We start from the raw sequence: 72,089 nt of genomic DNA on the forward strand, positions 1-72,089 counted from the left end.
TGAGATGAGTGTTCCAGGATCCAAGAGTGGAGATGAGGGAAGGACATGTGGCTTGGGACACCATGACAGCTACAAGATTGTATCTACTGGTAGTGCTGGCAGCAGTTATCAGTGGGTTTCTCTATCCAGACAGGGCGACATGAGGGTTGACTATGGGATGGGGGAGGACTTTGGAGACATTGGTGACTGAGCACACCAGGTTTGCATGGGGGCAGTGTCTGTTGACACACTTGTATTATGAGCTACTTTAGTTTGTGTTCATGGACCAATGGGATTGGGGTGTGGAGTGATATTATTGCAGCTATGGGCATATGAGAATCTTTCGGTTACACGACCAATACACTTTAGAGGTAGGGGACATGGGAGTAGTTATGTAAATTTGTGTGATATGATTACTTCCCATCCACGAATTGGGAGGCTAGAGTATTTGTGTTGAGTGATCGATGAGATAGACAGTGTAGTATGGAGGCCTTACCGAGATTGTGAGGAGTCGGAGTATGACGCAGTCAATCTGCCATATGTGTTCAGGAGTAGGTATTTGATCAGGAGGAAACCATATATCATTCAACGGCAATTGATTGACAGAGTATGCAGGCAGTTTGGCAGGAGACAACAAATAGCACATGGCTTAGGGATGTATGCACAGACAATGAGAGATCAACCAAATTTAGGTCCATTACTGTCTTAAAATCAAGCAGTGGCATGGATGCAGGAGATGGTTCCCATGCCTTGGGATATTTTGGTAGATGTGGAGGACATAGGAATGGATGCTGAGTACAATGTATATTGGATAGATCATCTATTTCCATGACTGACAGATCTAGGGGAGCTCATAGAGGGTGATGGTGGGGATGGTGGAGGTAGAGCTAGACAACGGAGGTGAGGTGCAGTAGTAGAGAGGAGGGTAGTTTGGAGGAGAGATGAATGAGAGGAGAGGAAGGCACATGTAGTCAGAGGTAGAGGTGGTCTGCCTTTACAGGTGCTACCAGCGCAAGTTCCTAGACACAAATAGGGATAGGGACAGCCACAAGAGTAGCCACAAGGATAGGGTGAGGAGGGAGGAGAGGAGGAGGATGAGCTACTATCCTTGAGAGAGATCTGCCAGGGATAGGTAGATGAGATTCAGGATCTAGAGAGGGATGTGGCTAGGCTTAGGAGACAGCTGAGTGACATTGAGTGAGAGAGGGATCAGACTATTTAGCACTACATGGAGGTTGAGGAGGCATTGAGGGAAGACAAGCGAGCAGCAGAGGACACTGGGGTCGGATATGCCTATGTTCTATGAGTAAGGGAGGAGATAGCCTACTAGAGAGACTTGTATTATGGAGTTGTGTCACTTGATCAACAGGCTAGGAGCTTCCGAAGACCATCACGGACTACGACGACCACTGGAGGGAGAGATAAGCGATAGGCATCTAGTGGTGGGGTCATGGGTCCTTCACCACCACTAGATAGAGGGGGCAGGAGAGATAATTCTGGGACAGGGACTTTCAAGGCTCAGACTCCATCGAGGTCGGCTAGCTCTGAGGGAGGGAGTTCATCATAGCCTTAGATGGCTCCCTAAGTATCATTTTTTTGTATCATTTTTGTATGATGATGTAGACACTTTCGAATGATTGTAGCCATATTATTTTGACATCATTTTATCATGACACTTATGATCTTTGAGATATATATATGAGATGATTCATCCTTGCGGTAACTATATAGATATATACCTATGTGTTGTTGCTTCTATGTGATGCATGTTTCTATGTTTTAATGCAATTTATGATTATATGATGTATGGACGCTTATGAGATACATGTATCTATGATGTTTACGATAGGAATGCAGATATATATACATGATGAAATGCAATATTTTTTATCTTTCATGTTTTATATGTTATGCGAATGTGAATGTATGAAATACAGATGAATATAATAATGAAAATAATTATTTACATGATGAGAATGTAAAATGTGCTAACATGTGTTGTGTTATTATTTTGGCATTTTATATTTTATATGAGAATGCAGATACTAACTAATGATATATGAAAAATGCAATATAATTGTGATATCTATATGTATGTATGACATGCTAATATGTGGTAATGCAGGTGCAATCTACATGAAATGCATATATTTTTGGCATGTCATTATACTCAGTCATGTGATAGTGGGATACATGGAGGTCAATCAGGAAAGGGGGATGGAAGGTAGAAGATATGGAAGTGAAAGAGCTTATGTTTCTTTATCATCATTGATCTTTATTATGGAAAATAGGTTATGACATTCTAGATATAGGTTTGACCCAGAAAGTCATTGTACCCATTTGCATGGAGATTAGACAGTCGTAAATAAAGAATGCCCCAGTTCATACTAGATTCATAGTTTCCTCATAGCATTAATAAGAGACAATCCATAGACAATAATGTTGGCATTTTTAGTTTGTTAGCATTTTATATATAGATTGCATTAATGATATGTTGTCATTGATGTCAATTGAACTGGTAATGGTATTCATGTTACTGTTGATATTATTGTTTATGATATTGGCTAGTAACCGATAAGAAGAGATTTGTGGAAGATGTTGTAAACTAGTATGTAAAGTTTGTGAGTTGAATCGGTGAACTGGTGTAAGGGTTAAACCTTTCTATGCAATGTAACTGGTAAACCCTATCAGTTGTTAAACCCTAACCGATCAAGTTTGTTGGTTTATTATCTAATGAGCAGTAATCATGGAGACATGTGTGATCATTGTATGAGGATAAGTTCAAATTGTTTTTGCGCATTTGGTTATTGTCTAGGGAAGGAGCAAAGTGGATTGCATCTAATACACAACGCATGATGAGTTACAAAGTCCGATGAAGTGATGATCATGGAGCGGTTGGAATTTTCTTGAAGAATGTGAAGAGATTGTCATGATTTGTAATGGTCAAGATTGTACCGACTTGTTTGTAATCTCGATGATGAGAATTAGGTTTTTGTTGTGTTACCAACCTAATTTATTTGTATTTAAGGTCGATGAAGTTGTTTGTAAAAGTTGTTGGCAAGATTAGCATAAACCTATTGAGTGTGTTGTTGCCTAACCAGTGATTGAATCTACACTTTGAGTGAAGGCAGATTAAATCTTAAAAGGATATGATCAAGAAAATGTAGTGCTATTCAGACAGATCAAGAAAACTTGTTGTTTTCTAACAATTAAAGCAAAAGTGAAATCCCTTAACCGAGTAAGCTCTAACAAGCTTGGTTACTCATTAAATCCTCTAACAAGGTGGTCCATTAGCTTGGATTCTTAAATCCTCTAGCGAGGTTACTCCTAACAGGGTATTGTGCTTTTCATCAAGGCATATTTGTAAATACCTTAACCAGGTGATTCCTAACTGGAATTAGTTCTTAACATGACTTATTGTAAAGCTTTAATAGACTTGGCTCCTAACAAGGCAAACTTCAGAAGAGTTCAGATAGCTATCCTTGTGAGTCTCATCTCACCATGGTTTTTACCTATTTGGGTTTTCCATGTATAAACATTTGTGTCAAGTGGTGAATGATTTTGTGGTTGTGATCTTATTTGTTGATTTGATTAACTTCTGATAAGGCATGATAACTAGAAGCATTGAGAAATGAATATGTTGAGTTATGATTAAACATTGTTGATGTTTAGAATATTGAAGTTGTTTACCATTAAGTTGTCATAACAGTCAAACCGGTTGATGTCAAGTATTCTTATGAATATTGATCTTGATTGAGATATGTTTACTTTGTGTGACTAAATTTGAGTTTGGGATCTTTGTATGAGTTTTTCAGTATACCGATTCACCCCCCCTAAGTATTATACCAGATACTTATTCTTTCATCATACCATCAATTGGTATCAGAGCATCTTAGGTCCTCTTTAATCTAAAATCCTAACAGCTTGACGAAAAGACCTTGTAGATCATGACGAAGAAAGAAGGTCTGAAGTTCAACAAAGATAACTATAGAATATGGAGCAATGGAATGAATATTTACATTAAGAGTCTTGGTAGTGAGTATTGGGATCATATAGGAACTAAGTATATTACACCTATTGGAATCCTGACTGATGATCAGAAGAAAGAACAACAAGAAAATCACCAAGCATTAGAGGCTACTATTAGTTTCATGTCTGATGTTGAATATGTAGATGTTCACGATCTTGAAACTGCACATGAAGTGTAGCAAACAATTGAAGAGATTTATAGCGGTGATGAACATGTTAAGATTGCCAAAGAGGAGAGTTTAAGAGGAAAGTTTGATGACATGAGAATGTCTGAAGGTGAGAATATCCAGCAGTATGGTCAAAGGATTAAAGAGTACAGGAGGGAAAGTGGAAGATGCCACAGTAATCAATAAGGTATTGAGAATCCTACTACCGGTCTATGCTATCTGAGTTGCAGCTATTTAGGAGCTGAAATCCATTAACAAGACAAAGGTAACTCTTGACTCTATTATTGGCAAACTTACTACCTTTGAATTAAATGGTTGTGATGGTAGTGTACAAAAATCAGAATCTGCATTCAGAGCTTCTGTCTCTAACCCATCTATGAGAAGAAGTACAGCTACCGTCCATGGTTATGAATCTAGATCCAACAGAGATGTTTATGATGAAGACATCTTAGTATAACTTGAAGCATTGTTGGAAAAACGGCTGCCTAGAGGCACTGGTAAATATAGAGGTAAGCTAGCTTTAAAATTTTTTGCATGCAACAAGATTGGTGATATAGCAACTAATTTTCCTAATGGTGAAAATGAATAAAAGTGAGACAAATTTAAGAAGTATAAGGGTAAAGGCAAGAGAGATTGTCTTGTAGCTATTGACAATGTATTACTAATGAAGAATCTGATGATGATGCTAGCGAATATATTGTGTTTGTAGCTATTAAGAAAGAAATATCATATCAGAGGGCACTAGTATCTAGGATGGATAACTCTAATGATTGGATCATTGATAGTGGTTGTTCACATCACATGACCGGTGATCGGAGCAAATTTCTTTCCCTAAAGGAATTTGGTGGCGGTGTTGTCATATTTGGCAATGACTCACCCTGTATGGTTAAAGGTAAGGGAGTTATTTCTCTTAATGGGAAGAGAAGTTCTGACTATGTCTATTGGGTTTAAGGCCTAAAGAACGATGGTTTAAGTGTGGCACAACTTAATGACAGAGGATACCCACTAGAGTTTAGAAATGGCATGTGCAAAATCTTTGACAACAAAGGTGAATTGATCGCAACCGGGAAACAGACCAGAGGTAATCTATTTCATCTTAATCCTAAAGTTAGCAACTATTTGATTGCAAAAATAGATGATAGTTGGCTTTGGCATAGGAGATTTTGTCATATAAATTTTGACAATATTGTTAAAGTAAGCAAGTCTAAGACAATAAGAGGTCTGCCTCAGCTAGACAAATTGGTTAATGCTCTTTGTAAAGAATGTCAGCTAGGAAAGATGACTTCTTCAACTTTCAAGAGCAAGTCCTTCTCAACAGATCATTTGTTAGATTTGGTTCATACAGATCTATGTGGACCAATAAGAACAAGAAGCATTCAAGGTGACAGATATTTCATGATCTTCACTAATGATTGTTCAAGGATGATGTGGGTCACATTCTTGAAGGATAAGAATGAATCTTTTAGTAAATTCAAGGCATTCAGGGCCTTAGCTGAGAAAGAAAGTGGAAAAAAGATAAATGTCTGAGAATAGATCAAGGTGGTAAATTCACTTCTGTGGAGTTCACTAAGTATTGTGATGATAATGGTATCAAGCAACATATTTCTACACCAAGGTCACCATAGTAGAATGGTATAGCGGAGAGAAACAACTAGTTAGTGGTTGAAGCTGCTAGGACTATGTTGATACAAGGAGGTATGGCTAAAACATTTTGGAAAGAAGTTGTAAGTATATTTGTCTACACAATGAACCGAGTTCTGGTGAAAAGAGGTAAGGACAAGACCCCTTATGAATACTGGTATGGGAGATCACCTAATGTTAGCTATTTTAAGATATTTGGAAGCAAATGTTTTATTAAAAGAGGTGATTACATAAGAAAGTTTGAAGCTAAGAGTGATGAAGGAATATTTCTTGGCTATTCCACTAAGAATAAGGTCTATAAATGCTTCAACAACCGGACACAGAGAATTCTTGAGAGTGTTGATGTTCATTAGATGAATGTCCTGAAGTTTTCGAAGGAATTGGTTCAGAGAAGAAGGATGATGATCCTTGAATTTTTCTTTTGGAACCTGAAACTGTTAAATCAGAAACCAGCAAAGAAAATCCTGATGTACTTGTTCAACCAGAACAAATAAATTTAGAGGAAGATGATAATGAAGAAGTTGAACCTAAAGAGAATGATCATGTTATTCCTAGGTATGTGAGACTGAATTACAGTTTTGAACAGATTATTGGGGATAAGGATGTTGGAGTACTAGCTAGAAGGAGAATTAGAGAGAACTCTTGTTAGACACAATGCACCACTGAGAGGGGGAGGGGGTGAATCAGTGGTTCTTAAATCCCTTTTCTTTTTGCAATCCTATGTGAGCATGTTGGTTGATAGATTTAACTCAATGCAGACTTACCGGTTATGGAGGAGACTCACTTAAATGCAAACACACTTACAAGGGGACATCACATAACACCAACATATACAAGGTGTAATACCCTAAAAATGGTCATCTAAACCATGAGCCCCCTAATCTCGACAACATCACCAAGGTCCCAACCAAAGGCAATTAAATCAATTTTGAGCACACAATTAATTCTTCAATCATCAATGTCACATGGCAAAATAAATCAATCAATATTAATTAAATATTTATTTAATTAATTAAATCATTCCAAGTAAATCATTTTAAACAATTATCTTATTTATTTTTATTAAATATCCTAGCATATTTAACTAAATAAATCAATTGAGCACAAATCTTCAAAAATGGAAATAAATCAAAAAAGGAATTAATTGACCAAGAAAGAATTAAAAATTGAGAAAAGAAATCAATTGGAAATAAATCTTGAGAATTTTTTTTTAAAAATTGATGGATAATCTCAAAGAAAACAATTAAAACAATTAAATCTCAAAATTGAATGAAATAGAGAATAAATCAATTTTTTCTGATTTTAATCTTAATTTTAGTTCAACTTCCTTTGAAACTAATAAAAGCATCCAATCACATCAATTCACCTAGATTGTGCTTCCTCTTGGAAAATCTTGACCACTCATCATCATTTGATCTTAGTCATTGGTTTCTTTCTGAATTTTCTATAAATTCAGGCTCATCTCTCATTCAAAAAAGGCTGGAGAATATATTGCTATTATACTGTTTTTGCTCTAGATTCATTGATATATTGCATATTAATTGTTTCATATTGATTAAATCATCTAGCTTAATATTGCAAAAATCATGTTAGATTAATATTGCATCTGTCTAGCATTCATCATGCTCATATAGATTAAAATCCTTCGTCTTGATGTTGTCTAGTCACTGGTATTGCTAAATAATCTAAGAGCAATCTTATACTCGCATCTTTTAGAAGGCAATGGGTCGATTTGTTATGGTTTTCATATTCATTGATTATATCTATCTAACCGTGCATGTAATGACTTGATTGAAGTGTTGTGCTTACAAATATAGGTCCACTTTTCACACACACATTTCTAGCGCCCACCATGGGGCAGAAAACTACTTTTTCGGCCTCAAAATCATTCTTTTTATCCTGCAGGTTTCGTCCATACAATCTCTGCAAAATATCGTACAAGCAATTTCACTGTATTGTATGACATTATATTGAAGCCTACAGTTTATCGTACGACACAATATTATATCCTGTTAATTTTCATAGGAATCATAATATGGACTCGTACGACACACTGTTTCTGTTATCTTTTGTCGTTCTGTATTGATTTCTTACTCGTACGACATATTGCTTATGATATCTTCTATCGTTCTGTATTGATTTCTAACTCGTATGATAAAAAAAATTTGTCGTTCTATTTTATGAGGATTGTCGTACGATTATGTTTTCTGATAGATTAAAAACAAATTACTTTTCAGGGTTTTTGCTTGAATTAAATTTTAATTATGCTAACACTGACCCTGAATTGTCTTTTATCTGCCTAAGATTTTTTACAGCCTAACCAATTTCTTGCAGGACGCTTGTCAAAAAATTTATCAATCAAACATATGCCTATCAAAGAATAAAAACAACATGACTACTGATACGTTGTTTTTGCAGGTTGCCTAAAAGAGAAATCAATCAAACATCGTGTATTCTTTAATTTTTCTAGGCACCTAACTTGCTATCTAGGTAATGAACAAATCTGTCTTTTGTGCTTTTTTGGAAAATTCTGAGAGGTAGGAGAGTATGCTCTTGTCTTTCTAAGGCAACCATAAATCTAGACCCTTGAGGCTTTTTCTTCGTTTGAGATTTGTACATCTTTAGCAGGCCTACCCTCCCGAGGGGTTGAAAAACTCTTAAAGTTGTTACAGCCAGTGTGAGGGGAATGACCTAAGTGGGAATGACTAAATGCCAAGTACTCTAACCCACTATAAAATAAATGTGATTTGATGAAAACCAAATCAACGACAGTGCTCGGGAATAGCTCTCCCTAGTACCTTCAGGTATATTGAACCTTGGTTTTCAAGGTTGGGAGACCTCTTAATTGAGTTTATACCTTAACACACCAAACGAAACCCTTACTAGATCCAATTAAAATTAGAAGCTACCCGATTCACCTCTAAAAGGTTGATAATCTTTGTGCAAGAGAGATAGTAACTCTCCCAAGACACTTGCCATATCATGCCCCCATTAGCATTTGGAGTCGGCTAATACGACGTTGAGAATCCATTGTGTGAGACTCAGCGGCTATATTCTGATTAGCTATTGGGTGTGTACCTAAGTCAGCAAGCAAAGGTTTTCTTCTCTAAGCCAACTTCCATAGGGTTTGCATGTTGTGATTGGAGTTACTATTCATACTGCGTGTTTTTTGTGTTTTCATTCCTCAAACTGAAACTGAAATACTAAAACTAGAGAAAACAAATCAAACAAGATCAAACAACTCAGTGATAAACTCTGTCCATGTCAAAACTAGTCTATCCTGGTCAAGAATCAGTCCATCTCAGAATTGGTCATACTCAGTTGTCATACCCAGCCACTGAAAAACTCAGAACTTTTAGTCCCTGCTCTGTGAACAGTCATACGAGTCTGGTAAATTGTCATCCTGGACCATATCCTATGTCGTACAAGTCTACTAAATTGTCATCCTAAGCTCAATCCTTTGTCATACAAAACCCAACAGACTGTCGTTTAAAGCTAAATCCTGTCTCGTACGAGATAGAACTGAACAGAATCATTTTTCGTTCGGGACCTACCCATTTGTCGTATGGTACTAGGCAGCAACTCATATGAAATAGAACTGTTGTCATCCTAAACCTGTTATACTATTGTATGATCTCAGAAATATAGTCATACGAGTCTCTGATTTTGCCAGTCTAGAATAGTCAAACCTGTCCAAAACAATCTACAGCGAGCCTAGAAATGGTTATCATCCTCCCGAGCATAAACAACCTTGATAGTGTACTTTTGCCATTGCGTTGCATGATTTTGTCGATCATCTTTAAGCTAGTTCAAACAAACATCTTATCAAACCTAAGTTAACTTAGATAATGTCTTACACAGGATAGATCATTCCTGAAACTAGACCAAATCTTAGTTACTTCTCTCAATCACTATGTTAAATGATCTACTAGCTACAATTTGATCTTGACTTCTGCAACACATCTCGCTCTCGATCCTGTCGGTTAGAAATGCCTGTTCAAACCAAAAGCTCTTGCAGCAAAACAGACAAAGCAAAAGAGACACCCTTTTCAGCAAACGACAATCCATTCTACAAAGAAAATCCTTTTCACAATAAACCGTCCTCATCACAGATACCAGTTTATGACATACCAATCTTTGGTCAGCCCTTATCTCCCAACATGTTTGGAGAAAGGAAAGAAAGAGAAGCTAGTAAATGAAACACTCACGATGACTTTAGCAATCATGCCACTGATAGCAATTCCTCATCAGCTGAATCTGAGCTTCCTGAACCTCCTGAGGCTGAAGTACATAGATGTCAGAATGATAAAGAATTCTAGAAAATGATGAAGGTCATCATGGCTAGGGAAAAAGAAGACTATTTCCTAGAATTAGCAAAATAAGGCGCCAAACTCCCTACTGGTTATAATGTGGAGGCCCTTGTCACTAAAGAGGAAGAGACACCATGGGGAAAAATAAGCAAACAAATACAAGCATTACAAACTGTGGTCACAAGAATAGAAGACAAATATAAAAAGCCAAAACAATATTCTCTGGACACAATATGCCCATTCCCATTTGACAAAAACCTTTACATGTCTCCATTTCCTTCACGAGTTGAGATCCCAAAATTTGACAAATATGATGGTACCTCAAATCTTCAAGATCATGTCAAAGAGTTTTGTTCCGCTTGTATGGAGTTCATGCATGATCAAACGTATCTCATGCACCTTTTCCCAAGGATTTTAGGGGGTCAAGCCATGGAATGGTTCTCAAGTCTACCCAAAGGGATAAAAAAAATTGAAGAACTCATCCAGCTATTTTTGCAACAATACTCATACAACATTCGACATCCTATGAATATGATAGATCTTTGCAATACTAAACAGAAAATAGGGGAGCCTTTTCTCACTTTCCTCCAACATTGGAGATAGATGTTCTCTAGGTATCCACGACCTATCCCAAACTCTGAGAAAATGGATATATTTGTCAATAACCTGGTCCCAGAACTAAAACATAGTATACAAATGCAAGTACACCCATCATTTAACAAAATGGTAGATAATTCTATTCGGATGGAAGATGTACTCATAAAGAAAGGGGATATCTCACTTTGGAAGGAAACACAACAAGGCTCTAGCTCTAAAGAAAAGAGTAAATACTGGAAATATGGCAAAGATAGCAACAAGAACATTGTTAATGATGGAGTGGTAGATACTATCCAAGCAAAAACAAAACCCATCATATTTAACTTGGCCAGTGGCATGCAAGCGCTCAAGGCAGCTGAAACTACAACAAAAAATCCTCCAAAGAAAACAAGAGAGTGGTTCAAAGACAAACCTTGGGTTTCAAAGCCTAAGTGTGATTTTACTCCTCTAGATGAATCATATGAATCGACTTTTAAAACTTTATTGGCAAATAATCTAATAACATTGCCAGACAATTCTAGACCATATGACCTAGAAATTAGACCCAGATGGTGGAGAGAAAACGAATACTATGACTACCATCAGAACAAGGGACATAACATAAACAACAGCATGAAACTCCGACATGAAATCCAAGATCTCATTGACGCAGGAAAGATCATTTTTGGAAATCATGCGACAAATGTTGATCATAAGGCCTTTAAAGATCCTTTACCCAATTATGAACAAGGAGATTCCTCAAAATCCAAGGGAGGAGCTAAAGTCAATTATACCTACACTAACAACGATAATGTGATCAACATGATTGAATCTGTTCAACCTGAATATTGCAATGTGATCATAGTCCAGGATCACCAAAGTCAAGCACAACCTACTAATGCTGTGACTCGCACTCAAAGGAAGATTTCTCTCCCAGGAGCTAGTTCCTCAACTTTTGATCAAACAACATCAAATCTACCAAATAGACAAATAGACACGATCATGGCTAAATCAAAACAACCAGCTTCATCATCTTCTCCTAGTTATAGTATTGTCAAACAATTGAAGAGAACAAATGCTCAAATCTCCATTTTGGAACTGCTTAAGATCTCTTCTGCTCATAAAGAGGTCTTGGACAAGGCTCTACTTACCACCAGTGTTCCTAAACATTTAGACGTAGATCAGTTTCAATCTATGGTCAGTCACCTAACATCACCTCATTACCTCACTTTCTCTAAAGAAGATGATAACTCACCGAGTCACCCACATAACCAACCATTACACATTGAAGCCATGATCCATAAACACCATGTTAAATGTGTTTTGATAGATGGAGGCGCTGGGTTGAATATTTGTACCTACAATCTATTGACACAGCTGGGATTTTTTGAAAATGTTATTGATCCAACAAAGAAGATAACAATCAAGGCTTATGATGAAGAAGAAAGAACTTCTAAGGGTCTGGTACTATTACCAATCAGAGTAGGACCTGTGGAAAGAGATGTCATTTTTCAAGTCCTGGATCTTCATCTTTCATACAACATCTTACTGGGTAGGCCATGGATTCATGAAGTGAAAGCAGTACCATCTACGTATCATCAATGCCTGAAATTTCCTTATAATGGAGTAGAAGTCAATATTCCTATCGATACAAGCTATACCTACAATGCATTAACGCAGGGTGCTAATGCTTTTGTTCCTGATAATAGAGCAGCTTCTACAGCTAAAAGTTTGAAATCTTTGCTGAAAGATTTAGAAAAGAAATTGAAAATCACAAACACTGGCATGGATGGCTACAAGATAGAGCCTATACTCTCACTAATGTCTCTTCCTCCATCACCAAGACAGATGGGAAAACCATCAGAGGTTATGAAGCCACAAATTTCAACTCCAAAAGTCATTTATGATGGCACCTTTATACAGTCCTCTACTTCTCTTGCAGGTGAAATAGAAGGAGATGATGTCCTCAAATCACTTTTCAAAGAAGACAATGCAAATAAAGAAATACGACATTGTGAGATTTCTTCGACACAATATGGACCAGGCTATAAGATGCTTCAACACATGGGATATTTAGGTGCTAGTCCTCTAGGCAAGCATCAACAAGGTATTGTTGAACCCATTCAGTTACAAACTAAGTCTGTCAATGATAAAGCTAGACTGGGATATGATCCAAGAAAGCAATCAGATCAGAAGCACACGTCTCACCATCAATGTAAGTGGAAGAAAAAGGTACTACCTTTAACAATACAAGAGATTAATACTCACCAAACTCAGGAAGAGTGTGACATTGAACAACAAGAATTGCCCACCCAGAGAGAGAAAATAGATGGCAAACAAGCTCCAGTTATATCAGCTATAATACCACAGGAAGTAGAAGTTCTAGAGGATATGAGAGACGAAGTATATAGAATCAGAGAATTCTTTGCACCACTAAAAGTTCCAGTCACATATACTAGCAGACAACAAGTAGATGATTCAAAAACTGATTCAAATGAGTATGAATGGGGTCCAGATCACATCTCAAATACATCTACTACAAAAACACTTGAAGAATCTAGGGATATCATAGATGATGCACAAGAGTTGATACGCCTAAGAATGCAAAAGGAAATAGAAGCAATCAAACTAAAAGGACAAGAAGACTATGACCGACAGCTAGAGAAAGATCGGACACAAGCAATTCCTTCACCTACCAACCCTCCTAATGAGATAGGACAAATCAGGTATGAAACTACACAAGAAGAACTAGAAGCTACAGAAACAGAACCAGTCATCAGTCCAGAAGAAGCTGAATGGAATAGACGAAAGGGATTAACAGAACCATCAAAGTCATGTCCACAAGTGTGTCAAGTACAAGAAATCAATGAACCAAATCATGAAGGAACTTGCAGCATCAAATATGTGGGTGTTGATACTATATATACCTTTATTAAGCCACTTGAAGATGAGTCAGCAACTTCATCCTATGACTCTGACGACTCAAATAGGAGCTCTATTTATAACAACAACTATTCAACAACGTATTATGACTACTCTGTCATGAATAATGAGATACTGTCTACTGTCACACCACGGTATGTAGTCTAGTTTGAAGTAGGTGATGATGCTAGAAGTAGGTCGATTGGGTTAGGTCCAATAAATACTAACATAAATTTTGATAATCATGTCGTAACTCTTCCTGGTCTCGAGACAAATACGCAAGGTAGTCTTCTGGAGCTCAACTGGTCGGTCCAAAGCCATGATGATAGTACCGTGAACTCCCTTGAGCCTATTCCAACCTTATCCTTAATGCATCTAGAACTGATTGATAATACTCTTTATAACCAACCCTTGAATGTGCCTACTTTTTCCAATGACTATACATTAGCCTACTATCTCAATGCAGTTGAACCCATGTACTCTTCCACCAGTGAACAAAATGAAAACATGACTGAAGCGGATATCAAGTATATTAGTCGCAAAAACAAGAAAAATAAAAATAAAAGATCTAATGGTGAAAACCACATTGTGGCGGTGTCAAACTCTAAAAAAGAGAAAATAAAGGATGTACCTAAAGGTGAAAACCTCTCTAAGGCACTTGAATGTGAGATACTTGATATAATGCCAAGTCACTTCTAGGAGAGATCTTCCATATTGATCAAGCCAACTCAGCCAGTGAACATTGGGAGTCAAGAGACACCACACATCATTCATTTAGCTCCATCACTATCAGCAGAAGAGTTAAAATATTTCAGCAACCTTTTTTAGAAAAGAAGATCAACTTTGCATGGACATACTTAGATATGCCAGGACTAGATCCTGATCTCATCATGCATCATCTCTCTATTATAACAGGAGTTAAACCAGTCAAGAAAAAGCTCCGTAAGATGCATCTCCATGTGGCACTACTAGTCAAGGTTGAATTAGAGAAGTTGCTAAAAGCTAGATTTATCAGAGCTATAGACTACGCAGAATGGATATCAAATATAGTACCTGTATCAAAAGCAGACAAATCTATTAGAGTTTGCATAGACTTTAGGGATCTCAACAAGGCATGTCCGAAAGATGATTTTCCATTGCCCAACATTGACATGATAGTATATATGACTGTTGGATATGAGATGTATTCATTAATGGATGGATTCTCTGGTTACAATCAAATCAAAATAGCACCTAAAGATCAAGAAAAGACAACTTTCACATGTGCATGGGGAACCTTTTGCTGGAATGTTATGTTGTTTGGTCTAAAGAACGTAGGAGCAGCTTACCAAAGAGCAGTAACCACTATGTTCCATGATATGATGCATAAAAACATGGAAGATTATGTTGATGACACCCTAGTAAAGACCATGAAGAGATCTACGCATATTCAAGAGCTAGGCCTCATACTAGATAGAATGGAAAGTGTCAAGCTTCGATTAAATCCTAAAAAGTGTGCATTTGGGGTAACATCAGGAAAATTGCTTGGTTACGTAATTTCAAAAAAAGGAATTGAGGCTAACCTTGAAAAGGTCCAAGCTATAATGGAAATGCCTCCACCCAAGAATATCAGTCAAATGAGAAGTTTACAATGCCATCTTCAGTCAATAAGGCATTTTATATCTCAGCTAGCAGACAAAGCTCAACCCTTCATGAAGGTATTAAGGAAAGCGATTTAGTACAACTGGGATAAAGATTGTGAACAACATTTACAACAAATCAAAGAATATCTTTCTAATCCACCCATTTTAATGCCACCGATTCAAGGTAAGCCACTAATCATGTACATATCAACTACGGATACTTCACTGGGGGCACTTCTGGCACAACAGGATGACAATAAAAAGGAACAAGCTATCTATTACATCAGAAGAACATTGGTGTCGTATGAAATGAACTACACTATAATAGAGAAATCATTCTTAGCATTGGTCTTTGCATCACAAATATTGAGGCACTATATGTTGGCAAACTCTATTAAGCTGGTAGCCAAGATTGATTCACTCAAATATCTTCTCAGTAAAGCAACACTTACAGGGTGACTGGCTAAATGGGTCATGGTCCTTATAGAATTTGATATTGAATACGTGGAATGTAAATCCATCAAAGGACAAGTTATTGCAGACCAACTTGTTGAGGCTCCACTTGAAGACAATCAACCTCTGCATATAGAACTCCCAGATGAATCAATCATGCACCTTACTAAACAATCATGGAAGATGTTCTTTGATGGCTCTTTCACTCAACATGGTTCTGGTGCCGGGATACTTTTTATTACTCCCCAAAAATACTCAATTACAAAAGCTTACAAGATTCTCTTCCCTTGCACAAACAACATTGCAGAATATGAAGCTTTGGTAAAGGGGATCAAGTTGGCCATCGAGTGGAATGTTGTTGAATTACGCATCTATGGAGATTCACAACTCATCATCTACCAAATCAATGACCTATATCAGACAAGAGATGAGAAACTAATGCCTTATAAGAGAATGGTGGATGATCTCAAGAAATACTTTACCTCCATATCATTTTAGCAGATCCCCAGAACAACAAATAGAGCAGTGGATGCAATGGCCACTTTGGCATCTATACCACAGCTAGAGGAGTCTAATTTTTGCTTTGAATTCCTGGTGGAAGAGTTACATTACCCTGCCTATGATTCTCCTGAGTCTCAAGTAGTCTGTTCTATTATTGGACATGACTCATCTTGCTATAGCCACATTTACTCTAACCTGCGTGACCAAGTTGTCCCTGCTAATCTTTCACGCAATGAAAAAAGGAACCTAATCCGAAATGTGTCACAATACATCATCATTGCTAATGACCTATTCAGGCAAGGTTTAGATAATACATTTCTTAGATGTCTAGAAATTGAGGAGTCCCAATGCGCATTATCCAAGGTTCATGAAGGTGTTTGTGGATCTCATTCAAATGACCTAACTTTAGCACAAAAAATACTAAAGGTTGGCTACTACTGGCCAGATATGGAGAAAGAAGCTATAAAATTTGCTAAAACCTATGAAAAGTGTCAACTACATGGGCACCTTATCCATGCTCTTGTAAGAGATCTCATACCCTTTGTGACACACTGGCCCTTCCAACAGTGGGCGTTTGATCTAATTGGTCAAATATATCCTGCATCATCTAATGGACACAAATTTATTATCACTACCACTGAGTACTTCACTAAGTGGGTAGAAGCGAATCCACTCATCAAAGCAACTGGCAAACAAGTAGCTCTCCTTATTCTTAATTATATCATCTATAGGTATGGTATACCTTCATCCATTATAACTGACAATGGAGGACAATTCAAGAACAAAGATCTAGACAAACTCTGTGATAAATTTAAAATCAAACAACACTGGTCCTAAGTATATTACCTTCAAGGTAATGGACAAGTAGAGGCATCTAACAAAAACCTACTGACTATCTTGCAAAGAATAGTGAACAAATCTGGGAAGGATTGACATATGTAGGTCAATCCTATACTGTGGGCTTATAGAACAAGTATCAGAACACCTACTAGGGCTACACCTTTCTCTCTGGTGTATGGGTCATGTTATCACTATTTAAAAAATGGGTGTTCTTGTCCCATATTGGCTAAGTTTTTTAAAATCTTGAGTCTGGTATGGCCTTGTTACTTCCAATTGCTTTAGGTCCAAGAGGGTTTAGGGTTTAGGTTTTAATTGCTTTCAATGTTTGAGAAAAAAAACCTTTGTTTCTAATTCTGCATTACTTTATTCACTTAAGGGAAGGGTCTATTTGTCATGTGAAGTGTCCCCCCCTTTCCTTTTTCTTCCTAGGAGGGTCTAGCAGCACATGATTTTTCTAAACTTTTCTTAAGGTTCTTAATGATTCGTCGGGTTTCCTAACAAGTGAGTAGGTTCCTTTTAATCTAGTGGTGCACGTGGTTTCGTAGCCCCAAGATGCCTGTGAGTTACCATTCGTGAAGTGGTGAAAGGCGGAAGTGGGTCTAGCATACAGGTTTTCCACTAAAGTTAACAGCTGATCAAGTTCCTTTTGATCAAATGGCCCACACGATTTCACTGGGTGAATGTGCATGAGGTATAGCTTTCACGAAATGGCAAAAGAGATCTGAGCCCATTGTGGAATGAAGACTAGTCAATAAAGTAAAGACCATGCAGGTTTCACTGGATCTAATGGATGGCATGATTTTTCTTGAGGAAGAAGCGAGGATTTTAGGCTTCGCGAAATGGCGAAACAAGAAAGTGATGAAAACACCGACATGTCATGATCCATTGGAGTGAAATTTTTGAATTCATTCATGAATTCAATTTTGAGGTGATGGCCGAAGCATGTGGTATCAATGTCATAGTTAAGAGCCTGATTTTCGTATATACGCTCACATCAATTGAATGTAGGCATCATTTTGAGAAGTTGTTGCAGAAAAGCTGGTGCAGAGCAGAGTTCTTCAGGCTGACAACAGGTTTTCTTTTATCTTGCCTACCAGTTACTTAAAAGATTGTTTGAATAGTGGTTTTGTTCTGAATTGTTGTGATTAGTATTTGAATTGCTTGCATATCTTTAAGATGACACCCAGAAGATATTTCATAGGGAAAATTAATTACCAGGAAAGAGAAATCTATGATGATTTCCTGGAATAGCTGTCTATGTCCACAAACATGGCAGCTAAGGTTAAGAAACTAGTGCCCAAGGCTCCTCGTTTGAAAATAGGAGAAGGAGTGTATGACAAGGGTAATTGGCTTAGAGATCCACAGATAGGGTTGTCTGGTTTGGGTTTATTCAAGGTTGGATTTGGCATGAGACATTCCCCTACTCCAATGAACAACATTTGGGAGCTGGATGCAGGTAAATTGGTGGTCCCTAGATTATTCATGGATGTGGATCTCCTAACTCAGATTGCACACAACTATGACCCTATTACTAAAAGTGTTAGGGATATAAATGGAAAAACCCTCATTGAAACAAATGATGATGAGTTCAGAATGTATTTGGGCTCAGTGAGGTGTCTAATTATTTGGAGCCCATTAATTTTATATTATTGGCTCAGGTCTACAATGCACAGAGGAATCACCTTAGAAATGGTCCTCTTAAAGAATTATTTGTTAAAATAGGTGGATTGACTGTTGTAGGACCTAATACCATGGAGCCTTTCTCTTTAAATTTGTTCACTCTTAGATCAAAAGGATTATATTGGTCACTCTACCAGATTTTTGGAGAGGATGCTGAAGTGAGCATGCCAACTCATTACATGTTAATGATTGCTCAAATTTTAAATACTTCTCAGACAGTTACATTTTATTATGCCCCCTATATCACTGATGCAATCCATGAAGGCTTGATAGGGATTAAAAATGGTAAGGTGGATATGCCTTTTGGATGGTACTCCCTTCTCATGCATCTGTTTCTATTTAAGGGTGGTGACTACTTTGCCAATGGAATGGATCTAGTGAAAGAAAAGGATGGGGAAAAGATGCCAGTCCAGCTATGGAGCACAGTGCTGTCATGGGATAGAGAAGATGCTAGCTACTTGAAGTTTGATAAATGTTTTGCATCCAAGATCAGAATTCTCTTATGTTCAGAGAATCCAAGGGTCCCCAAAGCTCTTCTGGAGTCTCTTAGGCCAAAGGAGTTTGCAGAGGAAATCAAAATTGTCCACAATTGGGGTGAAATCAAAATTGTCCACAATTGGAGTGTACAAGAGGCAAAGCTATCTATTGGAGGAAAAGGGACCATTTTCCCTACAGTAACAATAGCACATTAGTTTGTGATTACCAAAGGAGGATGGAAGTGCTTTGAGGAATTCTTTCAACCTTACCATTTGTCCACTGCAGTGTCAAGATTTTCTGACCCTGAGGATTTCTTTAACAGTATGTTCAGGAAGAGGGTAGTATGCAAAGGCAAACCTCACCAATTTTAGTTCCCTGAAGACCTCATTAGAAGTGAATTTGATTTAAATGAGTAGGAGCTAAGGAAAGAGAAATGGGTGGCCTACAAAAAGGCTCTAGATTTTGTGCATCAATTTGACACCAGTTATGACCCTTTGTCTAGTTTTTGTTGGTATTTTATGGTTTTGTCATTGATGTCAACACCTACTAAAACTCTAGCACTTTGGACATCCAACAACATTCACTGGTAAGCAAGTGGCTTTTGCACAGTCACCAATATATGGTACACCGACAGGAAATAATGATCACCGACACTTGGAATGACTTGGAAAACACTTGGTAATGTCGAAGACATTGTTTGGACATCTTATCTTGGAGAATTGTTTATTGGCATATTCGTATTTGCATATTTTCTATTACTGGCAAATAGGTCTAGGGTTACACCGGCAGGATTATCTTTTCCAGATCAGCATGGCATGCTATGGAGATGATTAATTATTGTTGTAAATGCATTAAGCCGACATGTTGAATCGGTTATTGCATCAGATATTGTATTATTTGTAAAATGATTTTATTGTAATATCTTGTAGAGCCAACCTACTAAAATTGGTCTTAGGTTATGGTATAAATGTAAGGTCTTAATTGTAAGATCGATGAAGGAATGTGAAAAAGGTTTTGTGTGAAGGTATATGCGAGATTAAGTAGAGCTATACACACAGACATCATTTGAAGGTGAAGCTAGGTTTTTATGATAGCATATCAGAACTATACCGGTACTGAATCCAGCATATGAAGAAGCTATTTTGTGCAGTACATTCTTATTGGATTTAACTATCCAGCTATAGTCAGTGTGACTCCCATTTGTGATTGAGCAGTGAGCTCTAGGTGCTTGGCCTTTTTGCATGTGCAGACCCCATTTATGTACACTTGCTATCTATAGTAGTATCATCTGATTATGGGTAAGGTTTCCCACCATGGTTTTTCCCCTTATAGGGTTTCCACATACAAACATTGGTGTTATGTGTTGTGGATAACTTTGTCTTTTAGTTTCATGCATTAATCTTTACCGGTATTGCATTTATCTGTTAAATCTGTCCACCGGTATAATAGACTGTTTCACTGGTATTAAGCAGTAATTTGATTAAGTTGTTTTTGGTTTAATATTATTGAACAACTGATTCACCCCCCATCTCAGTTGTCTTTGGGACCTAACAATTGGTATCAGAGCCTAGTCCTCTTTTGCAGAAGTTTAACAACTTGAGGAGATCCAATGTCTACTAACTATTTCAGGAAGGACAGTCCTAAACTTGATGGAACCAACTATGGCATATGGAAGATCAGAATGGAGACACGTCTGAATTGCATTGGAAAGGACATCTGGGAAGTCACAAAGAATGGTTATACTGCTGCTACTTCTAGTCAGCCTATTCCATCTAACTTGACTAAAGACGAGGAAAATGATTGCAAAGCAAGAGAAGCACTTTTGAGCGCATTAATAGATCAGCAAATCATGGGATTATCAGATAGATCAATTGCTAAAGCTATTTGGGATCATTTGGAAACACTAAATGAAGGAGATTCCACAGTCAAAATTGCAAACCTTGAAAGCTTCCAGGTCAGCTATGAAAATCTGAAAATGGAAGAAGATGAAAGGATTTTTGCTTTTATGGAAAGAGTTAATGAAATTGTTTTGGGTATTAAATGCTATGGAGGAACCTTAAGTGAAGATGAAATTGTTTCAAAATTTTTAAGAGGATTGCCACTGGCATATAAAATGGAGGTCACTGCTATAAATGAGTTAAGAACAATACCTAATACATCAGTAACTAGGGATACATTGATTGGAAAACTTTCAACCTTTGAAATTGAGGAATTTGGTCTTGTTGCTACTATAAAGACAGATTTAGCCTTTAAAGCATCAACATCATCTACATCATCATTTGACAAATCTGATTGGAAAGCCTTTTATGCAAGAGAACTTGAGGAAAGCAGGAAAGAAAATGAAGAACTTGAAGAGCTTGAAGTACTATTTGCAAGAAAAATGCCTAAAGGTCTAGTTGGAAGTAAGTATGAAGGTAAAGCACAGTTTAAATGTTTTAACTGTAATAAGATTGGTCATATGGCTTCAAGATGCCCTGATAGACATGCTAGATTAAGAGAAGAAGCTAGAAGGACATACAAGTCTAATCCTGAATATCAGAGATACATATTCAAGAAGAATAAGGACAAATCTTGTTATGTAGTTGATGAAGGAGTGACTGATGATTTTGATGAAGATCCAGCAGACAATGGATGGTTTTTTGTTGCTATAACAGAAGATCAACTGGCACCTACAGTGCAATCAGTAGAATAGGCCTTAGTAGCTAAAATTGAAGTGAAGGATGAATGGATCATTGATTCTGGATGCTCACATCACATGACAGGAGATAAAGGTAAATTCTTGAACTTTCAAGATTATAATGGTGGCTTAGTAAGATTTGGAGATGACAAAGCTTGTCAGATCTAAGGTAAGGGTTCAATAGCTCTTGATGGGAAGCATAACACTGACAATGTTTACTATGTTGAAGGTTTAAAGCATAATCTTCTGAGTGTTGGTCAGTTAGTTGAGAAAGGATTTCAGTTACAATTTAAGAATGGAAAATATAAAATCATGAATAGAACTAGTTTAGAAATTGCAACCAGTAATCAGACTAGAGGTAATATCTTTCATTTGAATAACAGTGAAAAGACATGCTTGATTGCACACATAGATGAAAGTTGGCTATTGCATAAGAGACTCTGTCATGTAAAATTTGATTGGATGATAAAAATCAGTACTACTAAGGCAGTTAGAGATTTACCTAAAATTGTCAAACCTCACAATACAATATGTAAGGAATGTCAATTTGGAAAATAGGTTAGAGCTAGTTTCAAAAGCATTCCAGAAAAATCAAATAATGCTCTTGATTTAATTCATACTGATTTATGTGGTCCAGCTAGAACTAAAAGCTTACAAGGTGATAGATATTTCATGCTAATCATTGATGATTATTCCAAAATGTGTTGGGTTACTTTTCTCAGAGAAAAATCAAAAGCACTTGGAAAGTTTAAATTATTCAAAGCAATGGTTGAAAATGAAACCGGTAAGAGAATAAAATGTTTAAGATTAGATCAAGGAGGAGAATTTACATCAAGGAATTTAATACATTTTGTGAAGTGAATGGAATTAGAAGATAGTTATCAGCACCTCGGACACCGCAGCAGAATGGAGTTGTTGAAAGGAAAAACATAACTATCTTGGATGCAGCCAAAAGTATGTTATCAGAAGCAAATTTTTCACATGTATATTGGAGAGAGGCAGTAAGTATAGTGGTCTATACATTCAACAAAGTTCACATCAAAGGTGAAACCAATAAGACCCCTCATGAACTATGGTTTGGTATTACTCCTACTCTTAAATATTTCAAAATATTTGGAAGTAAATGTTACATTAGAAGAGATGAGTATATTGGGAAATTTGATCCTAGAAGTGATGAAGGAATATTTCTTGGTTATTCATCTAAGAGTAAAGCATATAGTGATAGTTCTAATACTTAATACAAGTACAGATCCAATAGCCAACAAGATGAGAGGGGGGGTGAATCATACAAACTTAATCATCCATAAAAACATCAGATTCAACCTCGGTAACACATATATCAGTCATATAACCAAAAACTGTCAAACATGCAAACTCAAAAGCACATGAACAATATAAACCTCATAACATTAGATTAACATGGAAACCCAAATAGGGAAAAACCACTGTGGGATTTCAGACCCACTAAGAAATATACTCTTCTAGAGTATGCTCGGTTAAAAGCAAATCCTGTTAAAGATTACAAACACATTGCTAGATGTGACCCGGTTAAGGGATTTCCCTCAGATCTGTTAGGATCTTCACTTTGTTAGAACTGACATTGTCAAAGGATTTTAAACACTCAATCAGAATGTCACCTTGCTAGAGGATTTACATATAAGATTGTTAAGTCCACTCGGTTAAGAGATTTCCTGTCACTTTCACAAAATAACAGTAATACAATTTGTCTGCAACTTCACATCTAATATGCTAAAGTAGATTCCTATTTGTTCAATACAATCTAGACATAGAACTAATCTTGTTTATCTGCTGGGCATCAATACTCTGTTATTCTAACAGGTCTTCAAGATTCTATGCTTGTTAATCACTATGTAGCATCCCTATGCATACACTTGCCCGCATACATTGTTTATTAATAGTTGCCTATTTATAAACAATCTTCTAACTGCTTAATCTCATTGATCACATTTCCCATGATCAATCATAGCCATCAGATCTTCAATCTTGTCCAGGTTCAATGTATCTTTTGATCTAAAAGCATTTTACCCTGCCTTGGAACTTGTGTTAGGGTAATGTGGTTCAATCTGAGCTGTAGATCTTCTTGCCGAATTTCCATTGCCTTAGATTCGTTAACAAACTATTTCCATGGCTTACCAATCATTGATCCACTCCAGCTCATCAGCATCATTCATTAAATATCACATGTAAACATTTAATGCATTCTGTTATAGCTTGGTTACAACTCGGTGAATACTAAACTTCACTCGGTAGACATTCTGCCTTCATTAATTGATAGCAATAACCTTAGGGTTTACTGACTAGGTTATTTGCTTGATAACATAGTATAGTATTAACCTTTACATTTTACAACATATGTATGATGTTAAAACAATCTAAAACATCAAGATCTCATCATTGTCTGACTCAGTAGAGTTGCCCATTGAATAAATTATCCCCTTATTCATCATATTCTTTCCTATGTCTTTACCGACTTCTTTATAATCTTCATATCATACTTCTCAAGATATGGCAACATCATACTGAATTAGAAAATCAATTTCTTGACATCAATGACAAAATAATAATATCAATATAGTAAAACATCTTTAATCCGTTATGTCCATAATCATCAACAACCTTCTCAATATCTTTATTGAAATGTCAACAATCTTTCATTGTCTGTTATAATGCAATATTGCCAACAATCTCCCCCTTTGGCATTGATGGCAAAACCAATTGATTTGACCTTTAAAAGATTCGGATTGCTGTGATTCTGAAATGCTGAAATGCTCTCCCCCATACATTAGACTTCTCTTCTATTTTCAGTCTTTATTTCAATCTGTAGTCTTCTCTCAGTCTTCTCAAGTCTTCTCTCCCTTTGGTAGATCTTCTCCCCCATAATAGTCTTCTCCCCCTTTGACAACAATGCCAAAAAATAATAGAACTAAAACATAATTTCTTTCTATAAGAAGTTATTTCTTGCTGTTGTGTATCAACTGAGTCTCGGTCAGAGTATTTGACTTCAATTCCTATTCCTTGTATCATTCTTTGTATTATTCCAGTATTAATTCCAGTACACTTTCAGAAAAACATTCTAAAGTGTATCACTCCAACATCAACTCCCCAAAAGATATTCACTAGAGTCATTGAATTGATGCTTCCACCGAACTCGGTCAGTGAGTATAAAATAGGGGTAGAACCCCTAACTTACTTCTGAGATATTCAAAAGTGTCCTTTGGTAGTGGCTTGGTGAAGATATCTGCTATTTGCTCCTTTGTGTCAACATATTCCAACACCACTTTCTTCTCTTGAGCTTCTTCTCTAAGATAATGATATTTGATAGATATGTGCTTTGTCTTAGAGTGCATAAAAGGATTCTTTGAAATATTAATGGCACTAGTATTGTCACAAAATATAGTTACTAGCTCAGTAACTTTCTCATTTATACCTTCCAACAGTTGTTTGATCCATGCAATGTTGGTACAATTCAATGGTGCAACAACATATTCAGCTTCTACTGTTGACTGAGAAACACATCCTTGTTTCTTGCTAAGCCAACTCACTAGTCTTTCTCCTAAGAAGAAAACTCCTCCACTTGTGCTTTTCTTGTCATCAATGTTGCCTACCCAATCAGCATCAGTATAAACTTTTAAATCAAAATCATTTCCTTTCTGATATACTAATCCATACTCTTCAGTGCCTTTTAAGTATCTAAAAATTCTTTTGATTGATGTCATGTGTATTTCCTTAGGATCTACAGAGAATCTTGCAACAATACCTACTGTATATGCTATATCTGGCCTGTTGTGAACAACATATTGTAACTTTCTAATCATGGATTAGTAGAGTGTCTCATCAACAGATGTAGATTCATCATTCTTTGATAGTTTACAGTTGGTAGTCATAGGAATACTTACTAGTTTTGAATCCTCCATTCCAAATTTCTTCAAGATTTCCTTTATGTACTTGGATTGGGTAATGAAAATCTTATTTTTCATTTGCAGTATCTGTAAACCTATAAAATACTTTATCTCACCAATTAATGACATCTCAAGTTCTTTGCTCATTTCATTTCCAAAGTTCTTGCATAAATAGTCATTTCCACAAAATATAATATCATCAACAAATATGGCTGAGATTAGTATTCCATTTTCATCATTCTTCATGTACATGTTGTTGTTCTCACTTGTCCTTATAAAACCAATCTTAATCAAATTAGAGTGCAATCTTTCATACCATGCTCTTGGTGCTTGTTTCAGACCATATAAAGCTTTGTTCAATTTGCATACCTGATCTTTATTATTGTCTTCAACAAATCCTTCAGGTTGTTCAATGAAAACTTCTTCTTCTAATATTCCATTCAGAAATGCAGATTTGACATCCATTTGATATACCTTGAAGTTCTTGAAAGAAGCATATGCCAACAATGTTCTTACTCCTTCAAGTCTAGCAATAGGTGCAAAAGTCTCACCATAATCAATTCCTTCTTCTTGGGCATAACCTTTGCAAACTAGTCTTGCTTTGTTCCGAATGACCTCACCTTTTTCATTTAGCTTGTTTCTGAAGATCCACTTTGTACCGATTACATTTTTGTCCTTCAATCTTGGGACCAGTGTCCATGTGTCATTCTTCTTGATTTGATCAATCTCTTCTGTCATAGCATTTATCCAATCTTCACTGTTAAATGCCTCTTTCACTATTCTCAGTTCAAATTCAGATATCAAACATGTGTTCTGTCTCAATTTGTTCCTTGTCATCACTGGATCATCCTTATCTCCTATAATCTGACTTGGAGCATGGTGTCTTTTGACATACTTAGCTAATACAAGCTCGGTAGGCTCTGTATGATCTTCTTCATCACTCGGTAACTGGATATTTTCTTCATTTTCTTCAATAGTTATCTCGGTAGAACTTCTCGGTTGCACATAGACAAATTCATCATAGTCTTCTGGTTCTTTGGAATTTCCTTCATCATTTCTTTCTACAAATTCATCAATTTTCACATTTGCACTTTCTACTATTTTGTTAGATGATTTGATCAGACATTTAAATGCTTTGCTTCTGGAAGAATATCCTAGAAATGTTCCTTCTTCATTTTTCTAATCAAACTTGCCATTTCTATCATCTTTATGAACATAGCATTTACTTCCAAAAATTTTAAAATAACTTGCATTAGGTTTCTTGCCATACCAAATTTCATAAGGTGTCTTCAAAGTACCTTTCTTCAATTGAACTCGGTTCAAGGTGTAAACAGCTGTGCTTATTACTTCTCTCCAAAATGTTTGTGGAACCTTCTTCTCAATCATAAGTGTTCTAGCGCAATCCACAATAGATCTGTTTCTTCTTTCAGCTATTCCATTCTGCTATGGAGTTCTCAGTGCAGAGACTTGTCTTTTAATACCATGATCATTGCAAAATAGGTTGAACTCATCAGAAGTGAACTCTCCTCCTCTATCTGATCTAAGACATTTTAGTTGTCTTCCTATTTCATTTTCAACTCTAGCCTTGTACCATTTAAACATTTGAAAAGCTTCTGATTTTTCTTTTAAAAACATTACTGACATCATCCTTGAATAATCATCCACAAATAATATGAAATACTTATCACCATAATAACTTTGAACTTTCATAGGACCACAAAGATCAGTGTGCACAAGATCTAAAATTCCCTTAGAAGTGTAGGACTTTCTTGTAAAGCTTGATCTTTTCATCTTACCCATCTGGCATCCTCGACACATAGCATTCTTAGGTTATTCAAGACTCGGTAGACCTCTTACTCGGTGCTTCTTACTTATTTTGATCAGATTATCAAAATTAACATGACAAAACCTTTTATGCCATAACCAAGTATCATCAATCTTTGCATGCAAACACTTATTGTGAGTTGAGTCAAGGTGAAATGTATTACCTTTTGTTTGTATCCTGGTAGTAGCTAACTTTCCATTCTTGTCATGAACTTTGACAATTCCTTTCTGAAATTCTATTTGGTAACCTGTGTTGTTTAGCTGTGCTACACTCAACAAATTTTATTTCAAACCTTCAACCCAATAAACATCATTACATCTTGCATTATCAAGAAGTGTTATAGATCCTTTACCTCTTACCGGACATGGTGCATCATTACCAAATCTAACATAGCCTCCATCATAATCTTCTAACATAACAAACTTGTGTTTATCTCCTGTCATATGATGTGAGCATCCACTATCTATAATCCAAGAATCATTAGTGTTTATGTGAGATATTAGGGATTTTTCTTCATACCTTTCTTCATCTGATCCATCCTTGATAGCCACATAAACAACTTCCTCTGTATCAGTCTCATCTGATTTATCATTGTCAGATTCCTCATCAGCAATTAAGCATGTCTTTCTATCTCTTCTTTTGAAGTCTCAATGTCCTCTGTAATGATTATCTTTTTGTCTGTCATCTCGGTAATCTCTCTTTTTAGTGAAATCTTTGTCAGGACAGTTAGAAGCCATATGTCCAATCTTATCACAATTGAAACATTTCAAAGGTAGTTTTCCTTTATACTTACCTTTGCCTCTCGGTAACCTTTGGCCAATAGTGCTTCAAACTCTTCTTTCTTTCTGATTTCTTCATACAGTTTGTGTACCTCCTCCATGTTCTTCTGAAATCTTTCACTTGCTCCACTGTGATCTCCTTCAGAGTACTTATACTTTCTTTCATTGTAATCATTAGATTCATTCAGATGAAAAGAACTAAATGCAAATTCAACTTTATTTACCAATGACCCACTATTATCAAAATTACTTAACTCAAACTCATGTAGCTTACCAATAGTAGCATCCAAGGAAACTGGCATATTAGGTACAGACCTCAATTCATTGATTGTAGAGACTCAGATTGCATAGGCAGGTCGAAGGGTTCTTAAAAACTTACTTGTCACATCCTTTTCTTCAATAGTTCCTCCTGCTCCTTTGATTTGATTTACAATCTCCTTTAGTCTTGTACTGTACTAGGTTATGTTCTCACCTTCATTCATCCTCATAGATTCAAGTTGTCCTCTTAAACTATCCACTTTTTCTCTTTGAACATGTTCATCTCCTCCATATACAGATATGAGCTTAGTCCACATTGCCTTTGCATCAGTACATCCTTCTAGATCATTAAACTCAGAATCGGTCAATGCAGATGTTATTTCAATCATTGCTTGAATATGTTCTTGCTTCGCCTTTATCTCTTCCATAGTCAATGGATAGGTGCTTGGTACAACAAAATCATTCTCTAGATAGTATATAGCATATTCTCCAACTCCTGATAGATGTAGCTTCATCCTTTTCTACCATGTAGAGAAACTTGACTTATTCAGCTTAGGTGCATCCCTCTTATACATCTTTGGATCTTTAACTCAAGTGCCTTTAAACTTTCCTTTTAGACTCCAAAGCTCTGATACCAATTGATAGTTCTGATACTTAATATAAGTATAGATCCAATAGCCAACAAGATGAGAGGAGGGCGGGGGGGTGAATCATACAAACTTAATCATCCATAAAACATCAGATTCAACCTCGGTAACACATATATCAATCATATAACCAAAAACTGTCAAACATTCAAACTCAAAAGCATATGAACAATATAAACCTCATAACACCAAATTTAATGTGGAAACCCAAATAGGAAAAAACCACTGTGGGATTTTGGACCCACTAAGAAATATAATCTTCTAGAGTATGCTCAGTTAAAAGCAAATCCTGTTAAAGATTACAAACACATTGCTAGATGTGACCCGGTTAAGGGATTTCCCTCAAATCTGTTAGGATCTTCACTTTGTTAGAAGTGACCTTGGCAAAGGATTTCAAACACTCAATCAGAATGTCACCTTTTTAGAGGATTTACATATAAGATTATTAAGTCCACTTGGTTAAGAGATTTCCTGTCACTTTCACAAAATAACAGTAATACAATCTGTCTGCAACTTCACATCTAATATGCTAAAGCAGATTCCTATTTGTTCAATACAATCTAGACATAGAACTAATCTTGTCTATCTGTTGGGCATCAATACTCTGTTATTCTAAAAGGTCTTCAAGCTTCTGTGCTCGGTAATCACTATGTAGCATCCCTGTGCATACACTTGCCCGCATACATTGTTTATCAACAGTTTTCTATTTATAAACAATCTTCTAACCACTTAATCTCATTGATCACATTTCTCTTGATCAATCATAGCCATCCGATCTTCAATCTTGTCCAGGTTCAATGTATCTTTCGATCTGAAAACATTTTACCCCACCTTGGAACTTGCATATTCACCTTGGAACTTGTGTTAGGGTAATGCGGTTCAATATGAGATGTAGATCTTCTTGTCGACTTTCCATTGCCTTAGATTCGTTAACAAACTATTCCCACAGCTTACCAATCATTGATCCGCTCCATCTCATCAGCATCATTCATTAAATATCACATGTAAACATTTAATGCATTCTGTTATAGCTCGGTTACAACTCAGTGACTACTAAAATTCACTCGGTAGACATTCTGCCTTCATTAACCGATAGCGATAACCTTAGGGTTTACTGACTAGGTTCTTTGCTTGATAACATAGTATAGTATTAACCTTTACATTTTACAACATATGTATGATGTTAAAACAATCTAAAACATCAAGATCTCATCATTGTCTGACTCGGTAGAGTTTCCCATTGAATAACTTATCCCCTTATTCATCATATTCTTTCCTGTGTCTTTACCGACTTCTTTATAATCTTCATATCATACTTCTCAAGATATGACAACATCATACTAAATTAGAAAATCAATTTCTTGACATCAATGACAAAATAATAATATCAAGATAGTAAAACATCTTTAATCAGTTATGTCCATAATCATCAACAACCTTCTCAATATCCTTATTGAAATGTCAACAATATTTCATTGTCTGTTATAATGCAATATTGCCAACATATAGATGTTTTAACAAGAGATTGCAGAAAATTGTTGAGAGTAAAAATGTAAAGATTGATGAACAATTCAGAGGAATTTCAAGGTATATAGATTATGAACCGGAAACAGAAATTCTAACAAATGAACCTACACTGAATCCGCTGGTACAGAATGAAGAGCTAGTTATACTGGTATCATCTGAAAATTTCACTGTGACTGAATAACTACAACAAACAAAGACACCCCGGTATGTAAGATTGAATCATTCTAAAGATCAAATAATTGGAAACAAATACAAAGGAGTTATGATAAGAGGAAGATTGGAAAATGAAGAGGTATGTCTTATTTCTCAAATTGAACCATCATCAATTAATGAGGCATGTGAAGATAAATATTGGACTAAAGCTATGGAAGAGGAATTAGAGCAAATTGAGAAAAATAACACTTGGACATTAGTTCCCTGACCTAAAGATAAAAATGTAATTGGAACAAAATGGGTATTCAGAAAAAAACTTAATGAAGATGGTAAGGTTATCAGAAATAAAGCAAGACTACTGTGTAAGGGATATTCTTAAAAGGAAGGAGTTGACTATAATGAAACCTTTGCACTGGTAGCTAGAATTGAGGCAGTTAGATTATTTTTGTCTTTTGTAGCACACAAGAACTACAAAGTATATCAAATGGATATTAAATGTGCATTTCTGAATGAAGATCTTGAGGAGGAAGTTTACATTGAACAACCTGATGGATTTTCTTTGACAGATGACAAAGATATGGTTTGTAGGTTAAGGAAAGCTTTGTATGGATTGAAGCAAGCTCCAAGAGCTTGGTATGCAAGATTGGATAAGTATCTTTTAAAAATTGGTTGTTCTAAAGGTAATGCTGACAGTAACTTATACTATAAAGTGACTAATGATGACATCTTGGCTATAGAAGTTTTTGTTGATGATATAGTATTTGGAGGAGAAGTGGATTGTGTAAAGACTTTTCTAATAAAATGCAGCAAGAATTTTAAATGTCTATGATTGGTGAAATAAGATTCTTTTTAGGATTGCAGATTTCATAGACTGACAAAGGTATATTCTTGAGTCAATCAAAATACTTAAAAGAGTTACTTAAGAAATTTGGGATGGAGAACTCTAAACCAGTAAGCATACCCAGGACTATAAATGACAAACTATCCTTAAGAGATGAATCTACACATGTTAATCCAACAAGGTACAAATCTATGATAGGAGGTTTACTGTATTTGACACAAACCAGACCTAATATCATGAATACAGTATGTATTGTTTCAAGATTTCAGAGTAATCCTAGAGAAAATCATGAATCAACTGTAAAAGGGATTTTCCGGTACTTACAAGACACGACAAATCTTGGATTATGGTATCCTAGAGATGAAAACTTTGACCTATGTGCATACATAGATGCAAATTGGGCAGGAGATATTGATGATAGAAAAAGCACCACTGGTGGAGCATTTTTTCTTGGAAGCAAATTAGTTTCTTGGTTGTGTAAGAAACATAGTTGTACATCTTTATCAACAACAGAATCAAAATATGTTGCAGTAGCAACTAACTGTACACAGGTACTATGGCTTAAACAAATGTTGAAAGATTTAAAGGTAAAATGCAAAGAACCTATAACTATCTATTGTGACAACACAACAGCAATTGATATATCTAAGAATCCGGTACCACATTCTAAAACAAAACATGTTTCAATCAAACTGAATTTTTTAAGGGAGAAAGTTGAAGCAAAAGAGATAAAACTAGTTTATGTGAATACTAAAGAGCAGCTTGCAGATATTTTCACTAAACCTTTGCCTAAGGAGACCTTTGAATATCTTAGAGAATAGCTTGGGGTCATACCCCCACCGGTAGACACTTAGAGAGTTGATGTCTATCATCAACCAGCAGAATTAACAGAGATATATTCTTACTCTGGCTTTGATGAGGAAGCTACTTCTCAGGGGGAGTAGTTGGTATATTGTAATCAGTTCGTATTTTGTATATGGACCTGATTTTGTTCTAACTTTGGCATTTGATGTCAAAGGGGGAGATATATCTATGAAAAAACACATTATCTTTTGGGAAGAGATTGGTACAGAAAAACATAAGGAAACACATGTTACTCTCAGGGGAAGAGATTGTTACTTTGGGGAGATTGTTGGTTTGGCATTTCTGTTTGGCACTTTGATGGTTTTTCCATCTTGTGTTGCCATCAATGCCAAAGGGGGAGATTGTTGGTATTTTATGGTTTTGTCATTGATTCACTTTGGAGATCCAGCAACATTCACTGGTAAGAGAGTGAATTTTGCACAGTCACCGGTATATGGTACACCGGTAGGAAATAATGATCATCGGCACTTGGAATGACTTGGAAAACACTTGTTAATGTCGAAGACATTGTTTGGACATCTTATCTTGGAGAATTGTTTATTGGCATATTCGTATTTGCATATTTTCTATTACCAGCAAATAGGTCCAGGGTTACACCGGCAGGATTATCTTTTCCAGATCAGCATGGCACACTATGGAGATGATTAATTATTGTTGTAAATGCATTAAGCCAACATGTTGAATCAGTTATTGCATCAGATATTGTATTATTTGTAAAATGATTTTATTGTGATATCTTGTAGAGCTGACCTACTAAAATTGGTCTTAGGTTATGGTATAAATGTAAGGTCTTAATTGTAAGATCGATGAAGGAATATGAAAAAGGTTTTGTGCGAAGGTATATGCGAGATTAAGCAGAGCTATACACGCAGACATCATTTGAAGGTGAAGCTAGGTTTTTATGATAGCATATCAGAACTACACCAGTACTGAATCTAGCATATGAAGATGCTATTTTGTGCAGTACATTCTTATTAGATTTAACCATCCAACTATAGTCAGTGTGACTCCCATTTGTGATTGAGCAGTGAGCTCTAGGCGCTTGGCCTTTCTGCATGTGCAAACCCCATTTATGTACACTTACTATCTGTAGTAGTATTATTTGATTGTGGGTAAGGTTTCTCACCGTGGTTTTTCCCCTTACAGGGTTTCCACGTACAAACATTGGTGTTATGTGTTGTGGATACCTTTGTCTTTTAGTTTCATGCATTAATCTTTACCGGTTTTGCATTTATCTGTTAAATCTATCCATCAGGATAACAGACTATTTCACTAGTATTAAGCAGTAATTTGATTAAGTTGTTTTTGGTTTATTATTATTAGACAGCTGATTCACCCCCCCCCCCCCCCTCTCAGTCGTCTCCGGGACCTAACAATTTTAACGCTTTTGAGGAAAAGACAAAATTCTTAATTCTTTGTTTTGAAAATGTAATGCAAACATTGAAAGAAATGAGGAAAGCAGTGATTAAAAATAACCCTAAGAAGGCAAGAGTAGTTTTATCTAGGTCTACATCTGCTAAAGCAATCCCTATGGGTGATTATGTTTTACATAAGAAATCCAAATATAGTGTGCTAGTGCCAACAACAGGGGAGCCTTCTACTTCAAGAGGGAAGAGGAAAATACAAGATGTCATTGACATTCAGGACTCCCCAAAGAAGCAAAGGGTGGGAAAGGAAGTGCAATCTAATGAGCCCTTGTATTCACCATCTCAAACCCTTATTCATATAGGAGATGAGCAAGCAACAGCTAAGCAATTATTGCAATTAGGGAGCCTTGGGGAAATAGAATATACTTATGATGAAATAGAGGATGGAATGCCTCAAGAGCCAAAAGATGCTGAGATGGAAATTACCACCAATGAATTCAAAGGCCAAGAACTAGATCCTGCCATTACATAGGCCAGTGAGGAATTTTTAGCTGATAGCAATTTTGTCACCTCGGGATCTTTCATCCAGTTTGTGTGGAAGCAGAATATTGACAAGTTTAATGCCAGATGTGAGAAGAGGAAGGGTGAGGAGCCCCATAAGGATGCAGTTGTAGTGGAGGAAGAAATAAAGCAAGAAATGGTCACTAAGTTCAAGACCATCACTCCTGAGCAAGGAAGGGAAATAGTAGCAAAGGCCGGTGTACTCATCCTCCTTGAATGGGATGTAGCAGACGCCTTGGTTATAGAGGCAGTCAGGAAAGAAACCAAGCCCATGGAAGGAGTAACCTTTAGCAAAGATGATGCAGCCTTGGTCATGTGGTCTCTAAAGAGAGATGAAACTAAAAGGAAAAAGGATGCCCCAGAGTCCAGCTACCTTGGAGGCATGATAGTAAAGAGAGTACAAAGTACTGGAGTGGTGGAGGCTGCTAGTACAGTCTTAGAGACTACAAAATTCAATGTTGCAGTGGCAAAGAAAGAAGCAAAGGAAAAGGCAGATCTCTAGGCCAAGCTAGAGACAATTTTGAAAGCCTACAATGAGGCCAAAGGAGAAGTAGCGAGCCGAGACAACATTATTGCCAAGTTGAAAAGCCAATTGGGAAGACATTACCATCAAGGTGAGTCTTCAACATTGATGATTGCTTCTTCCCCTACACAACCTCCATCCACTAGCCCTATTATTGAATTTCCACCTTCTCCTGCACCTTGTAGTTCCCAATCAATTGAGATCACTCATCTAGAATTGGAGAAGCTAAAACATGCTCAAACCTTGTTTGCCAATAAATATAAAGAAAGAGTGAGGGCCACAATTTTGAGATTTGCTGACACTGTAGGTTCATCATTGGTTTACAATAATATGAGCAAAGTTTTGGAGATGTAGAATGAGTTCAATGGAGACAAGGTTGTTTTAATGCCTATTTTGGACAAGTGGAAGCCTAGAGAGGGGGATTTAGAACTTATTTGTGTATCTTATGATGAGGCGGGGGTTGACCTCATTATCAAATCCACTTGTGACATGAAAAAGGACCTAGCAAAGTTAGCAGAAGGAGTGGATAATGCAGATAGGAAGATCAACTTGTACAAGAAAGAGTACACTGAGTAGGTGTTTGAATTATTTCCTGGAGGTTTTGCCAGTCCAGCTCAATTGAAGGACAAACAAGTATGGCTTAATGAATTAGAAGCCATCCTATCATTAAGAATAAAGGGAATCATTAGCATAGATGATACCTGCCTATTTGTCAAAACAATTAAGGAGATAGAAAAGATTAAATCACACTATGGTTTTCTAAATACAGAGGTGAATAAAATGAGGAACTCTTGGAAGAGATTAGCCAATACAAAAGGGAAATTTTTTAATCACTTATGGCTTGCTGATGATGTGTACCAGGAGTGGAAAAGAAAGTATACTGTGTTGGATGTAGAGGTTCAAGAAGAAGCCACAGAATGACAACCGTGGGAAAGGGGCCATTAGAAAGTGGAAAAGATTTGATACTTCTTGTTCAAACAAGAAGTTTGTTGTAACAAACCTTTTGAGAAGGTCCAAAGCTTGTATGCATCCATGCTATTATAAATGGATATCAGGACTAGTAAAAAATGATCACAAGAATTTGTAAAGAAACTCTACAGAAATATATCTGGGATTTTCTAGTCTTACAGAGAATACTCTAAGTTTTGTAATACTTTTCAAAATTAATATTAATATACAGACTATGAACTTTCAAGCCTAGATTTTGTGTTGTCTTGTGGTGTGCTTTCAATGGTTTATCGATTTCAATTTGGGTAATCGAGGGTTATTCAGTTGAACATGGATTATAATGCAATCTTTATAGACATGTTTCTTAGATTTTCTCTTTAGGGGGAAATTAAATACGTAGGAAATATTTTTGTCAGTAGGTTATTTGTTGGAGACTTTGAATTTGATAAACACTGTCTAGTCTAGTAAGGATAAACTCTTATATATGGCAGGCATATGTGGGGTTGATAGAAGCCGAGGTGATGAGATGTATGGAGATGTCTAATTGTGAGATTATTGTTTAAACTTAGATGACTCTATAGCCTAGATAAGGAACTGGTATCAGTTGTAGCTATCTTTCTACATTTCTTGTAGATCAATACTGAATATGAGCATAAGCTTTCTTTCTTTATTTCAGTTTGTGTTTAAGGCGATAAGATTCACTGGTTTCATACTGGTTTACTGTGGATCTATTTTTTTAAAGTGTGAATTCATTTCACAGGAGGTATACCCGCCTAAACTTTTGATAAGTTTGAAGTGTAGAAGGTTCTTGAAACCTTGTCATATGTTGCTCTGAGGTTCCTTTTCCTTGATCTCTCTTTTTGCAGACAGAGTTATTATTTTCTTATAGGGGATAAAAAGGTGAATCAGAATTTGAGAACAACAAAAGTGGCGACTCTGCTGGGTAGATTCATAGTGTGAATCTAGATGTAGATCGACGCTTGGATTAGTTCAGAATATTACTTAGATGTCTGTGTTCAAAGTTGTTTGCCAGGCTTTTACTTTGTGTGTTCCTTTCTCTCTCTGGAAATCTTCGTGATTTTGATTTTTTAAAGATTGGCAAATTTTCTATGTAAAGCTTGTTTCCATATTTCCCACAGTCTTTGTAGGTGGCGACTCTGATAATCTTAACTAGTCCTTGTGAAATAATTGAATTTCTTTAAGTAAATAGGCATAATGCAGGGAGGAAAAAACACCAGATCTTTCATGAAGAAGGATCCTCATGAGATGTTGCAGGAAGGATTACCTGAGCAATCACGTAGAGGTCAGAAGAGATTAGTGGTTCATGAGCCATCTAATGCTACTTGGGTGCATAAAAGCACAAATACAGGTAAGATATATGATAGACCTATCTATGCAAATTCAAATTCATCTTCCCAAGAGTCTAAGAATGATGTTTTAGGCTTCCATTCTAGTTTATTTGGAAATTTAGGAGATGTCCATTGTTCAAATCAAAGGATATCACATGCTAGTTTCTCTGGGAAAGACCGGAGTAGTTCAAACATAGTCAGAGATTCTGTACCTAGAACAATTGATGGAAACATCAGTTTAATTGATATTGACCAAGTCAATATCTCAGACTCTGAAGAAATCTTCCTTGATGAAGATAAAGTATCCCAAGAAATAGAAGATTTGAACAGAAGAGTCCATCATTTGATCTCCTTAAGAGCACAAAAGGAAGCAAATAAGGAGAGGGAAGTAAAAGCAAAATTGATGGAGAGAGATAGGCTCTTGAGACAAATTGTTGACCTTGAGTTGTTGGCCCAAGAAAAGGCCAAGAGTGAGGATGAAGGTCCTATAATTAGAGAAATTCTAGTTCCTAAGGCCAAACCAGCATATAAGTCAGTAATCCAACCAAATAGAGAAGTTCTTAGTGACCCACAACCTGCTAGAAATGATGTTGATAAAGGAAAGCAGAAGTGCATGGAAGATGGGCCTGGATCTAAGACTACAGTGGAGATCTCTCATAGGCTATCAACATATGAAAGGGAGATGGAGAGGATGAGAAAAGAGAAGGAAGATTTACAAATGGAGTTAGAAAAGGTTGAATTAGAAGTAGCTAATCAAGAAGTCAAAAGGAAAATTAGCTATCTCAAGGCCCCTCCCATCACATTTCCTTCAATAGATCATAGTAAATCTGTTCCTAACCAAATCCCACTCCCTCCTGTTAAGATTCAGCCAATTTTACTTGTTACTACTGTAACAGCCAATCAAGCCTCTGGTATTAACCAAGATAACCAAATCTCTTTAACTCTGAGCCCCAATATAAGAATGAACATGGGTAATAACCACGTTGTTAACCCTTTCCAGAGAAGACCTATCAACTTAGAACAATATAGGCAGCTATTTTTTGATGGAATCCCAGGATATCCTAACCACGTTCCTTCTAAGTTAAGAGATAGACTTCATAAATTTGCTGGTAATAATGCAATTAGTGCAGAGGAGCACTTAAAATGTTTTGGTGACTTGATCGATGATTATGAGATTGTGGATGAAGATGTCATCATGAAACTATTTGTACAATCCTTAGTAGATGATGCAAGAGACTGGTACAAAGGTCTTCCTATGAATAGCATTGGGTCATGGGAGAAGTTTAAATATTGCTTTTAGGAACAATATGGTGATAAAACAAATGTGAGCTTCATGCTCAATGAGTTTAACAATATCAAAAAATTTGATAATGAAATAGTAACTGATTTTAATGCTAGATTTCAAAAAGCACTACATATATTGTATCAGGTAATGAGATTAGATGATAACATGTGCCTGAACACTTATTACAATGCATTTGATTCCAAAATGGCTTATATTTTAAGGGATAAAAATCCACATAGCCTTAGAGATGCATTTAGAATTGCTATCAATGTAGAGAGCAATAGGAAAGCATCTGGAAAATTGGGAAGAAGAACTGATGGTAGGCTATGGCAGGAATCAAAGCAGCAACCTAACAAGGTTGCTAAAGAAGAAGATAAAATAGAAAAGTTAGTAACTGCTATGAAAGATCTAACTACCAAGGTCAACAAAAATGATAAACCCCATTATAACTAGCAAGACAGACCTCCCAAGTTGCATGACATGCCCTATAACACTACCTGGAAGGATGGTAAACCTCATAATGAAAAGCCAAAAAACACTCAGAGCCAAGATACCCCTGATCCTTTAAAAGGAAAAAATGTTCATAACATAGAGAACACTCCTTGGTGTATTGCTTGTGATGGGCCACATTCTCCTCATCAGTGTGTTGTAGCTCAAGCCCTTGAAGAATCCATGAGACAAGAGGCTGAGCCTGATATTAATATATTTGAAACTATTGTAGAAAGTGATTAGAAGTCTCTACAAAGTGAATTTAGTGATTCTGATGTGCTGGACAAGTAAAAGGTCCTTTCAAGAACAACTAACTCTTGATTGGCATCCCACTTTGAATGTGGTAACAATCAAAGATGAAGAAGTTCATCTCAGGAGGCCTAGTGATGAAGAAGTAAAAAATCTCACTAAGGCTGCTATAGCCAAGGCTAAGCACAATTACAACTTAAGGAGCACTAAAAGGGATAGTGATCAAGGTGAACCTAGTTCTATGTTTATAAAAGAGGTATCTCAAAAAAAGGTAGCAAACAGTGCTACTTTGCCTCAAGTTGGTCAAGAGAAAAAAGATCAAGTTAAAGAAGTACCCAAGGGTACAGATGATAAAGCTACCAATGATACACAAGGAGTTGCCACAACAAAGAAGGCAAGTCAGCCTAAGGCAGAAAGAGCTAAAGCTAATAGTGAGTTGAGCAGTAATTCCACATTTGACATGGCTCAGGCTCTTACCCAAATGAAAGTTACTGTCCCATTAATAGAGTTGTTGAAAATAAAAGAACATAAGGAAGCAACTTTGTCTTTATTTTCTAACATATCTAACAGTAACACAATTTTACCCACCAGTTCAATTAAAGATGAAAAGGATTAGGAGTTCCAAACTCCAGAGGTTTATGTTGGAACAACTATTACACAAGAACACTCACAGGTAGATCCTTTCTATGTCACTTTGTTAGTAAATAACCGGTTGATTAAAAATTGTATGATAGATTCTGGTGCAGCTGCTAATGTAATGCCTTATGGTGTTATGAAAGAACAGGGACTGTCAGTGACTACAGTATATGGGAATGCTATGCTATGGATAATAGAGAAGTGCTTGTGATAGGTACAATGAGAGATGTTGAAGTGAAGATAGCAGCATTCCCTGAAGCGACATATAAGATGGATGTCATTGTAACTGACACCAAGCCTCACTATGGCATGTTGTTATCCAGGCAGTGGGCTGCAGCAATAGGCAGAAATGTTCAGTTGGATTTATCATATGCTACCATCCCAATTAATGGGAATCAAGTCAAATTGTACAAAGAACCACGTGCCCCTAGATTAATTGTGAAAGTAGATCCTAGCATGCTCAATTGTATGATTGATGTGGATCTTGACAATTTTAGAGTACAACCAATTTTGCCCCAATTAAAGAATACTCACTCCATTGTGGTTGAATTGGAATCTCAATAGCATGGTTGATGGCAGATGTATTTTGATGGAGCTTTCTCTAATGAAGGATCTGGAGTAGGAGTTCTTTTTGTGTCCCCATCAGGTATAACTTTTAAGTATTCTTTCTTATTAGCCTTTCAGTGCACAACAACACTGGTGAATATGAAGCCCTGTTATTGGGGCTTGAAGTTGCAAAAAGGCATGGGATACAATTGTTGAGACTTTTAGGAGATTCAAAGTTGGTTGTCTCTCAGGTAAGATCCAAATATGCATCCAAAAATGATAGATTGAAAAGATACAAACATGCAGTTTGGGATATGATTGAGCATTTTAGTGCTTTTTCTATTAATTGGATAGAGAGATCTAAGAATATCATGGTAGACTTCTTAGCTAATGTTGTATTGAACAATGATGATGCAACACTAACTGATATATCCACTATGGAGATAAAAGCTAGGCCTTCTATTCCTGATAATGTGTATAATTGGCAAGTGTTTGCTGATGATGAAGATATTCTTAGGTTCATACAATGCATTGATGATTATGATGGACAGAAAATTGATTGCAATGCATTGGTGGAAGTGGTTGACAACAAAGAAACAATATTTGGAAATGACTTGGTTCAGTTAGAAACTAATGAAATACCAAAAGGGCTGGTAGAGCTTAAGGGTATGTTCAGTTATAGTGATAGTCACCTGCACCAGCAATCAACTACTAAGCTGGATGAGTTAGAGGAAGTAAACTTGGGGACAGAATCATCCCCTAAGTTGATATATATTGGAAGGAAGTTCCCTCCTCATGTCAGAGTGAATCTCATTAATTTATTAAAAAGGTATAAGCATGTGTTTGCATGGTCTTATGAAGATCTCAAGGCATATAGACATGATTTGTTTCAGCATGAAGTCCCTTTGCTTCCAGATGCTAAGCCTTTTAGACAAAGCAAAGACCTATTAATCCCCTGCTAGAATCCAAGATGTAGCAAGAACTAACCAAATTAAGGAAGGGGGAATTATTAAACCTATAAGGCATTCATCATGGGTCTCAAACTTGGTCCCGATTAGAAAGAAGAATGGGGACATAAGACTCTGTGTTGACTTTTCTAAACCTGAATATTGCTTCCCTAAACGATAATTATTCTTCTCCTAATATGGAAGCTATGTTGCAGAGAGTGACTGGCTATGACCTATTGTCAATGATGGATGGTTTCTCAGGGTATAATAAGGTGTTAGTGAAAGAATCTAAGCAATTCAAAACTACTTTCACCACCCCTTGGGGAACATATGTATATGTTAGAATGCCTTTTGGGTTAAAAAATGTTGGAGCTACCTTTCAGAGGGTGATGGATGTACTTTTCAAAGAATTCATCAATATTATCATGGTAGTATATCAGGATGATTTGACATGCTTTTCCAAAAGAGTGGATGACCATTGTGGACATTTAGAACAGGTTTTCAGTAAGGCTTTGGAATTTGGTGTGTCTTTAAACCCTAAGAAGTGTCATTTTGTTGTCACTGAAGGGAAGCTGCTAGGGCATATTGTCTCCAAAGAAGGGGTAAGAATAGACCTTGAAAGAATTGAGGCAATAAAAAATGTGCTTGAACCAAAGAATGTTAAAGGTATCCAATATTTTCTAGGCAAAGTTAATTTTGTCAAAAGATTTATTGCAAATTTTGCAAAGATAGTCAAGCCCATTGTCAAATTGCTTAAAAGGGATACAAGATTCTGTTGGGATCAAGAACCTTCACAAGATTTTGCTGAGATCAAAAATGCCATTCAGGAGGCACCAATGTTGAAATCCCCTAATTACAGTAAGCCCTTTTCTTTGTTTTCTTTTGCTTCATATCACACAGTGGCTACAGTTTTATTGCAAAAGGATAATGAAGGATATGAACATCCCATAGCTTTCTATAGCAAATCTTTACAGACAGCAGAATTAAAATATGAAATCATGGAAAAGCAGGCATATGCTTTGGTTAAGGCTGTTAAGGCTTTCAAGCCATATCTTGTAAATGCACAAGTAGTTGCCTATGTCCCACATGCTGCTGTCAAAGACATCTTATCCCAGTCTGAGGTCATAGGTAAGAGATGCAGATGGATAAACAGAATCCACGAGTTTGATTTGGAATTAAAGATCACCAAGTTGGTGAGAGGTTTAGGCCTTGCCAAGCTCATGGCCGAGTCAAACCTTCTTGATGTTGAAATAAATAATGTTGAAGTTGAGAACATCCTAGTCACTAGTATTGAAAAACAGCCCTGGTATTTAGAGATAGTGCATTTTTTAAGAGATGCAACATTTACAGAAGGAATGACACATAATCAGAAAAGAACTCTGAAGTTGAAATCACAGAAATATGTCCTCGTTCGGGGTGACCTATTTTAGAGGAATAGAGATGGGGCATTACTTATGTGTTTGGATGAATTCCAGGCTAAGAGGGTGTTAACTGAAATGCATGATGGAGTGTGTGAGGTCATTACTCTGCTAAAACAGCTGCTGGTAAGATAGTCCGGGCCGGATATTATTGGCCTACTTTGTTTAAAGATGCTCATGAATATGTCAGGAGATGTGATCCATGCTAGAAGTTTTCATCCAAACTGGAGTATGAAGGAGCCTTACCCCTCAACCCGGTCATAGTGGAAGCCCCTTTTGTCCAATGGGGCATTGATTTTATTAGAGAGATTGTTGAAAAATCAGGAAGAGGTCATAGGTGGATTATAGTAGCTACTGACTATTTTACCAAATGGATTGAAGCTATACCCACCAGGAGAGCCACAAGTAAAGTTTTTATTGACTTCCTGATGGATAATGTCATAACTAGATTCGGAGTCCCTGTAAAATTAGTAATGGATAATGCCATGAGTTTCAAGTCAGAAGAGTTTACTGAATTTTGCACTAGTCATGGAATAATTATGTCTTACTCTTCACCTTATCATCCTCAGGGTAATGGGCAAGCTGAATCTAGTAACAAGAGCCTCTTGAATATTATCAAGAAAAACCTGGAGAAGAATAAAAGGTCTTGGGACCAAAAGTTAAAATTGGCTTTATGGGCTAACAGGGTTACTGTCAAGAAGGCCATTGGGGTCTCACCTTTTGAATTAGTTTATGGCACACAGTCTAGGGTGACATTAAATAATCTTCTTTCGGTATATAAGTTTCTACAAGCTGAAGACATGGAATTATCTGAACCTATGGAAGACCGGATGATTCAGATAGTGGAAGTTGAAGAAATCAGAACTCTTGCACACAAGAGGAATCTAAAAATCCAATTGCAGTCTAAATACCTATTTGACAAGAGAACCTCATTCAGAAAATTCCAAATGGGTGATGTTGTTCTTCAATGGAATGTGAAAGGATAGGACAAGGGAAAGCATAAGAAATTTGAGTCACTATGGATTGGCCCTTCTATGGTTTGTGATCTTAATGGAAAAGACTCAGACTTTTTAAAGAATATGAATGATGAAGTACAGGAATTTCCAGTGCATGGACAATTCCTGAAACATTACTTCTCTTAATGTCCATGCATAGCAGGTCCTTGTTTGTATATATTTAGGTTTGTTTTAGTTGCTGTTTTTGGGCTTATGTTTGGTCTATTCCACTAGAGAGTTTCTAAATTCTTGTGTTGATCTTGCGATCAACCATCCCCAGTCAGAGTCGTTGTTATCACTATTTAAAAAATGGGTGTTCTTGTCCCATAATTGGCTAAGTTTTTGAAAATCTTGAGTCTGGTATGGCCTTGTTACTTCCAATTGCTTTAGATCTAGGAGGGTTTAGGGTTTAGGTTTTAATTGCTTTCAATGTCTGAGAAAAAAAACCTTTGTTTCTAATTTTGCATTACTTTATTCACTTAAGAGAAGGGTCCATTTGTCATGTGAAGTGTCCCCCCCTTTCCTTTTTCTTCCTAGGTGGGTCTAGCACCGCATGATTTTTCTAAACTTTTCCTAAGGTTCTTCATGATTCATCGGGTTTCCTAACAAGTGAGAAGGTTCCTTTTAATCTAGTGGCGCGCGTGGTTTCACAACCCCAAGATTCCCATGAGTTACTGTTCGTGAAGTGGAAAAAGGCGGAAGTGGGTTCGGCATACAGGTTTTCCACTAAAGTTAACAACCGATCAAGTTCCTTTTGATCAGACGGCCCACACGGTTTCGCAAGACAAAAGTAACTGAGATTTAACCTTCGTGAAAAGGCGAAAAGGAAAATGGCTCTGGTGTCTAGGTAAAGACTATAGTTAAAGGCCAAGCAGGTTCCTTTTAATCTAAAGGCGTGCATGATTTCGCAAGGCTAAAGTGCATGGGTTTTACACTTTGCGAAATGGCAAAAAGGAAAATGGATCCACGGGGCAGCAAAGACTAGAGATAAAAGTTGATCAAGTTTCTTTTGATCGGACAATGGGCACTATTTTGCAGCCCTAAGGTGCCTGAGATCTAACCTTTGCAAAGTAGCAAAGTGACATGGTAGCTGCTTGGTTGGTGTCGTGGCAGAACAAGTGGATCAAACCGCTGGCGAAAAGATAAGTTGTCAGATGCACGTGGCAGACCTGAAGTGGATCCTGTGGAAGTTGTTCAACGAGTAAGTGAGTGACACATTGGTTTCTTTTGCCAGCCGGTTACCAGGGCAGATGATGCTGAGTTAGAGGGCCCACTTCTACCAGTTAGGTTTGTTCAAGGACAGATATCTTAAGGAAGATCTTACGGCAGGCACTATTTCACAGCCCAAAGATGCAAGGTAGTTACCATTCGTGAAATAGCACAAACCGCTAGTCTTAAACGCTTGGAGCATGGTTAGTGGGGTAAACCGCCAGTCACAAGATAGAATAAAGGCCAATCAAGTTCCTTTTGATCGAATGGCCCACATGGTTTCACTGGGTGAATGTGCACGAGGTATAACTTTCGCGAAATGGTGAAAGAGATCTGAGCCCATTGCGGAATGAAGACTGTTCTATAAAGTAAGGACCATGCAGGTTTCACCAGATCTAACGGATGGTGTGATTTCACTTGAGGAAGAAGCATGGATTTTAAGCTTCGTGAAATGGTGAAATAAGAAAGTGATGAAAACACAAACATGTTATGATCCGTTGGAGCAAAATTTTTGAATTCATTCGTGAATTCAATTCTGAGGTGATGGCCAAAGCATGTGATATCAATGTCATAGTTAAGAGCTTGATTGTCGTATATACACTCACATCAATTGAATGTAGGCATCATTTCGAGAAGTTGTTGCAGAAAAGTTGGTGCAGAGCAGAGTTTTTCAGGCCGACTACAGGTTTTCTTGTATCTTGCCTACCAGTTACTTAAGAGATTGTTTTAGTTGTGGTTTTGTTCTGAATTGCTGTCATTAGTATTTGAATTTCTTGCATATCTTTGAGATGGCACCTAGAAGAGATTTCATAGGGAAAATTAATTACCAGGAAAGAGAAATCTATGATGATTTCCTAGAACAGCTGTCTATGTCCACAAACATGGTAGCTAAGGTTAAGGAACTAGTGCCCAAGGCTCCTCGTTTGAAAATAGGAGAAGGATTGTATGACAAGGGTAATTGGCTTAGGGATCCACATATAGGGTTGTCTGGTTTGGGTTTATTCAAGGTTGGATTTGGCATGAGACATTCCCCTGCCCCAATGAACAATATTTGGGAGCTAGATGTAGGTAAATTGGTGGTCCCTGGAGTATTCATGGATGTGGATCTCCTAACTCATATTGCACACAACTATGACCTTATTACTAAAAGTGTTAGGGATATAAATGGAAAAACCCTCATTGAAATAAATGATCATAATTTCATAAATGTATCTGGGCTCAGTGAGGTGTCCAATTATTTGGAGCCCATTAATTTTAAATCATTGGCTCAGGTCTACAATGCATAGAGGAATCACCTTAGAAATGGTCCTCTTAAATACTTCTTTGTTAAAATAGGTGGATTGACTGTTGTAGGACCTAATACCATGGAGCCTTTCTCTTTAAATTTGTTCACTCTTAGAGCAAAAGGATTATATTGGTCACTCTACCAGATTTTTGAAAAGGATGCTGAAGTGAGCATGCAAACTCATTACATGTTAATGATTGCTCAATTTTAAATCCTTCTCTGGCAGTTACATTTGATTATGCCCCCTATATCACTGATGCAATCCAAGAAGGCTTGATAGGGATAAAAAATAGTAAGTTGGATAGGCCTTTTGGATGGTACTCCCTTCTCATGCATCTATTTCTATTCAAGGGTGGTGACTACTTTGCCAATGGAATGGATCTAGAGAAAGAAAAGGATGGGGAAAAGATGCCAGTCCAGCTATGGAGCACAATGCTATCATGGGATAGAGAAGATGCTAGCTACTTGAAGTTTGATAAATGTTTTGCATCCAAGATCAAAATTCTCTTATGTTCAAAGAATCCAAGGGTCCCTATTGGTGTAAATAATTATTCATCTTGGATATTATTACAATTACTTAAGTTTACTTAGGAAATGCATTTCATAGTAGTTTGGGTATGAGACGCTTGGGTGTTTGTGCCACATTGGGATAGTGTGTGTAGGAGAAATTCCACCTTTTATGGTGTTGATCTTGTTGTTACACTCCACATTCAGTGGGTGATCCACCTCATGTGGACTATTATATTATTTCTCCTACCTACCCACACCTATTTCCTACCTACCCTTGTTTCTTATTGAGCCACATGTCATGTTTGTGTGCTCACATATCCCTACCCTTGCCTATATAAGCAAGCTCATCTACATTGTATGTAATTGTTATTATTGATCATTTTCTATTGATGGGAATACAATTTATTCTTGTCCTATATTGTGTCTCTATTTTGTACATTTCATTGAGCTCTTGATCTTGGCAAAATCTCACATGGTATCAGAGCCATTGGGGCTTCATTGATTCCTCTTAAAGAGGCATTATTGCGATGTCAAGAGGCAGATCTGAGGAGAAACATCTTTTGGAGGCATCCTAGACCAGATCTGACCCCGCCATTGCATCCAGAAGGTCATTTCCATGAATTTTGGTTATAAAGTCGGCCTATTTTGGTGCGAAAAAAAAATTTCGCCAATTTTGCTATTATTATACAGATTTCCAAATTTTTTATTAATTTTTCGAAAAAAAAAAATTGATTCTCTGAAATTTTTTTCGAAAAATCAATAAATAAAAAAAAAACAAAAAAAAAAATTGAAAAATACAAAAAAAATCATCAAAAAAAGCAAAAAGTGTTTTTGGGGGGTCTACAGACCCCCCCCCGTGCAGTGTGTACCTGCGTGTCGCAAGTTGCAGGCGTACTACCTGCCGGACTCTGCAGGTCCAGACCTGCCACCGTCACCTGTGCCCGTACCCTGCTAGTCTGTAGCACTGGTCGCGCTGCCGCCGCCTCGGCTCCATGCGGCTTCATCTTCCGACACAGTCCGTCCGCCGACGAAACAAACCCCCTGCCGGCCCTCCACCTGGCAGCTTACTCCCTGTCGGCCTGCACTATCCACCGGTTCCTGTGAACCGGCTGCCACTGCATTGTCCACCGACACCGGTTCTTGATGTGTACACCCCTGTCGATTTCTGACCAGTCTTCCGGTGACCTCACACCTTGCTCATCCCGGTCGTGACCCCATCTGCACCGACAGTCATTTATACCAATGGACCTGAGCCCACCATGTGGCAGGCGGCCACTGGCCTGCGATCAACATCCATACGACCTATTAGTCAACCTGGACAGTCAGCATATTTGCCACGTGTCATCAGTCCGTACGGTACGGACATCGAATGGTTAAAGAGGCAAAAAAAATTTGACGGGTAGACAGGCATCAAATTTAACCCCACGATTTGCTGACATCAACACACATCAGCAGGGTTCGAAAATTTTTGGACCCCCCTCTCATTTGCATTTCTGATTTTGCAGTTCAACTTCAGACGATGATATCTTGCTCATTTTTGCTCCTTTTTTTGAGCAATTTTTTTTGAAATGGGCTAGAATTTTGTGCTCTCCACAGTGGTGAAGAAATTTTTTGATTTTGATCCACTGGTTTTTCAAAAAATATAGTTTTTGGTGACTGTACCTGAGTAATCCCAGTTTTTGCAACTTCAGAGGCTTCGTTTAGGGTCATACGACCTCCTTTTCAAGTGCCATTTTTTTTGAAAGTGTGTATTTTTTCGTCTACTTTCACATGATGCTATCAAATTGATGCCATTGTAAGTAGAAATTGTACTTTCAAATTTTGGCCATTTTTGGCTCTCTTGGTACTTGTATATTTGCTTGAATCTCAGTTAGATTCATTGCACTATTGATTGAAGTCTCTTTTATCTCATTTGAGAAGTTGTAAAATTTGCATCATAAGTCCACTTTGGCTTGTTTTGCAAGTGGCTCATTGTAATCGCACTAAGTATAAAGTGCCAAAATCATCACTTTAGGGGGGGTACTTTGATTGAGTGAATTTGGGGGGGTGTCTCTTGTGCTTTTGTGCTCTTGTGTTCCTTCCTTTTTGCTGCTATGGGTTCTTCTAAGTTTCCTCTCTTAACTCCTCATAATTATGCTACTTGGAAAATTGATGCATGGAGTAAACTTATGGAAAAAGGACTAACTCATTACATTGATGGAACTATTGTTGCTCCTGTTGATCCTAAGGTTGATCCAGTTGGTCACTTGGATTGGCTTACTAAAAATATTATGGCAATTGGTACCTTAAGAAAGTATGTATCAAAGGATCTCATTTTTCATATTGAGAAGTGTACTCTAATCAAGGATGCTTGGCAAAAGTTTCAAGACTTGTATGGTCAAGTTGATGAGATTAGGGGATATCAAATTGATAGTGATCTCACCATGTTAGATCCCAAGAACTTTGATACTATACAAGATTATGTCACTAAGGAAAATGAGTTGAGGGCACAACTCAAAGATTGTGGCATTGATAAGAAGGATACTCAATTGATATTCAACTTGATAGGCAAGCTTCCACAAGAATATGCAGCATTTGTTTCTAGTTTCCAAACCCATAGGATGACAATGGGTTCAAGCTACAAAATGCCTACATTTGATACTTTCAATGAAATGTTGATGATGGAACAAACTAAGTTGACAAGCATGGGCATTCTTAAGACTTCTAAGTCTCAAGCATTAGTGGCAAATCAAGGGAACAAAGGAAATCAAGGAAAGGACAACTCAAACAAGAAGAAATGGCACTCAAAGCCTAGAGAAAAAGCACCATCTTCTCCACAACAAGGAGATTCATCCTCTTCAAAGAGAGATAATTCACCAAAGAGGGAGAGACCTACTTGTGCTTATTGTAAAAAGATTGGTCATGAGGAGCATCGTTGCCATTCTAAGAAGATTGATGAGCTCACACATATCATCAAAAAGCATAACATTGATTTGCCTAAAGTCTACAAGAAGGATGAATCATCAACTTCCACTTCCTCACATTCAAAAGGAAAAGGGCAAGCATTCATGGCTTCTACAAGTGGGAAGACTCACTCTTTTGGAACAAGAAAAGGAAAAGCTCTATGTGCTACTATCAGTCATGATTCAGAGAGATGGCTTCTAGATTCAGGAGCTTCTCATCATATGGCATCTTCGCAGTCTATGTTCTCTACATTTGAGCCTTGCACCATGCCACAAATTTTGATGGGCAATCATACATACATGGATGTGATTGGGAAAGGATCTATTGACATTGGGGATAACTCCTTCAATGATGTGTTGTGTGTACCCCACTTGACAAACAATCTCCTTTCTATCTATCAAATCACACATGGCGCAACTAAGAGAGTTGTGGAGTTCACACCTGACTTATTTTTCATTAGAGACTTGGAGACTAGAGCTATCATTGCAATTGGGGTGGTTGATCATGCATCTCGGTTATACTCCTTTTCAGATTTTGTTGATGATGATGATTTCACATTTGATGATTCTATACATGATGATCACACTTGTTGTGATAGTTCAGATTTTGAGGAGAACTTTGGGCACTTGAACATGGGGATTCTCACATGTGACCCCATTCTTGAGCCTTGTATTTCATCTCCTCATATTGATATCACATCACCTATTGCACCTAATGATGCAGATAGTGTGACAGTTTTGCCTTCATGTGATTTATTGCAGCAGGATATTCATTGTCTTCCAGCTTCATATTCATAGGATGATTACTTGACAGACATTGCAGGTTTATTTATGGAATCCTACATTGTAGATTTGGGAGACATCATTGATGACATTCATCTTCTCTTTGATGAAGGTGATCCTTCTTCGATTGTTGCGAGGGAACACTCTGACCCTCTTGTTCATTCTCTACATGATCATTCTTTCGAGGTTGACATGATTGTGGATACTTATGTACAGCAGTTGGAGGAGGTCTCTTTATGTTTTGAGGAGACATGTGGGTCTTTGGGACATGTTCTACATCCATCTCCACTAGATCTTGGAGTGCCTTTTTCAGCAGTGTGGCACAGTTTACCACCTTTGGAGGGGGTATCTTTTAGCATCGACATGGGGACACTTGAGCAGTTTTCAGAGATTCCTTTCATCATGAGTTTTCTTCATACATCTTCCCTTCATGATTGGGGAGACTTCATGGATACACCTTTGGTTTTGTTTCTTCCTAAGGGGAGGAATGTTGTTCGACGTTCGTGGAGCAGTTTCTTCATACATTGAGCTTCTATCATTGGTGCAGATTCCACATTGAGGGGGGGCTTCCTAGCTTCTCTTCTTCTCTCATATGGGGGGGACTTTTTCCTCACATGGGGTTTTGTCCTTCACATACTTCTATTAGAGTTCTTTGTATCTAGTTTTTCATCTCTCTTTTGGGGGAGGGTTTTTTCCCATTGGGTTTTTCTCTCTTTCCCCACTTTGTGAGAGATTTCATTGCATTGGTTTTCATGCATTGGCATTTGTACATGGGTACCTAACATGGCCTCGTAGCCGGGACCCATCTTGCATTGCTTAGTTGCATTGTTGACTTAAGTGCATTCCCCTAAGTTGCACTTAAGGGGGGGTGTTGGTGTAAATAATTATTCATCTTGGATATTATTACACTTACTTAAGTTTACTTAGGAAATGCATTTCATAGTAGTTTGGGTATGAGACACTTGGGTGTTTGTGCCACATTGGGATAGTGTGTGTAGGATAAATTCCACCTTTTATGGTGTTGATCTTGTTGTTACACTCCACATTCACTGGGTGATCCACCTCATGTGGACTATTATATTATTTCTCCTACCTACCCACACCTATTTCCTACCTACCATTGTTTCTTATTGAGCCACATGTCATGTTTGTGTGATCACATATCCCTAGCCTTGCCTATATAAGCAAGCTCATCTACATTGTATGTAATTATTATTATTGATCATTTTCTATTGATGAGAATATAGTTTATTCTTGTCCTATATTGTGTCTCTATTTTGTACATTTCATTGAGCTCTTGATCTTGGCAAAATCTCACAGTCCCCAAAGCTCTTCTGGAGTTTCTTAGGCCAAAGGAGTTTGCAGAAGAAATCAAAATTGTCCACAATTGGGGTGACATGTACTTGTACCCTATTTCCACAGTTTTTAGAGTATATGGTTTTAAAGGCACTCCTTTTTTGCTACCATATCAGGTCCCACTAAAAGTAGGAATTGCAGAAGTCCTCAGGCAGATTGGAAGTGTACAAGAGGCAGAGCTATCTAACAGAGGAAAAGGGACCATTTTCCCTACAGTGATAATAGCACATCATTTTGTGATTACCAAAGGAGGATGGAAGTGCTTTGAGGAATTATTTCAACCTTGCCATTTGTCCACTACAGTGTAAGGATTTTTTGACCCTAAGAATTTCTTTAACAGTATGTTCAGGAAGAGGGCAGTATGCAAAGGTAGAACTCACCAATTCCAGTTCCCTGAAGACCTCATCAGAAATGAATTTGATTTGGATGAGCAGGAGCTAAAGAAAGAGAAATGGGTGGCCTACAAAAAGGCTCTAGATATTGTGCATCAATTTGACACTAGTTATGACCCTTTGTCTAGTTTTGACCCTTTTGAGGAAAAGACAAAATTCTTAATTCTTTGTTTTGAAGATATAATGCAAACATTGAAAGAAAAGAGGGAAGCAATGATTAAAAATAACCCTGAGAAGGCAAGATAAGTTGTATCTAGGTCTACATCTGCTAAAGCAATCCCTCTAGGTGATTATATTTTACATAAGAAATCCAAATACAGTGTGCTAGTGTCAACAACAGGGGAGCCTTCTACTTCAAGAGGGAAGAGGAAAATACAAGATGTCATTGACATTCAGGACTCCCCAAAGAAGCATAGGGTGGGAAAGGAAGTGCAATCTAATGAGCCCTTGTATTCTCCATCTCAATCCCCTATTCATATAGGAGATGAGTAGGTAGCAGCTAAGAAATTATTGCAATTAGGGAGCCTTGGGGAAATAGCATATACTTATGATGAAATAGAGCATGAAATGCCTCAAGATCCAGAAGATGTTGAGATGAACATTACCACCACTGAATTCAAAGGCCAAGAACTAGATCCTGCCATTACACAGGCCAGTGAGGAATTTTTAGCTGATAGCAATTTTGTTACCTCAGGAGCTTTCATGCAGTTTGTGTGGAAGTAGAATATTGACAAGTTTAATGCCAAATGTGCGAAGAGGAAGAGTGAGGAGCCCTACAAGGATGCAGCTATAGTGGAGGAAGAAATAAAGCAAGAAATGGTCACTGAGTTCAAGACCATCACTCCTGAGCAAGGAAGGGAAATGGTACCAAAGGCTAGTGTACTCATCCTCCCTGAATGGGATATAGTAGATGCCTTGGTTATAGAGGCAGTCATGAAAGAAACCAAGCCCATGGAAGGAGTAACCTTCACCAAAGATGATGCAGCCTTGATCATGTGGTCTCTAAAGAGAGATGAAACTAAAAGGAAAAAGGATGCCCCAGAGTCCAACTACCTTGGAGGCATGATAGTAAAGAGAGTACAAAGTACTGGAGTGGTGGAGGCTGCTAGTATAGTCTTAGAGACTGCAAAATTCAGTGTTGTAGTGGCATAGAAAGAAGCAAAGGAAAAGGAAGATCTCCAAGCCAAGCTAGAGACAGTTTTGAAAGCCTACAATGAGGCCAAAGGAGAAGTAATAAGCCGAGACAACATTATTGCCAAGTTGAAAAGCCAATTGGAAGGACAATACCATCAAGGTGAGTCTTCAACATTGATGATTACTTCTTCCCCTACACAACCTTCATCGACTAGCCCTATTATTGAATTCCCACCTTCTCCTGCACCTTCTAGTTCCCAATCAGTTGAGATCACTCATCAGGAATTTGAGAAGCTAAAACAGGCTCAAACCCTGTTTGCCAATAAATATGAAGAGAGAGTGAGGGCCACAATTTTGAGTTTTGCTGACACTATAGATTCATCACTAGTTTACAATAATATGAGCAAAGTTTTGGAGATGTGGAATGAGCTCAATGGAGACAAGGTTGTTTTAATGCCTATTTTGGACAAGTGGAAGCCTAGAGAGGAGGACTTAGAACTTATTTGTGTATCTTATGATGAGGCGGGGGTTGACCCCATTATCAAATCCACTTGTGACATGACAAAGGACCTAGAAAAGTTAGCAGAAGGAGTGGATAATGCAGAAAGGAAGATCAACTTGTACAAGAAAGAGTACACTGAGCAGGTGTTTGAATTATTTCCTAGAGGTTTTGCCATTCCAACTCAATTGAAGGACAAACAAGTATGGCTTAATGAATTAGAATCCATCCTATCATTAAGAATAAGGGAAATCATTAGCATAGATGATACCTCCCTATTTGTCAGAACAATTAAGGAGATAGAAAAGATTAAATCACACTATGGTTTCCTAAATACAGAGGTAAATAAAATGAGGAACTCTTGGAAGAGATTAGCCAAGACAAAAGGGAAAGTTTTTAATCACTCATGGCCTACTGATGACGTGTACCAGGAGTAGAAAATAAAGTATACTGTGCTAGATGTAGAGGTTCAAGAAGAAGCCGCAGAATGACAACCGCGGGAAAGAGGCCGTTAGAAAGTGGAAAAGATTTGATACTTCTTGTTCAAAGAAGTTTGTTGTAACAAATCTTTTGAGAAGGTCCAAAGCTTGTATGCATCCATGCTATTATAAATGGATACCACGACTAGTAAAAATTGATCGCAAGAATTTGTAAAGAAACTCTGCAGAAATATATTTGGGATTTTCTAGTCTTAAGGAGAATACTCTGAGTTTTGTAATACTTTTCAAAATTAATATTAATATACAAACCATGAACTTTTGAGCCTAGATTTTGTGTTGTCTTGTGGTGTGCTTTCAATAGTTTATCGGTTTCAATTTGGGTAATCTAGGGTTATTTAGTTGAACATGGATTGTAATGCAATCTTTATAGACATGTTTCTTAGCTTTTCTCTTTAGGGGGGAAATTAAATACGTAGGAAATATCTTTGTCAGTAGATTATTTGTTGGAGACTTTGAATTTGATAAACACTGTCTAGTCCAGTAAGGATAAACTCTTATATATGTCAGGCATATGTGGGGTTGATAGAAGCTGAGGTGATGAGATGTATGAAGATGTCTAATTGTGAGATTATTGTTTAAACTTAGATGACTCTGTAGCCTGGATAAGGCATTGGTATCAGTTGTAGTTATCTTTCTAGATTTCTTGTAGATCAATACTAAATATGAGCATAATCTTTCTTTCTTTATTTCAGTTTGTGTTTAAGGCGATAAGATTCATTGGTTTTAGACTGGTTTACTGTGGATCTATTTTTTAAAAGTGTGAATTTATTTCACAGGAGGTATACTCGCCTGAACTTTGGATAAGTTTGAAGTGTAGAAGGTTCTTGAAACTTTGTCATATGTTGCTCTGTGGTTCCTTTTCCTTGATCTCTCTTTTTGCAGATAGAGTTATTATTTCTTACAGGGGATAAAAAGGGGAATCAGAATTTGAGAACAACAGGTCCAAAGTAGTATTACCTATTGAAGTAGAAATACCATCTCTAAGAGTTTCTTTGCAAGGTCTTTTTACTAATGAAGACTATAGAATATCTAGATTGTAATAGCTCAAATTGCTGGATGAGGATTGGCAAGTGGCATTTGATCATCTCAGAGTATATCAGAAAAGAATGTCCAAAGGATATAACAAAAAGGTTTGACACCAAGAATTTTAGGTTGGTGACTTAGTTCTAAGAGAAAATCCTAAAAATCAACAATTTCGAGACAACAAAGGGAAGTTTGAACCCAATTGGCTAGGTCCCTATATCGTTACAACAACTTTTGGCTTTGGTGCTTATCAACTCTCAACATTGGAAGGAGAACAGCTCCGCGAACCGATTAACACCATCCATCTGAAGAAATTCTTCACCTAAATATTCTCTACTCCAATAGCTTATACAGTGAAAAAGTCCTTAAAAAAATCAGAAAAACTCCTAAAAAAAATCAGAAAAATTAGAAAAAGTCTTGAACAAATCCTAAAAATCAGAAAAAGTTCTGAAAAAATCCTAAAAATCAAAAAAAGTCCTGAAGAAATTCAAAAAAAAAAAGGAAAAAGAAAAATAGAAGAAAAAAAGGTAAAAAGAGAGAAAATGCCCTGGTGAAAACCTGGTAAACAGGCACCTTGGTAAAAAAAAAAGAATCTCGGCCAAGCAGGTGAAAACCTAGTAAATAGGCACCTCTTGTACTCAAGCACTCCATCTATCAACGCAACATTGGCATTCTCACTTTCATGCATTATTTGATTTCGTTTGTACATAACTTTTAGTCACTTTTGTGACATCCTGGTTCTTGTAAAACCCTCATGTCTTGAGACCGATCAATGTCCTAGTCTTAGGTAATCGATAAGAGCACATTACATGTCCTAAGCAGTATCAACCAAGTCAACTTTATGTTAGTGAAACCTGGCCGTCCACTCCAAGTTAGTCACCTGTCTCCTAACTACTGAAGAGTTTTATCACTGAGTTAACAAGCAAAATGACATAACGGAAAAAAATCACTAAATAGTTTGAGATATGCATGAAAATTTTCTTTGTGTGTTGTCTTTTATATTGGTTTTTGATTATTATCCCTCTAAGTAACTTGAGGAAGTCTATCTTGACTAAGAGGAGCAAGGATTGGGGGCATAATATTTTCTTGTTTGATGCTTGTAGGAATGATCCCAATGATCTAGAAACATCTAAATTAGTTGGATGTCTATGATAACAGCCTTCACATCAAGGTGGGATCACCTCACATACCTCGACTCCGCTTATTTGAATGCTACAGGGAGGTTCCCATCATTCCTTTGTTCATTTTGAGGGAATTTCTTTATCATGCAATTCGAGTCCCTGCGAAATCTGTCCAAGGATATGAACATAAAAAAGGTCATTGTGGACAAGATCATTAATATTGGACATGAAAAGAAAGGAACTCTACTCTGCCTGCTATAATTGTAAAACACTCAATGATGACAATTAAGCTTTTCAAAATCCAGTGACTAGGTTTAGGTTGCATTTTACATCTCATTTTCCATCTTGTGAATTTTGAGTGATTTCGGTATGGTAACACCAATCTCTATATCGTTTGAATGAGAGTCAGAAACATCATCATTTCTTAGCTAAGTGGTCTCTTTTCATCATTTCTCTGATCGAGTACTTGTGTTTTGAGATGTTAGCTGCATACATAAGCATCTAATATAGATTCATACATTCACTATCATTCATTTGCATTCATCTCATTGCATAGAAAAACGAAAAAAAAATTGCATTACTCATTCACATTCATTTATTTGTATATGAAAAGAAACAAAAATAGACATCCATGATCATTTGCATTCATACATTCATGCTGAAAAGAAATGCGTGCATATAGAATAAAGCATATAAAAGACATCTCATAAGTGAATCAACACAAGTACGATGAAGTCAAATTGAATCTTGTATATATATCATGTCAAATCTCAAAGCATGAAATAATGTCAAATGATATATACAAACTCCCATCAGAGCAAGAATCGTATAGGCTACAAAAAATGGGTGTGTCTACAAAAAATATCTGAGCTACAAAAAGAAATAATCTAGCTCACACCCTCTCCCTCATCACCTGGTGGAGGAGGAGCCTGATGCCCGAGATCCTGACAAGGCACCCGAGCTCCCTCTGATCGTGCCATATACTGCGAGTAGGGTATCACCTACTACGTAATAGGAACTGCGACACTATATGCGACCACGTAATAAGCTGCCCTACTGCTCTGGAGAAGGACCTCTTGTCGTAGAGTCTCTATCTCTGCTCTCAATGATGTGAGTTGGTGATCCCACTTGGACCTCACCTCAGCAATCTAGTGATCCCACTTGACCCTCACCTCGGCAAGCTGTCGGTCTCGCTCTGCCAGCTAAGTCTGAGCCACTGTCAACTGTGACTATAGCTCTGTAAGACATGCCCTCATCGACCACCCTGCATCAGTCCCCTACTCTCTCACAGGCTCTCCACCCCCATCTCCACCTATAGCTCCACCCTACTCATCCCACCACTGCTAGACCTATCTCAGAGCTGTTCGCTCCTCCTTGGTCCCACCCAATCTCACTCCTACTCCTCCTAGGGATCCGCCCTCACCCCTCTGTTGTCCACCCTCAGCTGGCACCCTGTTGCTGCTAGCACCAGGATCACCACCTATCCACCATGGAGCCTCATCTCTCTATGCCTATCCCTACCTGTGGCCCTATCCCTGTCCCTATGTCGATGTGAGGGCATCATCCTCCACATCCTCAATATGAGGAGCCTACTCATTCAGATCTGTGAATCAAGGGAACAGATACTGCTGAAAATAATCTCTATACTGGGGCAATACCCCCACATCCGCCACATCATCCATGTAATCCCACCTCAGGAGGTGTAAACCAGTTAGCTCCTGCATCACCAAAGCATAAGACAACCATGGAGACCATCCCTATCTCTCGTCATCTACGTAACACGTGTAAGCGGTGTACTCCTGTAAGATCCCCTGAGGCCCGTCATACTGCCTCATCACTTGAGAAATGATGAATCACTCCACAATAGTCTGTGATCTCCCGATCAGTGGACATGTAATAAATAGGTCCCTTCGGACTAGTTGCCAGTCATCCCAAGGCTCCAAACCTCTGTATGGTCTCCATACAATGGCTATCAAGTCATCTAGCCGTCGTCTCCAAAAATTTGTCTTGCCCAGATGGGGCTGTGTAATGTATCTGACATACCTATATATAATCGGCTGCTCAAGCTCTCTACTGTCATCTACTATGGGTCGACAAACACGAACCCTAGCCAAGCCTCTGAGGGATCTCTATCAACCTCTCTGTTGGCATTACAATAAGTTGGGAGATTGTTGGCATTACAATAAGTTTGATGGTTGATGATATTGAGAAGGTTGTTGGAGATAAATGATATAATTGATAAAGGATGATTACTGTCTTAATATTATTATTTTGTCATTGATGTTAAGCAATTGATTTTTTGATTCAGTATGATGTTGCCATATCTTAAAAAGTATGTTTTGATAAGTATAAAGTTGTTGGTAAAAGACACAAAAAGAATGTGAAAATAAAGTGGCGTAATAAAGTTATTCAATGGGCAACTATTACCAAGTTAGACAGTGATGAGATTATGATGTTTTGATTGTTTTTGATATCCTATATATGTGTATTCAAAGTCTGAACAAGAACAAGAAAATACTTCATGCAATAGAAAGAGTAAAGGTTTGATACTATTCTATTTTACCAGGCAAAGAGCTAGTCGGTAAACTCCAAGGTTATCGATGTTGGTTAAAGAAGGAAAAAGTTACCGAGAAGAGAATGACTACTGAGTAAATTTTAGTATTAACCGAGTATCAACTGAGCAGTAACAAAATGCATTAAATGAGTGAATACATTATTAAATGAAGGATGCCAATGAGATGGAGATTTATTGAAGATTGAAATATCATGCAAGAAATTTGTTAAGGATCTACGACAATGAAAATTCAAGAGTTAGATCTACAACACAGATTGAATGGTCATAACCGAGCACAATTACCAAGGAGGGATACAAGTTTCAAGGCAAGATAAAACATTTTTTAGATCGAAAGATTCAATGAACCTAGTCAAGTTTGAAGATCTGATGGTTAAGATTAATCATGGGAAATGTGATTAAGGAGATTAAGCAGTCAGGAATTGCTTATAAATGAAGAGTAGTTGAAGAAAAATGTATGCGAGAAAACTGAAGCACAATGATGCTACAGAGGTGATTACCGACTACTGAAGATTGAAGATATGGTTGAAGAACAGTTTCAGAAGCCCAGCAAGGAGAAAGATAAGTCTTATAACAAGATTATCTGTAGTACATTGAGCACATAGAATCTACTTTAACATTTTAGATGTGAAGTTGCAGATATATTTTATTACGGTTATTTATTTTTGTAAGTGACAGGAAATCTCTTAACCGAGTGGACTTAATAGTCTTATTTGTAAATCCTCTTGGAAGGTGACATTCTGAATGAGTGTTTGAAATCATTTGACAAGGTCACTTCTAACAAAGTGAAAATTCTAACAGATCTGAGGGAAATCCCTTAACCGGGTCACATCTAGCAATGTGTATGTAATCTTTATCAAGATTTGCTTTTAACCAAGCATACTCTAGAAGAGTATATTTTCTTGTGGGTCAGAAATCCCACAGTGGTTTTTCCCTATTAGGGTTTCCATGTTAAATCCGGTGTCAAATGTGATTTAATGTTTTATGTTTATCTGTTTATGAGTTTGAATGATTTACAGTCATAGTTGCATATGAAGAAAGTGCTACTGAGGTTGAATCTGAAAGGATAATTGTTGATTGAAGTTATCTGATTCACCCCCCCCCCCCCCTCTCATCTAACTAACAATTGGTATCAGAGCTTGGACTCCGGAAGAAAAGTGTAAAGGTACTTGAGGCAAGATCCGAAGAAGTATAAAAGGGATGCACCAAAGCTGAACAATTCAAGTTTAACCACATGGCAGAAAAGGATGAAGTTGCACTTATCAGGAATTGCAGAATATGCAACATATTATCTGGAAAATGATTACATTGCACCCAAAACCTACCCTATGACAATGGAAGAAATAAAGGCAAAGCAAGAACACATTCAAGAAATGATAGAGATAACATCAACTTTGACTGACTTAGAGTTTAATGACCTAGAAGGTTGTAATGATGCCAAAGCAATTGTGGAATAAGCTCACATCTGTGTATGGTGGAGATGAACATGTTCAAAGAGAAAAAGAAGACACTCTAAGAGGACAACTTGAATCCATGAGAATGAATGAAGGTGAGAACATTATCCAATACAATACAAGGTTAAAGGAAACTATCAATCAAATCAAAGGAGCAGGAGGAACTATTGAAGAAAAGGATGTAACAAGTAAGTTCCTGAGAACACTTCTACCTGCTTATACCATTAGAGTCTCTGCAATAAATGAATTGAGGTCTGTACCAAACATGTCAATCTCTTTGGATGCTACTATCGGTAAGCTACATGCTTTTGAGTTAAGTAATTTTGATAGCAGTGGGTCTTCGGTAAACAAAGTTGAATCTGCATTCAGTTCTTTTCATCTCAGTGAATCTGAAGATTATAATGATAGAATGTCTAAGTATGTTGAAGGAAATCATAGTGGAGCAAGTGAGAGATTTCACAAAAACATGGAAGAAGTACACAAACTATATGAGGAAATCAGAAAGAAAGAAGAGTTTGAAGCATTATTAGCCAGAAGGTTACCGAGAGGCAAAGGTAAGTGTAAAGGGAAGTTGCCTTTGAAATGTTTCAACTGTGATAAAATTGGACATATGGCTTCTAACTGTCCTGACAAAGATGATGAAAAGAAAGAATACCAAGATGACAGACAAAAAGACAACCAATACAGGAGGCACCGAGACTTTAGAAGGAGAGATAGAAAGACATGCCTAGTAGCTGATGAGGAATCTAATGATGATAAATCTGATGAGACTGAGACAAAGGAAGTTGTATATGTGGCTATCAAAGATGGATCAGATGAAGAAAGGTATAAAGAAAAAGCCTTGATATCACACATAAATAAAAATGATTCTTGGATCATAGATAGTGGATGCTCACATCATATGACAGGTGATAAACACAAGTTTGTTAAATTAGAGGGTAATGGTGGAGGTTATGTAAGATTTGGTAATGACACACCATGTCTTGTCAAAAGTAAAGGTTCTATTACACTTCTTGACAATGCTAAATGTGATGATGTATATTGGGTTGAAGGTCTGAAATACAATTTGTTGAGTGTAGCACAACTAAATAATACAGGATACCGAATAGAATTTCAAAAGGGAATTGTCAAAGTTCATGACAAACATGGAAAGTTGGTTGCTACCGGGACTCAAACAAAAGGTAATACATTTCATCTTGACTCAACTCAGAACAATTATCTGTATGCAAAAATAGAAGATACATGGTTATGGCATAAAAGGTTTTGTCATGTAAATTTTGATAATCTAATCAAAATAAGTAAGAATCATCGTGTAAGAGGTCTACCAAGCTTTGAAAAATCTGTGAATGCAATATGTCAAGGATGCCAGATGGGTAAGATGACAAAATCAAGCTTTACAAGTAAGTCTAACAATTCTAAAGGAATTTTAGATCTTGTACACACCGATCTTTGTGGTCCTACGAAAGTTCAAAGTTACTATGGTGATAAATACTTCATATTATTTGTGGATGATTACTCAAGGATGATGTCAGTTATGTTTCTAAAAGAGAAATCATAAGCTTTTCAAATGTTCAAATGGTACAGGGCAAGAGTTGAAAAAGAAATAGGAAGACAGTTGAAATGTCTAAGATCTGATAGAGGAGGAGAATTCAATTCTAATGAATTTAATTTATTTTGCAATGATCATGGTATAAAGAGACAAGTGTCAGCACCAAGGACACCACAACAAAATGGAATAACTGAAAGAAGGAACAGGTCAATTGTAGATTGTGCCAGAACTTTGATGATTGAAAAGAGTGTACCTCAAATATTTTGGAGAGAAGCAATAAGCACTGCAGTTTACACCTTGAACCAAGTACAACTAAAGAAAGGAACTATGAAGACACCTTATGAAATCTAGTATGACAAGAAACCAAATGTAAGTTATTTAAAAATATTTGGAAGTAGATGTTATGTTCACAAAGATGATAGAAATGGAAAATTTGATCAGAAAAGCGAGGAAGGAACATTTCTTGGTTATTCCTCTAGGAGTAAAGCATTTAAATGTCTGATCAAATCATCTAACAAAATTGTGGAAAGTGCAAATGTGAAAATTGATGAATTTGCAGGAAGAAATGATGAAGGAAATTCCAAAGAACCAGAAGATTATGAAGAGTTTGTATATGTCCAACCGACCAGTTTTACCAAGAAAGCCAATGAAGAAAATACTCAATTACCGAGTGATGAAGAAGATCATATAGAGCCTACCAATCCTATATTAGCAAAATACGTCTGAAGAAATCATGTATCAAGTCAGATTATAGGAGATAAGGATGCTCCAGTGATGACAAGGAACAAACTGAGACATAACACATGTCTGATATCCGAAATTGAACCGAGGATAGTAAAAGAAGCATTAAACAATGAAGATTGGGTGAATGCTATGACAGAAGAGATTGATCAAATCAAGAAAAATGAAACATGGACACTGGTTCCAAGACCAAAAGAGAAAAATGTAATTGATACAAAGTGGATTTTCATAAATAAGATAAATGAAAATGGAGAGGTCATTCGGAATAAAGCAAGGTTAGTTTGCAAAGGCTATGCTCAAGAAGAAGGAATAGACTATGGAGAGACTTTTGCACCTATAGCAAGACTTTAAGGTGTAAGAACATTGTTGGCATATGCTACTTACAAAAATTTCAAGGTATATCAAATGGATGTTAAATCTACATTTTTGAATGGTATACTAGAAGAAGTATATATTGAACAGCTTGAAGGATTTATTGAAGAGAAGAATAAAGATCAAGTATGTAAGTTGAACAAAGCTTTATATGGTCTAAAGCAAGCACCTAGAGCATGGTATGAAAGGTTTCACTCTTACTTAATAAAGATTGGATTTATAAGGACTAGTGAGAACAGCAACATGTATATGAAGAATGATGAGGAGAATGGAATACTGATGTCAGCCATATTTGTTGATGATATTATTTTCTGTGGAAATGACTCTTTATGTAAGAACTTTGGAAATGAAATGTGCAAAGAATTTGAGATGTCATTAATCGGTGAGATAAAGTATTTTATAGGTTTACAAATACTGCAAATGAAAAATGGAATTTTCATTACTCAATCCAAGTATATAAAATAAATCTTGAAGAAATTTGGAATGGAGGTGTAAAGCGGAAAAATCGCGATCGAACCCTAGTTGCTCTCCCCTCTTCCAACTCCAAGGAGAGAGAAGGGAGGTTCGCTAGGATTCGATGGTTTTCACTTAGGGGGGAGACTTTACATTCAAAAGAGGGGTTGAAACCCACAAGATCCAATCCCACGCAATGCAAGATTGGATGCTAAATGAGTTTCAAGGGTTAAGAAAGCAAGGCTACCCTCTTTTGTAAAGAATGTGCATAGAAGAATTAAGCTAGGAATGCATAGAAAGTGAGAAAGATTCACTTATAAACTGAGATAGGGATACAGTATGAAGCTGCGGACCTGGAATTAGCAGTAAAATGTCGATACGGCGCTGTCCTGCAAATTTGAGCAAAAGTTGTTGGGATGATGGCGCCTGGTGCCACGGTCCTCCGAAAAATCCGTGAAACGAAGGGGGATCTGTTCGTCTCTGCACAAGGATTCCAGATCTTCAATTTCAGCCGCGTACCTGCAACCTACACACAGAAAAGTGAAGACGATTGGGGGGTTAGGGATTAGGGGTTTGCCTTTAGGTCAAACCCCGGTTTTGGAATTAACCAAGAAATGAGCAAGAGCTGTAAATGTAAATGACTGTAAAACAAGTACTAATACCTTGTTCTAAGGATGTTTGTATCCTTATGTGCGAAGGTTTAGATGTTGTATGTTGTATGTTGTATGTTGTAGTAGTATGTGATCTCCTCTTCAATGGTTGAATCCTTGTCTTGAATGCAACACTTAGCCTTGAATGGAGACTTAGAAGGAATGCTTGAATGCTTGAATGCTTGAGTATAGTTTCCACGCCTTGTACACATATCTTTTTTCTCCTCTAAATGAGAGAGAAAAATGTAGTTTATATACTTGTCAATTAGGGCTGATAGACTGATTTTCCCGACCTTAGGCCGACCAGGAAAGTTAATTTCCAAATTGCAAACAAAAAGACCTGAGACCCCTTAGGAGACCGGGCCCAAAATAGGACCCAGGGACCAGGGCACTGGGCGTTCTGGTCCCACCTCCTGGGACATCAGGGTGCAAGGAGGTTCAGGCCAAGGTACTTGAAAAATGCAGTTTTTGGTGTCGTGAGCAAGTTTCGGGGTCTCCATTCAGGTTGCATGTTGTGTTGCCATTGTGAAGACCGAAATGCAGTCGAAATTGCAAGTGTCACAATTTTAGGACGCTACAGGAGGATTCTAAACTTGTAAGTACTCCTATGACTACTAATTGTAAACTATCAAAGAATGATGAATCTGCATCTGTTGATGAGACACTTTACCGATCTATGATTGGAAAGTTGCAATATGTAGTTCACAGTGGGCCTAATATAGCACATGTAGTAGGTATAGCTACAAGATTCTCTGTAGATCCCAAAGAAACGCATATGACAACAGTCAAAAGAATTTCCAGATACTTGAGAGGCACTGAAGATTATGGTCTATTATATGAAAAGAGGAATGATTTTGACTTAAAAGTCTATACTGATGCTGATTGGGTAGGAAATATTGATGATAGGAAAAGCACAAGCGGTGGAGCTTGCTTTTTGGGAGAAAGACTAGTAAGTTGGCTTAGCAAGAAACAAGGATGCATTTCACAGTCAACAGTTGAAGCTGAATATGTCACTGCAGCATTGAATTGTACCAATATTACATGGATCAAACAACTGTTGGAAGGAATGAATGAGATAGTTACCGAGCCAGTAACTATATTTTGTGATAATACAAGTGCTATTAACATTTCAAAGAATCTGGTAATGCACTCTAAGACAAAACATATCTGTATAGAGTATCATTATCATAGAGAAGAAGTTCAAGAAAAGAATGTTGTGCTGGAATATGTTAGCACAAAAGAACAAATTGTAGACATCTTCACAATGCCACTACCAAGGGACACTTTTGAGTATCTCAGAAGTAAGTTAGGGGTCTTACCCCTATCTAGCACTCACTGACAGTGTTCGGTAACAACATCAATTATATGACTCCATAGAATACTATTTGTGAGTTGATGCTAATTTACACACTTTAGAAGGATGTCTAAATTTGTGCAGGAAACAGTAAATGAAGACAAGTTGCTCTGACCGAGATACATTTGTATATGTTCTGATCTGTAAGGAAATTACTTCACAGGGGGAGTAATTATGGATCAGTCTTCCTTTAGGCATTATTGTCAAAGGGGGAAAAGATTATCAAATAGGAAAAGGTTACAATAGATAGAGAAGTTTATAGCTCAAGGATAATAGGAGAAGATTAAAGCAAATGGAATAAATCAAGTTGGTATTGCCATCAATGCCAAAGGGGGAGATTGTTGGCATTACAATAAGTTTGATGGTTGATGATATTGAGAAGGTTGTTGGAGATAAATGATATAATTGATAAAGGATGATTACTGTCTTAATATTATTAAATTGTCATTGATGTCAAGCAATTGATTTTCTGATTCAATATGATGTTGCCATTTCTTAAAAAGTATGTTTTGATAAGTATAAAGTTATCAGTAAAAGACACAGAAAGAATGTGAAAATAAAGGGGAGTAATAAAGTTATTCAATGGGCAGCTATTACCGAGTTAGACAGTGATGAGATTATGATGTTTTGATTGTTTTTGATATCCTATATATGTGTATTCAGAGACTGAACAAGAAGGAGAAAATACATCATGCAATAGAATGAGTAAAGGTTTGATACTATTCTATTTTACCGAGAAAAAAGCTAGTTGGTAAACTCCAAGGTTATCGATGCCAGTTAAAGAAGGAAAAAGTCACCAAGAAGAGAATGACTATCGAGTAAAGTTTAGTATTAACCGAGTATCAACCGAGTAGTAACAAAATGAATTAAACGAGTGAATACATTATTAAATGAAGGATGCCAATGAGCTAGAGATTTATTGAAGATTGGAATGTCGTGCAAGAAATTTGTTAAGGATCTATGACAATGAAAATTCAAGAGTTAGATCTACAACACAGATTGAATAGTCATATCTTAGCACAATTACCAAGGAAGGATACAAGTTTCAAGGCAAGATAAAATGTTTTTCAGAATGAAAGATTCAATGAACCCAGTCAAATTTGAAGATCTGATGGTTAAGATTAATCATGGGAAATGTGATTAAGGAGATTAAGCGGTTAGGAATTGCTTATAAATAAAGAGTAGTTGAAGAACAATGTATGTGGGCAAACTGAAGCACAGTGATGCTACAGAGGTGATTACCAAGTACTAAAGATTGAAGATCCGGTTGAAGAATAGTTTGAGAAGCCCAGCAAGAAGAAAGATAAGTCTTATAACAAGATTATCTTGAGTACATTGAGCACATAGAATCTGCTTTAAAATTTTAGATGTGAAGTTGCAGATATATTTTATTACTGTTATTTATTTTTGTAAGTGACAAGAAATCTCTTAACCGAATGGACTTAACAATCTTATTTGTAAATCCTCTTGGAAGGTAACATTCTAAATGAGTGCTTGAAATCCTTTGACAAGGTCACTTCTAACAAAGTGAAGATTCTAACAGATCTGAGGGAAATCCCTTAACCGGATCACATCTAGCAATGTGTATGTAATCTTTAATAGGATTTGCTTTTAACCGAGCATACTCTAGAAGAGTATATTTTCTTGTGGGTCCAAAATCCCACTGTGGTTTTTCCCTATTAGGGTTTCCACATTAAATCTAGTGTCAAATGTGATTTAATATTTTATGTTTATTTGTTTATGAGTTTGACTGATTTGCAGTCATAGTTGCATATGACGAAAGTGCTACCGAGGTTGAATCTGAAAGGAGAGTTGCTGATTGAAGTTATCTGATTCACCCCCCCTCTCGTCTAACTAACACTCTCTAGCATCCGACCCCATCCACACTGGAAGCCCTACTGCCCTCTGTCTGGCATCATAAAACAACCTATGAACCCTGCTAGAACACATGCCAGAGGAAACTCCTCACTATACCTGCTCATCAGTATATCCCAACTCATGGAACAAGTCAAAATGTCAGGATCACTAAAGACATGCCTGACTGCTTGTAATCCTAGAAGGTGCCCTGAATCATAATCCACCTTATCCCTAGCAAAAGGGATACTGAGGATCCTATATACATCCTTAGGAGTGATAGTCAACTCCCCCACCGGCAGATGAAACATGTTATGCTCTAAATGAAAATGCTCAACCAATGTCGTGAGCATTCCATGATTCACATGGATATCAGGTAATCTCAATAAATGAGTCAAGCCGCACAAGTCAATATGAGCCTACTCAACCTTAGATAAATGTCGAACTAATGCCATAGTAGGAGGATAAACACATCTAAACAACACAGGAGGTAATTGAATCTGCAAAAACCCAATAACGAAGCATTAGAAAACATTCCACATGAGTCTACAAGAGAAACAAAACATCACACAAATCCAACTAAGTCAAATGCAAAATCAAAATTCCACGCTTAGACCTTCAAAAATGCTCACTGTCTCTTGAATGACAAAACACAGATAAGCAGAATTTCATATCAGTCAAGAATAGGTGTAGTACGATAAAACAACCTCAAATGACAAACTTTTAGACCCCGCACGACAAAATGGTCTTTTTACAAACCTGGCGTACGACACACGAGTGGCCCTAGAATGACAAATCTAATGGTTTGAAATGATGAAATAAAGTTTACCAGTTACTCGTACGAGACAGAATCCTGTCTCGCACGATAAACCATGACGCCCGACCCCAAACATGCAAAAAACTTGCAAAATGAACAAAAAAATTCAAAATTGAAAACATAAACAGGCTTAAGATTGATCACTTACCGCTGGCTCATAGTTTCGGGGTCGATTATGTCTTCTTTGGTGGTTGAATCGATGATGATGAGTAGGGACCACCATTTTCTTTGCAGAAGGATTTTTGAATTTTCAAACTTGGAGGGTTAAAATGAATTGAAAATGACACTTTTGTCCCATATATAGCCAAGAACCTAATTTTTCAACTTGCTCCGATGGACATGAAAATTGTACCCTTAGCTAATTTGACCATTCTGATTCCATTTTCGGGATCGAAATCGAAATTTGAGATCATTTTGCTAGTCAATTTCAGAATTTGGACCACTTAGCATCTTTTCATCAAATGCTCATTCTTTCTTCAAATCGTGCTCAATTTCTCATGAATCAATGCTGAATCTCAATTTCAATTCTACACATCAACTTTATGATCAACTTTGCGCTTAATCTCATCAATCAACACAAAATTTTCAAAAATTCCTCTAAATCAATTTGTGCTCAAATCATTATCATCGCTCAAAATTTCCTATCATCATGTACCCTTGCTATCTTTCGATTTCGCTCCCGAGGGGGCATACTTGTGATCGTACGACCTTACATTTTCAAATGTCGAGAAAATTTTCAAAATTTCATCGAAAGTAGAGCAAAAGATTTTTTTTCAACTAAAGAAAATCAAACAAGACCTCATCGCTAGGGGCATCTCAACTTCATCGCTTTATATCAAGTTGAGATTTCTAAATCAAATCAATCATTAGGGGCATATCAGTTTCATTGCTTCATATCAAGCTGATATTTTTTTATCTGAATCAATCTCTTAACGTTAATCAGTTTCATCTCTTTTCATCAAGCTGATTATTCGTTTAAACTCAATCAAGGGTTTAAAGAGTTTCTTTAATCACACTAAATCTAAGTAGGTGTTTAGTATTCATTTCTTTGGATCAAGCTGGACAGTTTATCTTCATTGTGTCTTGATCAATTAAGTTAAAGATCAATTTTTATCATCACTCAGTGTGTCTAGATCAATCAAGTTCTAGATCAGTAAGATCCGCTTCTTGATCAATCAAGTTCAATTTTAGTATCTTCTGTTTTCTATCATTCCTAAGTTCAATCAAGTTTAGGAACGGTATCACTTTAATCAGACTTCATTCATCTTTGTCGCTTTGAATCAAGCTAAACACCTCGCTTTCATCTAGTTTGTGATCAATCAAGTTCAGAACTAGTATCTCCTAGACATCAAATTTTCTGTGAACCAACGCGTTGCTCGCACATTAATTCAAAGAGGGAAAAATGTAATACCCTAAAAATGGTCATCTAAACCATGAGCCCCTAATCTCGACAACGTCACCAAGGTCCTAACCAAAGGCAATTAAATCAATCTTGAGCACACAATTAATTCTTTAATCATCAATGTCACATGGCAAAACAAATAAATCAATATTAATTAAATATTTATTTAATTAATTAAATCATTCCAAGTAAATCATTTTAAACAATTATCTTATTTATTTTTATTAAATATCCTAGCATATTTAACTAAATAAATCAATTTGCCATTAAATCATCAAAAAGAAGAATTTAATTAAATTAATTAATTGAGCACAAATCTTCAAAAATCGAAATAAATCAAAAAAGGAATTAATTGACCAAGAAAGAATTAAAAATTGAGAAAAGAAATCAATTGGAAATAATCTTGAGAAAAACAAATTAAAAATTGATGGATAATCTCAAAGAAAGCAATTAAAACAATTAAATCTCAAAATTGAATGAAATAGAGAATAAATCAGTTTTTTCTAATTTTAATCTTAATTTTAGTTCAACTTCCTTTAAAACTAATAAAAGCATCCAATCACATCAATTCACCTAGATTGTGCTTCCTCTTGGAAAATCTTGACCACTCATCATCATTTGATCTTAGCCATTGGTTTCTTTCTAAATTTTCTATAAAGTCAGGGTCATCTCTCATTCAAAAAAGGCTAGAGAATATATTATTATTATACTATTTTTGCTCTAGATTCATTGATATATTGCATATTAATTGTTTCATATTGATTAAATCATCTAACTTAATATTGCAAAAATTATGTTAGATTAATATTGCATCCATCTAGCATTCATCATGCTCATATAGATTAAAATCCTTCATCTTGATGTTGTCTAGTCACTAGTATTGCTAAATAATCTGAGAGCAATCTTATAATCGCATCTTTTAGAAGACAATGGGTCGATTTCTTATGGTTTTCATATTCATTGATTATATCTGTCTAACCATGCATGCAATGACTTGATTGAAGTGTTGTGCTTACAAATACAGGTCCACTTTTCACACACACACAAGGAAAACCCAAGATGGGAAAAACCTCGATGAGCAATGTTGTTAGATTCTACTACTCCAATCCAACCTCACAATAAACACAGTTACAAAGTTTAGGGCACCAACCCAACGAGCACCAACCCCTACCTGATTTATGGGCTACAACCCAAAGGAGCACCAACCCTTGACTTTAGGGCACCAACCCAAGGAGATACAACCCCTGCACCGAGAAACAACTCAGTGTTCACAATATAAAAATCAAATACATAAGTGGTTATCTTGTTACAAGTGAATCTTGCAACCATTACATTTATCTTACTCTATCGGTGAGATACCTTCTTTGCTTCACTGACTCACTTCTCTGCTGGTAAGACTTACTAGTATATCTCTCTTATGTACTGCTCTCACTGAATCTCCTCTTCACTACTCTGCTTTTCACTGATTCTCCTCTCAATTAGTTCTATGTTTAACTTCTCTATAGCCTCCTTCACTTCTGCATTGCCAATAGTATACTACCATTTCTTCTATCCAACCAATAGAAAGCTTCAACCAGGTTCTCTCTCACTCCCACTCTCTTTACAGATGCTTGTTGAGCACTTGGCTGATTTTCTCTTACTTGCAAAAGTCTACAACTTTGCAATCACACAATATTCTACTATTCAGCAACACTAATCATTCTCTTCAGCCACACACTTATAGACCAGTTTTCCCTCCAAAAACCAATCCAAAATCTAGGCGGTTAGGGTTTCCTCACCATCCTCAAGGAAAACCAAATCCAATTAGATATTGCACGATTTGATCTTTCTGACATCCAATTATGCAACTCCACCATATTTGTATCTCCTGGATCACGCCTTCCATCTCTGGAGACTTGCTTTTTATCTTAATAGTTGATCCCTCGATCAATCACAAAATATTTGTCATGCTTTTTCTTCTATCACCTCGATCTGCTCAATCAATCTTAGCTGACTCATAGTTGTCTCCTAGACCTCAAGCCTCAAACCCCTGCAGTCGCTCTGCAGCATGCCCCGTGATTTTGTGTGACCTTTCATTAAAGTCGACCAACCCTACAACAACCTTGTCGATCTACAT

Source organism: Cryptomeria japonica, chromosome 10 (assembly GCF_030272615.1).
Source record: "Cryptomeria japonica chromosome 10, Sugi_1.0, whole genome shotgun sequence".
NCBI classification, from domain to species: Eukaryota; Viridiplantae; Streptophyta; class Pinopsida; order Cupressales; family Cupressaceae; genus Cryptomeria; species Cryptomeria japonica.